The sequence below is a fragment of the Emys orbicularis genome, chromosome 8 (genome assembly GCF_028017835.1).
Source record: "Emys orbicularis isolate rEmyOrb1 chromosome 8, rEmyOrb1.hap1, whole genome shotgun sequence".
NCBI classification, from domain to species: domain Eukaryota; kingdom Metazoa; phylum Chordata; order Testudines; family Emydidae; genus Emys; species Emys orbicularis.
The window spans coordinates 59,259,557-59,331,645 of NC_088690.1; the positions used below are offsets into that span (position 1 = coordinate 59,259,557).

At 44.0% G+C, this 72,089-nt stretch overlaps 1 protein-coding gene across 1 annotated transcript; it reads right to left on the bottom strand.

Annotated features, from left to right (window-relative positions):
* Window positions 1–1,071: 1,071 nt before the first annotated feature.
* Window positions 1,072–48,948, bottom strand: SOAT1 (sterol O-acyltransferase 1). Its single transcript, XM_065409611.1, has 16 exons — window positions 48,861–48,948; window positions 44,465–44,597; window positions 29,933–29,991; window positions 16,742–16,893; window positions 16,594–16,653; window positions 15,573–15,680; window positions 13,163–13,445; window positions 11,156–11,234; window positions 10,227–10,308; window positions 9,381–9,426; window positions 7,479–7,608; window positions 6,843–6,940; window positions 6,089–6,187; window positions 4,868–5,003; window positions 3,744–3,889; window positions 1,072–1,138 (listed from the first exon to the last, which is right to left on the bottom strand). Exons 2-16 carry the CDS (start codon window positions 44,589–44,591, stop codon window positions 1,082–1,084), a joined length of 1,662 nt encoding a protein of 553 aa, XP_065265683.1. The 5' UTR covers window positions 44,592–44,597; window positions 48,861–48,948; the 3' UTR covers window positions 1,072–1,081.
* Window positions 48,949–72,089: the final 23,141 nt, after the last annotated feature.

The window sequence follows — 72,089 nt, forward strand, 5'->3', positions numbered from 1 at the left end:
ATGGGCATTGTATACAGTGGAGCCATTTGAATGAGAATACAAATCACTGAAATCAATGGGATTTTTTCAAACTGCTCCATAATACTCAATGCATACTAACATATGCAGAATAGTAAGTGCACATGCACAGTAACAACTTTTCACTTTAATTTGACAGTTTTGTATCCCCCTAAGACAATTGATTAGTCTAGGGGCTACAGGGAGGGAAGTTGTCAGAAAAAGCAAACTCCTACTGCTCATAGTCACATGAGCTTCAGAGCACAATAGGAAAAAGCCAAGGGGCATAAGAGCTGTAGTTGGAATTCTGATAGCCAAAGAGGTCAGGCTCTTGTGATTTAGAGGCCAATCTTAAGCTTTTTTAGTATAATAAAAGTTTTTGTTTTTTTAAGAATGTATGCACTCAGGGCCCTACTTTTGAGTATAGCAAATATCTTCATATAGCCAGTAGCAACTGATCATTCACTGCAACCACAGAAATAAAAAGTCTTCAGCATTAAAAATTAACTTTCCCCAGCCCGTTTTCAATCCCTATGTACTGTCTGTGGAAAGTAATTCCAGACAGAGGACACAGAAAGCCATCCACCATTACTTGGACTATGATGCAAAGACATGTTGCTCTGTCACATAATACTACCATAGCAACAAGGAGGGTTCCAAAGAGCATACAAATTCTGTAGACGTCTCCAGTTACTGAAGGAGAAAACAACTCTGAAGGAATGTCTAAGAAACAGATGGACAGAGGCTACCGCTGAGCTCTACTTAGTCTGACCAGACGATCTACTGTCTGGATGAAGCGTAGCAAAATTCCAATGGACATGACCTTCATCTCAGTGTTTCATGACTGACATGGGAATGACTGACTAGAGCGGTGTACAATGAGAGCTACCTGGACGCCTGCTGCAGTCCACTTCAACTGGGCTGCCTCAGTAAAGTTACAAAAACAGTTTATCTCCAATAATCAGGAGGCACAACTTCCCTTAAAAAAGATTTGATGTGAATTATGTCATTGGTCCCTGTCCTTGGAGGAGCACAGGCTGATCTTCAGATATGGGAGGTAAGATGAAAGCTGGGTTTAATGGTTTTAAATCTGAATATGACAATCCCAGGAACGTGGTTTCACATAGTCCAGGAACGTGGGCTAGAAGACACAATAGAAGAGAGGCAGCATGTTAGTCATGGACATGTAGTGGCGGACATTATTGTACTGTCTATTGAAGTCAAGTAACCTTTTCTGTTCACACTCCCCTTAAAGGAAAAGCCAGCAACACCACACATTCTCACATCTGATAGTCATGGAGGCCATGACTGATTCGGACAGCAGGGTGGAGCCAGACATTTTTTCAGGTAAACATGAGTGTCTAGTCCAGGGGTCAGCAACCTCTGGCATGCGGCTCGCCAATGGGGAGCAGTGGGAAGCTGCAGCCAGCACATTCCTCGCCCGCGCCACTTCCCACAGCCCCCATCGGCCAGTGGGAGCTGCGATCGGCCGAACCTGCTGACGCGGCAGGTAAACAAACTGGCCCGGCCCGCCAGGGTGCTTACCCTGGCGAGCCGTGTGCCAGAGGTTGCCGACCCCTGGTCTAGTCTATTGCCATTACAAAAATCTATTCATCTGTCTTCAGCGAAGACAGATCTACAACAGCAGCTGATTATTTCATGCCAGGAGTCAGTTCTGGGTGATAGCTACCACTACAGGAAATGAATACAAAAACTGCAGAGATGACATATTTGTAATTGGGGGGGGGGGGGGGAGAAGAGAGAGAGAAACCAGTGTTCCCTCATTTTTTACATCCATGTACGGAATGAATTTTGTTATGTGCACCAATATGGAGGTGATGTGTGACACGTCACCTTCATATTGGTGGACATAACAAAATTCATGTGGTGGGGGTAGGGCCAAGGGGTTCGGAGTGTGGGAGGGGGCTCAGGGCTGGGGCAGAGGGTTGGGGGGGGGGGCATGAGGGCTCTGGCTGGGGATGCGGGCTTGAGGTGGGGCTGGGGATGAGGGGTTTGGGGTGCGGGAGGGGGCTCAGGCCTGGGGCAGAGGGTGAGGGCTTCAGCTAGGGGTGAAGGCTCTGGGGTGGGGCCAGGGATGAGGCATTCAGGGTGCAGGAGAGGGCTCAGGGCTGGGGCAGAGGGTTGGGTGCAGGGGATGAGGGCTCTGGCTAGGGGTGAAGGCTCTAGGGTGGGGCCAGGGCTGAGGGGTTCAGGAGGGGGGCTCAGGGCTGAGGCAGAGGGTTGGGGTGCAGGCTCTGGGGTTGGGCCAGGGATGAGGGGTTTGGGGGTTCAGGCTGCCCAGGGGCTGCAGTGGGGGGGGGGGGGGAGAGAGAGAGAGAGAGAGAGAGAGAGAGAGAGAGAGAGAGAGAGAGAGAGAGAGAGAGAACTCCCTCCAGCCCTCTCTCACTGTAGCAGCTTGGGGCAGGGGGGGGAGAGGTGCCTCTCCCGGCTGTGGAAACTCCGGCAGTCCTGGGCCGGGCCGAGGGAGAGGCGCCTCTCCCCCGGTCCCAGCAAGTCCAGGGCAGGTCCATGTTGCGGCCAGGGGAGGGGTGCCTCTCTCCCAGCCACAGCAAGTCCAGGGCAGGTCCATGCTGGGGCCAGCAGGGAGGGGCACCTTTCCCCCGGCAGGTCTGCACTGGGGCCAGCGGGGAGGGGCGCCTCTTCCCCAGCAGGTCCGTGCTGGGGGAGAGGCATCTCTCCCCGCCGCAGCCCTGAGCCCCTGCACGGGGCTTAATAGGCAGCTGCGCAGCTTAGAGGGAACTTAGGACCAGACCTTGAATTCTGAGCCCACTTAGAATGGGCTTCAGGTAAAACCTTGCTGAATAGGTTTGAATGCCTTTTCAAGGTGCTATGCAAGACAGGTTGAGCTATCAAGACTACTCAAACACTGAAGGGTTTGTGTTTAGGAACGAAGTTGTCTATGTTTGACTTTATAACCATGTTTCTATTTTCCCTATTTTACAACTGCCACTGCTGAAGGCAAGGGAAAATTCCCTACAGACCCAACCAATGCAAAAACCACAACAACCCACAAGACAAAAAACCCCACCCCAAAACACAAAAACAAAACAAAAAAACCAAAATCCCACAACTGTTTCTCCTCATCCTGGAGGCTGAGCATGCTGCCTCCCCTGCACTGTAATACTAGCACATATTGTCTGAACGGATTAAAGTGCTCTGAGTTTAAAGGACATAAGCCCACTACTTGAAAACTGACAGTCAGGGTGAAATAAAATGTACTGTTTAAACTTCTTTAAAGAAGTGACCCTACAAAGTAAAACTGAAAACGTGTGTATGTGTGGAGGGGGAAGGGGAGGGGGAGAGATGGTGAACAATGGGCAGTAAAATACTAGATCCTTGAGTTTTTGTCATCCAGAGACCTTCTCTAATTTCTGTTAGTAGAGTCAGCCCTTCTCCAAAATGATCTCAGAGGTCAGTAATCATGTAAGAGTAATGTCTCAAATTTTGTACTATTCTGTACAAACTTTTTTTGTTATTGGGCTCATGTCATAAGTTTAAAAACAGTAAGAGTGAAATAGAAACCAACTTCTTTACATCATCAGCCCCCATTTTCCAGATTATGCCACATCAGTCCATTCCCGCTCTCCTCTACCATATTAGAATTTCTCGCCCTTTTCCCCATAAGGCTGACTCTCACTAATCTTTTGTCCTTTACACAAGCCAGACTTGTCCCTTCTCATTGTCTGTACACTTAGTTATTCCAGAATCAAAGGTTAATCACTCACATTTTTCAGGGGGCAATACTGATGTGCATACCACTCCTGACTGTAAAGGCAAATTATGACACCCTGGCCCAGGAAGAGAGAGGTCCACATGATCACATTCCAAATGGGCCCTTTCCGACGGTCATTAAGAATGAAGTTGAAAACCACTGGAAGAGGAAATAGAAAGTCATCAAGGTGCGCTATTCAGGACATCTGCAAGCTCAGGTTTTAACCCACATTAAGAGCCAATAAGTCTCGCATTCTCCTTTCATTTCCACTAAATTAGTTTGATCATCGGTCTGCTTTCCATCTCCACTGTATTGATGGCACATTATGGGAAAAGTCCATACAGCACAGGAAAGCATGCTCATTATCTTCTTTCACAAGTGATATGTATCACATTGGCAGGTTTATTCCCTACAAGACTACCAGGTCCATCTGGCAGCCTCAGTTTAGAATGGGAGTGGTAGTGTGCTACAGCAGAGAAGTGAAGAACGCTGGCAGAGCAGGGGGTGGGAGGCAGCTGTGAACATCTGCACTGTGCCTGCTCCATAACAATTACCACCCACAAAGTAAACACGTTTGCACTCATGCTCCCACAAAAAGAGGCAGGGGAAAGGGAAGATGCCATCCTCCAACTCAATGCTGGAAGGCTACACCTATACACATCAGTCACTGTAGCAAGATAAAAACTGAGCAACTACTCTCTCAGGCTATGGCTTTAAAAATAAAAATATTGGCTACTAGGCAGAAGTGTGGTAACTCATCCTTGAGGGGCTGGCTAAAGGGAAAAGTTATGTTATTATAAATTCACTGCCCAATTTTATATACATTAACTTGGTATGTTTTATATACATGGGAATATGTATATGGCTAGTTGTATAGCAATACGATTTCCCTCACCCTTATATTCCTTGCCTCCTTAGACCCCAATCCTGAAAACACATAAGTAACTCTTTAATGCGACTCCTTGGACACATGTGTTTGCAGGATTTGGTTCTCCAGCTGGAACTCTTCTACAGGAAACATTTCTGCAAGTGTTTGAATAGCAACTAGCCCAACAGAGCCTGATCACCATTTTAATCTCTGGACTTTACCCCAGCTGTATATTTTATTTTTTACCAAATGCTTTCCTGGTGACTTACTTCCAAAGCACATGAAGAGGCAGAAGAGGACTGGATAAAAATAACCAAAGCAGACTCCCAGGACATACTCGTGTACGGCAGCTGAGACAGCAAAGACAGACAGCATAGCAGCAGCTTTGAACTTCTTACCAAAGAACTGGTGATGGGAAGAGGGGTGGGGGGAAGATATCAAATACAGAGCTGTTCTGTTGTACTTTATTCTATTTTACACTAGAGGTTAATACATTTAAAGTAATTTTAATGGACTAGTTAGGGTCTGCCCGCTATGAACGAGGAGCTTTAAAATGCCATATACATTACAGATTCCTTAGATTAAGGAAAGTGTCTATTCTTTGGGGGATTTTTACTCTGCTTCTCATTTCCTGAGAATGCACATGAAATATAAAAACACACCAACGCTCATCTATTCAAATAACATTACCATGCCAGAATATAACAGTTCTGTGAACCAACATACTATTAGGTTCAGTTGTTACCTTTCATTAAAGCGTTAGATTAGGCCCCAGTCCTGCACTTTATGCATGTGAGTAGATCAGTGAACTCAATGGTTCTCCTAACATGCATAAGTGGCTGCCCATACCAAGACACTGAATTTGGTCATTCACATCCCTGAATGCACTATGAAGCAGCGTTTCACAATCAGGTTACTAGGTTAAAAATTTAACAATAGACAAACTAAGTCTCCCCTCCCATCCTGCAGGAAAGGCTTTGTGATCTCCCCCTCAAAGGTCAGCAGATCACCAGTTTGTCAGTCACTGACTCTTTTTGTTAGTCATCGGATCAATCAAAAAGCAAGGCCTCTTTGCACCTCTACCGGGTAAGACATTGGCTTCCGTAAAATTGGCATAGAAATAGGGAGAAGCTTTTACTGGACATTCATTTATTCAAAACAATTTACAAAGTTCTAATATGGATTCCATTCCTACACCACTACATTAATTCACACTTCACCACATTTTCCTCCTTTGTCATCCTCTTCAGTGATCTCTGCATAATTGCAGAAATAACCTTGCTGGGTGAAAGCTATTCCAGAGCGCTTCTCCACATCAGTGCCCTTCCAAAGCCAATGAGGACTCTAGCAATGCAAACTACTACTTATTTTCTCACAAGGAATGGTGTTAGCTCCCCCTCTTACACCCACCCCCTTATGTTTTTAGAAAAAGATGCCATAGTGTTTCAAAGAGAGGTAAAGAATGAGGACCAAGTCTGCTTGCTGCTCACCCACAGAAAGTCCCTGTAAGCGTAGTAATACAGCCAGTCATGTACTACCACATTCCATGTTCGGTAATAGTTTGCATACGATGTGGAGTTCCACCAATCCTGAAACACACAGTTAAAGGGGAGAAGAGGGCACATAGTTGGCGTTAGTGACAGGTCTTCCATTAACTCTTTTTTGAAAACTAAGTTTGAAAATGTTTGAGGAGACTAGTTGTTCTAGCCACACAATCTATCATCCCAGTTAATTTAACAAGTTGCATTGCAAGATTTCACAGGTTATGGCATTTGTAGCATCTTTATCTTTCAGGGGTATGACAGTTACTCCAATAACTGAGTTCTATGGAACTGCAGTGGTCAAACAGAATGAAAAATTTAAATTATGGTCATGCTAATGAAAAGATTTGACAGTTCTGGTGGCTGAACAGTCCTGTTTACTCACAGAGAGGTAATGCAGGCATTGGCAGGCCAAGTTTCCTCCACAATACCCCACTAGGATGCCTCAATCCTGATCTAGGGGGACTTTGGAGAAGGAACTTCCCCTACAATGAACATCAGTAGCATTTCTGCTGCTAGGATGCCTCATGCAGCAGAGCTTTCTGAAGTTCTTTTCCTCTCCTGCCCCTATTTCATTTGGGGAAAGCAATTCTAGGAACTTCATAAAACTAAAATAATTTCATTTGGGATTGATTAACAAAGATAGCATCTGAGGAGAACAGCAGCAACATCTACAGACATTGCAGAAGAAAGACCTTGTTACCTTGTAGAACATTCTGTCTGCAAAGCGCAGCATCTCAGCAAATGCATTAAGCCAGCAGTGAAGGAATGCAAAGAAGACCAAGAAGAGAATCAGAACACCTGGGGATACAGAACAAAAAAAACCCAGACTCATTTCACAACATCTGTTGTTTACTCATCTGTGACCAGGGATACATAAACACAGCCATCAAACTGTATCTGCTGCAAACAGGTTTAACAGGAGGAACCAGATTTTGTATTACTCAATCTATAACTATCATTTTTAAAGGGTACCTCACCACACAGGACACACAAAGGCTGCTCTATGGTGCAGAGACTGTTGACAAAGGAGCCAGAATTAAAATTTGAAGTTCTGTTTGAATCTCTCGTGCCCTCAAGCTATAATATCTCATTGCTGAACTTTCATGGAGAAAGTCTTATTTAACAACAGAACAGCAAGTTATCTTCTTAGTTATCACAGGATAGGTGCACTGCAGGGCAACCATATCTGCTATAGCGACCAATTCTCCCCTCCCTATGAAAAAAACAAATCCTGTGAGCAGGAGTTTGGCACCTTCTCTGAACCCTCCTTTTACAAGTCTAGCCTGGGTGGGAAATGGAGGAAGGTTGTAATGTTGCACAGCCACCTGGGTCTCACCTGGCAGGATGGAATTGAAAATGCAGAGGACCAGCCCTCGCAGATTGAAGGGTTCCTGACTTATGTTCCGAAATGGAGGGATGCAGAGTCGCACAAAGATGTAGTAGGCATAAAAAAGCGAACCAATCACCTGCAGCACAAGAGCAGTCACACTCCATAAGAAAAATTAATGCACAACATCTGTAACATCGCAACTCTCTACAGAAGGGAGAGAAACAATGGCACCACCCCGAACTTCCCACCACTCACAGACTTTTTGGATTAGAGACAATATTAATGAAACTCCCACAATATTCTAATTTTTTGTTTTCAATTAATGTTGGAGCATTGTTCCCAGATAGCTGATGTGGTAATGTCAGTGCATTGTCACTGTTCTGCCAGAGTAGCTTTATAAATTTCTCCAAGTCCACCTACTGATGTGGCAGCTCTGAGCAGTTCTAATACAGTGCTAGAAGATGATGAAGCTGAGTAGTTTTATGCTGATGCCCAAAATACAAGTGAGAAATCTCACAATTTGGATCTAACCAAGACACTGAGACAGAGCTGAGCACACATTATATATTATGATCTTTACTTCATATATATTATAATCTTCATTTCTCTTCCATCTGAGAAGATTTACAACAGGCCAGGCCATTCAAGAACCTGGTTTTGGTTCATCAGGCAACTCCCTATTCCAAGTTTTAAGACAGGGAAGTTCTGTCAATACTGTAATTTGACTGGATGAACACCCTGACTCACTTTATAATTGGCTTTTCAGCTCACCTAAGCCCCATTATAAACGCACATACCATACCGCAACTAGAGTACACGTTTTTTCACCCCTTTCCTTCCACATCAAGAACAGCCTATCAAGAGGGAGCTGGGCCCCTTTGTTAGTGCCATTTAGATGCAAAGAAGGATTCCTTGTGAAGTGGCAGAATTCCAGGTCACACCACGCTGAGGGTCCAATAAAACTTGACCTGGAAGTTTCTTTGGACTACAGCAAGAAACAATGAACGACTGTGCTCATTGAAGCACATGGGGCAAAGGAAGCAGTTTCTTGTCACTGCCCCCACAAACATACACACACTGCCTTTCCAAACTCACAAAATCTTGATCAGTGCTAGGTTTAGAGAAAAAGTGAGGTGAGAATACAGAAGTGTAAGTGTCCTCTGCACCAATCTCAGTTGAACTAACTAACTAAAAGTTATTTACTTTGATAAGGTACGGCCATTAAAATGATAAAACAAGTAACAAAGTTTAATGTTCAGATAAGCATCCAAAAGCTTGGCTTGAACTATCAAAACCTCAAGTCTTCAAAAGAGAGCTGGAGATCTCAAGAGATATACTGGCACTTGTGTTTCTGTCTGGAGCACTTGAAGTGGTAAACCACCTTTTCCAAAAAGGGTGTGGTTCAAAACTAAGGCAAAGACTCAGATCAATTCTTTGTTGTGCAAGGTAATTAGCCCTTCTCCAGTATCCACAGTATATTGGTAAAATGCATACTGGTGTTTCTATTGCCCTCTGCATCAATATAAAAGCCAATGGTCATGAATCAAAGCTAAGGAAAAGTCAATCCCTAACTGAAATTATGACAGAATTTCATCAGAGGGTGGATAAAATATCGAGTCAACTCACTGAAGGAAGCAACTAGTAGAAATATTTTTTCTTAAAAAGGAGTTAGACGAGTATCTGACAAAATATTTCAGGGTACAAATATTAATATAATAGCAGGGATCAGAGAGAGTTTTCTTTTCTTCCATCGCTAGAAGGGCTTCTGTATTTTTCCGGTGAAGCTGATTGCTGAATAATTCACATAAGCTGAGGCCTCAAGCAGGAAGTGCCCGACAATTCCATCTGATAGAGTCTGAGAATTCTCTGGACATGTATTAAGTTGATCAAAAATTAAACTAGACTCACCTGTGCAAACTTGGTAGCTACATAACCCCATCTTATCATGGGATTCCTACAAAGAGAAAGAGCACAATGTTACATCTAACAAACTCTTCCTTTGGGGAAGCAAGGATCTCACCCAGTACAACCGTATTCTGTAACCATCCCATCCCTTGAGCACAGAACTAAATTAAAGTTTAAATTAGTGGTTTAGTCTGTGGAATATTGATGGTCTATAGAAAGCTCATGGCTCCTCCTTATTGCCAGCTGTAAAGTGCATTAAGACAGCAAAATATATTACTTTCTCATGTAAGAAATTGCTGTAGTTGCCATAGACATATGCAATCACATAAGGAGATAGTAGTCTGCACGACTGTGAATGGGAGGAGAGTTAGTCTACTAGACAGTGCCACTAAAATGGGCCCCATACTATGAAAGTTTGAGAACTCCTGGGCTAAGTGTATTTAAGAAGTACCTGTAGTTCCTCCTCAAATCCAAGAGATGGAGCTGCTTAACAACTCCATATTATGGCAGATACTCAAATTTAACTAAAATCTAAGGGACTAGTCTTCACAGTTCCCTTTCTTTCTAAAGACATTCAGCATCTGGTTGTTTCATTCCTAGATCTAACTCTAGACAGTTTTTCAGAAAAGCTCCTAAAATACCTAGAGATTGGTTAGCAGAGGGCGGGTCCGAGTCAAGTCATTGGGGTGCTATTTCCAGCCCTGCCAGTAGTTTGGCATAGGACCTGCAGAAACTCACCTTATCTCTCTGTACCTCAGTAAGGTGGGGGTAGTTCCCACTTCGGAGTCATTAAACATCAGCTCAGACTTTTAGAATACTACATAAAGATATCAGTGTTGCTGACATTACCTCGGATAGTTGTCCCTGTAGATGAGGGTGGGAGCAAAGAGGAAGTACAGATACTGGGTAACTTGGGGAACTGGGACGGTGCCTGAAAGAGCAAAAAAGAGTATTTGGTAGTGAAGCATTCAGCACACTGAAGGCATGGTGCTTCCCTCACTAGCCTTCTGCCTACTTAACCTAGGCCTCCTCACTAGCCATCACCCTGAAGACTTTAGTAAAGGAGGCAGAATCCTTAGATTGCCAGAAAAAGAACAGAGGGAAAACAGATTAGTAATTAGCAGGAATTCTGCTTGGGACATGTAGTTCAGAGAAACCAGCGCAGCCACTCAGTGCACAATGTTGTTAAATTGGCAGTCATTACACACAGTCGCATTTTTAAAGGAGGTACTGCCGGTGTGTCATGATTACTGATATCATGTGTACCTCAGAGCCAGAATGTCGGCAGACCAAGTCCCACACCAACATCTGGGCTCTAATTCCATGCTAACTTTACTGTGCAGTTCTAGATGGGCTACTGCCCTCTTAGAGGTGCTGTCCTTTGGATTGAAGCATTACACCGAAGTCCCCTCTACCATTTCTTGTGGATGTCCCAGTGGTAGCAAGATCCCCTGGCACTAAAAGCACGTAGAAAACCCCTAGATGTCTTGGCCAACTTACTGTCTCTCTAAAACTAGTTCTAATTCTACTTCTTTGTAATAACTCAGTCACCCTGGGTGAAATTCACTTCTATGCAGAGGGCCACCACAGAGCCCAGGCACCTCTCTAGCCACATTAAAGACCCACTTACAGCTGAGAGTATAAATGGTGCACAGAAGTCTTGGGCTGACCATATGTATATGGGTGAATTTCACCCCTAGAGGAAGGAGGACTCAGGAAGCAAAGAGTAAAACAAATTATCCACAAACGTCTAGTGGAAGCAGGGGTAAGTTACTCACTTGACTTCTCCTTGGCTGAAGACAGGACCCGAGGAACATTCTCCCTAATGAATGAATAAGCCTTCATAATTAGACGAACCTGTAAAACAAGAGTGTGTCCAAGATCCCATTTTCCACAATTCAACTTCCTCAGCCTCTGCACTCCAGTGGGACAGAGTGATGCATCTGGGTAACGCTTTCAGCGTATTAGTCTCTTTTCACCTTCTCCTTTTTTAAAAGGTATGTACTGTTCCCCCTATAGGTTCACCTCTCAACTAAACACTCAGAGTACCAGAAGGGGCAAGTATGCAGATAGTAGTGGTACTTGCCCCTTCTGCACCTCCAAAAAAATCCAAACGGTTTTGTAATTTAGGTGGAAATTAAAATGAGCTCCAGTCCAGTGCATGTGCCGTATGACATGGAAACCAATAAAATGTTAGTCAGGTTAACCGAACACAATCTAGACTGAAGCAATGAATCACATCATTTCGATACCTCAGCTGTTCTCAGCACTGAGATTATTGTTGTCAATCTAGAATTATTTATTGAGTATATGGCTCCATTTTTTAAGTGATCAAGTTGAAGCAAGATGGCACCAGCACATGAGCTCTATGCCTACTGTTCAGTTCACTTTTTTTGCCCCCCACAATTTCCTCTCAGGAACTGATAATTGCTTGGCAGTTAATACTCCTCAAACTTGCTCTCTGAGTCCTGGCGACTCCTGTTTTGAGACGCTCACAGTGACAACTGCTTCTAGAATTACAAACATCAGGACTGTTGTGAATACATTCAGAACACAAAACGTGAATATACAGCAACAAACTAATGTCAAACATAGCTATTAAGAACTATTTCTGGGTCACAATAGAGGTGTACACTTCTCTTTTATGTATGAATATAATTGTTCAAGAAGGATCTTAAATTTTCTGTCAGGCCAGCACAACATGTTTAATGGGAGTTTAAAGTAAAAATCTGACCCCCCTTTTATAAAAGCTAGAACTGTTCTAACTCTAATTATATTTAATCTACTCAAGATTGGCTCCCTCAAAATGTAACTGTGCACAGTTACCACCTTCCTACTTGGGATACAACCGAAAGATTATTCTGTGAATATCACAGAGTATTACGAAGAAAGAAGCAAATGCTATGCATCACTTGGGCCATAGAAGCAATGTTTGCTACATTAAACCGTTTGCTGTTTGGGTCAATATGGCCATATATTTTATATACCGCACATCTTACACGAGGATATGTGTATTCTTCATATTTAGATGCACAGGGCACAAAAAACTGCTTGAATTTAGAACTACAGTATTAGAAGTCAAAATCACCAAGAAGGCGAATGGTTATTTTAGACTGAGACCGTTCAAAACCATTCCCTACCGTTTTTGAATATATTTAATGTCATCTGCGCTCTTCATTGACAGAGCAGCAAGTAAAATGAGTGTGAGGTTGCAAGACAACCCAAAATTAAAGCTTGAGAAATTACACAGATTTGTTCTGCCCTCTTTATGGGTATTGCACCTTATCTGTTGTGTGGCAACTAGATTAATTTACATCACAGACAATGGTCAAGTGGCCTTAAATTTTTACTTTTGTTCTAAAAGCAGCCAATACTGGGAACTGGCAATATTTCAAGTGTTTCCACTTCTCTCTTGCTTCTAGCAGTCACATGGGTACACCTTGTCTACAAACAGATGATATTTAAAAATATATATATGCAATAGTCTAGTGCAATTGTATCATATTAACAGATACTGAATTTAATTCAATCAGCAAAGGGTACAATTATTGAAAACCTGTTAATAAAATAGAAAATATTATTTTTTAAAAATCAGAACTAGTTGCCAAGAGTAACGAGGTCTCAGTTACAAATTGTTATTATCTCACATGCAGAGACAGGCACTACAATATCTTTTTGAGGAGGAAAAAAAGGCTTTTCAGCAAGTTCTTTCCTAGACAAAATTTTCACTCTAGCATGCAAAGCCATCTACTGTCCTGCTCTAAAGTCACCATGCAGGGACTCACCTGTTCAAGTATTATAACGAACCGAGAGGCTGGAGGTAGAGCATATGACACAGCAACATACGTTGGCCCAAGCCCAAGCCCGATGCTTTGGAAGAGCATGAAGAGCATCCCGAAGAAGAGGGAGCGGATTTTCCGGTGGGAGGAACAACAGTGGCCCTGGGCCCACTGCAGGAAGAGGCCATAGGGTAAAATGAACGTGGACAGAAACATGCAGAGCCAGGTGGAAATGACAACAGGAAACTTGCCAAAAGCGAAGACCAAAAGATCAAATTCAAGCACCAGCCTAAAAGAAACAGATATGAGACAAAGCCAGATTAGTGGTATGTGGTGTTCATTATCTCTTTTTATGAAAGCTTCCAACCCAGTTCTGCAGTGGTCACAGAAAGCGACATTAGCAGACAACAGCTGGTAGGTGATCTCAGTTCAATTCCTTAATGGACAAGTGCATTGTGCAAAACCAAACCACACTCACTATTGTTGGCAACACTGACTGGCTGAAAGACTAAGATCTGACTCAGCAACACGTGTAAGCACATGCTTAACCCTAAGTCATATGGGCTTCAATGGGACTTAAGTGCCTGTTTTAAGGAAGCGCATGCTTAAGTTCTTTGCTGAAGATGGATGAGTTTAAGCACGCACTTAAGGGTAAGCATGTGCTTACATGCTTTGTTAAATCAATGCTAGAGTGAGACCCGGAAACAGAACTTCTCTCACTTCTAGCGAGGGTCCCTCCAAAACAGGGAGGAAACATTTACTGGGAAGTGAGAAAAGTTTCTATTGATGACTCCATGGCTGTACTTGTTCAGTGGATAAACAGGATTTCAGTCTCCGGAGATGTCACTTTAGCATGTTTCACAAGAACTCAGGGTCAGATTATTAAATATATTTAGGCACCCAAAGATGCAGATAAGCACCTAGTGGGGATTTTCAAAAGTACCTGTACACCTAATATCCACTGATTTTAATAGGAGTTGGACACCTAGATGCCTTTGAAAATCCCACTAGATACCCAAGTACCTTTACAAATCTAGCATTAAATCTACTTTGTTAAAAAAAGGTAGAATTAAATCCCAGGTAGATTTGCTATAGAACATGGTTGATTATTTTTAGAATCATGAAGAAACAGTTAAAATCTGCACAAATGAATATTGTGACTGGTCCTTCATGGTCTTCCCCTCCTTTAGAATCTAGTCGGATTTAGAAGTTTTAGATTTCTAGCCCTTCTACCTCAGAAGGGCCTTCACTCTATAGATTTAAAACTCTGCTGGCTCAGGACGACCTCTCAGGTACACATACCACAAGTACACAAAAGCTTAAAATGTATTCATTCCCATCCGGATTCATATTGGGATTACAAACTGAACCCTGAGACACTATCAGATCTATTTAGGAAGACAGTAAAAAATATATATTTATTACTGCAGATACTATTATGACAAAATATTACAGACAATCTTCCTCTGTATGGAAGACAAGTCTCCAATGTAGATCCATCCAATTCTTCCCCTGCTGCCCACATCACTTTCAATTGAGAAACAAAGCTAAGCTTCCATTTGGAAACCCAAGTTGCTGCCAGTTTACATTCATCCAGAACTGTACGTGCCAACTCTCAATTAGAGATGAAAAAAACTAACATCAAGTCATGTCACAACTGGTTCTGATACATGAAAAACAAGGAAATTGTCTTATCAGTAAGATAAACATGTAGTTTCACTTGTAATCTACAGGGATAGCTGCCAAAAACAACTACAATTTAAGCAACAAAGTCAACAAGTCAGAGGAAAACTCTCTCTCAAGCATGTTCAATACTGGCTACAAGCATCTAAACACAGGCACAACTGAGTCTGTTCTAGGACCTTCAAGGTTCATTTAGAACAACTTAATTTACATCTATTTAGCAACAATACAGTCCTCCAGAAGTGTGTTCAGTATAGTCTACTAATGCAGGACAGAAGACTGCCAAAGTATTTGCCATTTTTCAAAACTGTCTATACTGTCTCCTTCACTTGACATAAATGAAGAACCACCACCATCCAGTTCATAATTCTGGTGCTCTGAGAACATAATGAAAAGAAGCTATCATCTACCTTTATGCTAAGTTCTCAAGCACCACATGCCTCTAGCTCAATGACATTGGATATAATATTTCTAGGATATGTGCCCAAAGCCTATGAGCCATATGACAAAATTGCTCACTATCTCCCTATGCATTCTGTGATTGCCCTGTGTCTAGGATGTAAATTCTAGCACAATTTTAAAGCTTGTTGAGTCTATTTACAAGTTTTATGACCTGTCTACACAACATTATACTTGGAGTACGAGTTCCCCGATTTTGTAACTTTATGTACCACTAATTTTTAATTATCAATTTTCAGTGTGTAAGTGCTTCCCTTTCAACACACTTTCTTACCTTCCTTCATCAATAAAGTCTACTACAAGTGTGCTGAGAATGAAGAGGATGAGGAGAGCGATGAACATGTGGTAGATTGTCCGGATGTGGTTCACTTCAAACAGCTCACTGGGGAGGAGGTCCAAATGAAGAGCAATATCATTAGCACACATATGAATAGCATATAGTGTCTATAGTACTTTCTCTCTTCCAAATGTTTCCTTTCAATGTGAAACATGCCCCAACAAGTACAGCACAACTGGGAGACAAGAGCTCCGAGTTATAGTTCTGACTTGCTACATGACTAAGTCACTGCTCCGTTCCTCACTTTTTCCATCTGTAAGAGTATGGTGATACAACTACCTCACCAGGGTGTTGTGTGAATTAGTTCATGTTTGTGAATAAAAGACACCTGGTTCTCATCTAGCACTTCTATCTGAAGATCTCAAAATTCTCTCTTTGAAGGTGGGGTAGGTAATCCTCAACCTTATTTTTACACAGGGAGAATTAGTCACAAGATTAAATGACTTGCATAAGAATCCAAAGGGGACTGTCACCAGTCAACAACTAAGACAGGTCCATTAAAAGCAATGGATACAAGCAATAAACAGTTTCTCCCCAAAGGAATTCAGGTTTGAGGATCCAACAAGTGTTGTGCTGTGGCAGCCCTCCAGCAGGGCTACAGCTATTCCTAGTGCCTCCCACTGTCACCATCTTTCTAGCACATGTGGGCAAGGGCACGTGGGAAAAGGTTTACAGAACATTCTACATAGGAGAAAGGCAGGCAAGCAAGCTACACCGCTTTGTAGCTTCAGAGAACCATTATCTTTTCAACAAATACCCATTTTCTTAGAGATAAAGCTCCATGGACATTTGCAACTATATATGTCTGAAAAAAAATATTCAACAGGAATCGGACATAGAAAGAAAGGGCTCAACTATAATAAATAAGAGGTCCCAAAGTAAAGATACTGAGGGTGGCCAAGTGAGGCACTTTTAGCCAGTATGCTTCAGAAACAACAAGTGCAGTTAAAGTACTCACTCCAAGATGGACCTCCTAGCAGTAAAGAGCTTTCCATGTTCTGGAGGTGCTCTCAAGCCCCTGTGAAGAAGAAGGAGAATATTAAAGACAAAAAATTATAAACTATAAAGGTTGCAGGAAACTTAACCTCATCCAGGGACCAGCTTACTTGGTTTTGTGCAGGTCTCTCTCTGAGCAGGTAGCTACAGGGAAGGTGGATGTTGCTGTGGAGGATTCCAGAAGCACAGACTTTGCTATCAAACGGTTCACAAACTCTGTAAAGTGACTGTCCACCTCCTTCATGAATGCCGGCTTCAACTCCTGATAAAGTGGAAATAGGTTCACATTATTTTCTAAGCCTTGATGGGTCACGTCAGCTGTGAAACGCTACCATGAGTCATGCTTTGAATAATGCTTATTCATCTTTTGATACAATGCAGAAGAGAGGAAAGCTATCGATATTCTGGCGATAACGTTTAAAGAAGGTGAAAAGTAAAAATTAGGGGTGGTATGTACGTCATAAGATGTGGGACCAAGTAAGTTAAATGTAACCTCCCATCCCTGGAAAAAAAGCCCTGCATTCACACAACATTATGTTACATATTTAAAAACAAGAACGTAAGAATTGGTACACATGATGTAACACTAGATTGCCTATGTTGCACTATGAGGACAGTGCCTTTTGCTTCTACAGTTTTTATGTTTAACCATGTAAGTTTTTTGGGGAGGTTAAGGGGGTAGAGTTGCACATTAATTTCTCACATGAACAATGAAATGGTCCCAACTAGTCTTCGAATTTTACACCCTCACAAAATGAATGTGGGGAAGAGAAAAGAAAGGAATTCACACCTGAGCTACTGCCATTGTTTGGCTAGAGGCAGTTTTCTGCATGGCTATGTTTACAGGGCAACATGTGAAAATGCAATAGTAGATGAAACAATAGCAACAGAGAAAAAAAATCAAACAAATAGGCCCCGAAGTACTGAGCCCTCCGATTCCCATTAGAGTCAATAGGAACTAAGGGTTCTTAATACCTTGCAAGGCCAAGCCCTTTGATTTTCACTGTGGAAAGATTATGCCACTTGTACTTTTGATATTTAGTTTCCAATTAAAATATTCCTGCATGAAGGCCAAGATGCTTGCACTGTATTGTCAAAGGGGACTAGGTATGCCATTACGGCATGCTCAGAGGTGATTTGACAATAAATTGTAGACAATTTGTATTCTTCCCTCTCCATGCAAAAGCCTACTATGGGTCCAATGGTTTATCAAAAGGGTGTTTAGATGCATTTTTGAAAGGTCCTTTGGATGACCAAAAAGAGATCTTATGCTGTAATGTTACATTCTCAATTACAGTGCTTCAATGACAGCTGAAGGAATTTTTGCTTAAAAGCCTTTCAAAAAAATTCCATAAAGCAAGCAAAGTTTTAGCTTCAAAAAGGTGAATTTTCAGAATGTGAAAGTGTGGCTATAACTGAAGTCCTATCTTGTCTAGATTACCAGTTTGCATAACACATTTCCTAGTTGCACATTGCTTTCCAGCTTGTAATGTACTAGGAAACGCACCATAAAGCAGTCTACAGTTTGAAGATTGTGCTGATGCAAGGGAAGTGTCCAGCTTATTTGCAAGGGAGTTAAAATGGTAAAATGGTAGCGGTCTTCAGACTGCTTGTGTAAAGAGAACTACTACTGGTAGTATGTGCTAGATTGACAGTTCTGGATAGTGAAGTGTTCTTCTCACCCACAGAAGAAATATGGCAAAAGCAGTGGTAGGTGAAAGTTTTCCCCAGCATATTACATATAGATCCTGAAATGAAAGCAACAACATGAACATTAGCCTCAGGAAGACCGGAGAGCCATGCAAAGTTAATTATTCTCGAAAATCCAGAGAATATGAGAAACAGACTGCAAGAGATATGGGGCCAGATTCTTAGACTCACATTAGAAAAACTACATTGATGTACACCATTTGAGCATCTGGCCCCTGGGCAATAGTCTGAAGTTAAATACTTGCTGTTGGGTTGCTCTTCAAAACACCAGCCTGGTGGGGAGGAAAGATGGTGAAAGCTAACTAGTAAGACAACAATGCTCTACCCCAGAATTTTTCCAGAAACTAATTTTACAAAGATTAAACTTCTGCAGCATAAGATGAGCATTTCTAGGCAACGGATTTCAAAAATAGGGGCTTTAAATTAAATAAAAACCTCAAGCTAGCCAAAAACTCAAAAGGTAATGAATTGTTTTTTAAGTATATCAGAAGCAGGAAGCCTGCTAAACAACCAGTGGAGCCCCTGGACGATCGAGATACAAAAGGAGCACTTAAAGACGATAAAGTAATTGTGGAGAAATTAAATGAATTCTTTGCTTCAGTCTTCACGGCTGAGGATGTTAGGGAGATTCCCAAACCTGAGCCGTCCTTTGTAGGTGACAAATCTGAGGAATTGTCACAGATTGACGTGTCATTAGAGGAGGTTTTGGAATTAATTGATAAACTTAACAGTAACAAGTCATCGGGACCAGATGTCATTCACCCAAGAGTTCTGATAGAACTCAAATGTGAAGTTGCAGAAATGCATATAGTTTGTAACCTGTCCTTTAAATCAGCTTCTGTATCCAATGATTGGAAGATAGCTAATGTAAATGCCAATATTTAAAAAGGGCTCTAAAGGTGATCCTGGCAATTACAGACCGGTAAGTCTAACGTCAGTACCGGGCAAATTAGTTGAAACAATAGTAAAGAATAAAATTGTCAGACACATAGAAGAACATAAATTGTTGGGCAAAAGTCAACATGGTTTCTGTAAAGGGAAATTATGTCTTACAAATCTATTAAGAGTTCTTTGAAGGGGTCAACAAACATGTGGACGCAGGGGATCCAGTGAACATAGTGTACTTAGGTTTCCAGAAAGCCTTTGACAAGGTCCCTCACCAAAGGCTCTTACATAAATTAAGTTGTCATGGGATAAGAGAGAAGAACCTTTCCTGGATTGAGAACTGGTTAAAAGATAGGGAACAAAGGGTAGGAATAAATGGTAAATTTTCAGAATGGAGAGGGGTAACTAGTGGTGTTCCCCAAGGGTCAGTCCTAGGACCAATCCTATTCAACTTATTCATAAATGATCTGGAGAAAGGGGTAAACAGTGAGGTGGCAAAGTTTACAGATGATACTAAACTGCTCAAGATAGTTAAGACCAAAGCAGACTGTGAAGAACTTCAGAAAGATTGCACAAAACTAAGTGATTGGGCAACAAAATGGCAAATGAAATTTAATGTAGATAAATGTAAAGTAATGCACATTGGAATAAATAACCCCAACTATACATACAATATGATGGGGGCTAATTTAGCTACAACTAATCAGGAAAGAGATCTTGGAGTCATCGTGGATAGTTCTCTGAAGACGTCCACGCAGTGTGCAGCGGCAGTCAAAAAAAAGCAAACAGGATGTTAGGAATCATTAAAAAAAAAGGGATAGAGAATATGATGGAGAATATCTTATTGCCTTTATATAAATCCACGGTATGCCCACATCTTGAATACTGCATGCAGATGTGGTCGCCTAATCTCAAAAAAGATATACTGGCATTAGAAAAGGTTCAGAGAAGGGCAACTAAAATGATTAGGGGTTTGGAACGAGTCCCATATGAGGAGAGATTAAAGAGGCTAGGACTTTTCAGCTTGGAAAAGAGGAGACTAAGGGGGGATAGGATAGAAGTATATAAAAAAATCATGAGTGGTGTGGAGAAAGTGAACAAGGAAAAGTTATTTACTTGTTCCCAAAATATAAGAACTAGGGGCCACTAAATGAAATTAATGGGCAGCAAACAAATAAAAGGAAATTCTTCTTCACACAGCGCACAGTCAACCTGTGGAACTCCTTGCCTGAGGAGGTTGTGAAGGCTAGGACTATAACAGGGTTTAAAAGAGAACTAGATAAATTCATGGAGGTTAAGTCCATTAATAGCTATTAGCCAGGATGGGTAAGGAACAGTGTCCCTAGCCTCTGTTTGTCAGAGGGTGGAGATGGATGGCAGGAGAGAGATCACGATCATTCCCTGTTAGGTTCACTCCCTCTGACACCTGGCATTGGACACTGTCGGCAGACAGGATGCTGGGCTGGATGGACCCTTGGTCTGACCCAGTATGGCCATTCTTATGTTGTTATAAGGAGTGTCCTGCGAGTCACCCCATTTTGGGGTGCTGCCAGGAAGAATCACACAAGGATAATGTCTTGTAAAGAAAAATGTCTAGGTATTATTTGATGTCCACTTTGTTATTTTCTATCACTGGAATAGCTAGCTGATAATCATTCCTCTGATTAATTTTTTTAATTTAATAATCTTTCTTTAAGCTTCCTTATTTTCCCTGTCTAAGATACCTTGAAATTCCCTATAAATTAGATAATTGCAATGTCACAGCTGGTACTTTTGAGAGGTACAGCTTTTACCTGGGACATTATCACATGGTCTCTAGGAAAGAGAAAGTTGAGTAACCAACTTTCTGTTGCAGCTCACCTTTGAGATCAGTAAATGTCAAGAGCATGCTTTTTTGCTTCTTTATGATGTGTAATGAAAGCCTGAAAGTTTCTCCTGATTCTTTACCTTAGAACAGGAATACAGAGCGAAACAGACAAGGGAAGACCAAAGGACTCTTTGGAGAAGCTAACAACTGGAACTCTTGTAGGGCTACACGCGTTTGGATCTTACACAGAGATTTTCTCTCAGTTATTTTTCCAGGTGTTTTGAGTTGGACAGGCTTTTTAAAAACTTCCTTCTCCATCCCCACACCACCACCCAAACTGCTCATGATACATCCTTGTTCCTCATGATACCATAATGCTACTAGTTCTCCAGTTATCCATAGATTCCAAGAAAAGCCGACAGGTTAGACAAGACATGAAATACTAATAAGCAATAAGCCCTCTCTTACATCCTAAAGCAGAAAAGGGGTACACGTTTTCTTCCCTTTGGGGGCCCTCTTTACCAAAATACCACATATCTAGGGAGATGCATTCTTAGAGACTAGTAATGTGTAATAAAAAGGAAAATAAACCCAGTCAATTAAGTGTACATTCTGCTTAAGACTTAGACATTCAGTTGTGAAAGAGTCGAGATGTGATCGTATGAAAATAATGGTGCACTAAAAAAAAATAAAAAAAATCAAATTATAAGACAGCTCTGCCTGTTTCTTGAAGAGGTGGTGAGTCTCCGATTCTCCTACTCTCCACTCGGAACAAAGATCTGTCCACTGCTCTGCTCAAAACAAATTGTAACTGTTAATATTTAGCTTATTGAAAATATTTGCTCAGCAACCAGCAAACAAAGAAGTTTCTCCAGCACTTGGAGACGATACTTCCAAGTTGCTGATTGCCCTTGGAATTGCTTCCACTCATTCATTAAAAAGGGGCTGTTAATATTTTACAAAGGATATCTGGATTTATCCTTTTAAAAGCAGAGGCTGAGACGAGGATTTAGTTGAGCAGGGATTATGGCTGAGACCACTGTAGATACCAGAATGCTAAAGCAAAGTATCAGAACCAAAGCCAGAAACGTAGGAGTCGTTATGGGATTCCTACTGCTACAGAAAGCAGGAATAGTCCTTTAAAATACACTACATCCCCTTCTCCATTCCCCAAGGAGCAAGGGATCATAGAATCATAGAATATCAGGGTTGGAAGGCACCTCAGGAGGTCATCTAGTCCAACCCCCTGCTCAAAGCAGGACCAATTTCCAACTAAATCATCCCAGCCAGGGCTTTGTCAAGCCTGACCTTAAAAACCTCTAAGGAAGGAGATTCCACCACCTCCCTAGGTAACCCATTCCAGTGCTTCACCACCCTCCTAGTGAAAAAGTTTTTCCTAATATCCAACCTAAACCTCCCCAACTGCAACTTGAGACCATTACTCCTTGTTCTGTCATCAGGTACCACTGAGAACAGTCTAGATCCATCCTCTTTGGAACCCCCTTTCAGGTAGTTGAAGGCAGCTATCAAATCCCCCCTCATTCTTCTCTTCTGCAGACTAAACAATCCCAGTTCCCTCAGCCTCTCCTCATAAGTCATGTGCTCCAGCCCCCTAATCATTTTTGTTGCTCTCCGCTGGACTCTTTCCAATTTTTCCACATCCTTCTTGTAGTGTGGGGCCCAAAACTGGACACAGTACTCCAGTTGAGGCCTCACCAATGTCGAATAGAGGGGAATGATCACGTCCCTTGATCTGCTGGCAATGCCCCTACTTATACAGCCCAAAATGTCGTTAGCCTTCTTGGCAACAAGGGCAAACTGTTGACTCATATCCAGCTTCTTGTCCACTGTAACCCCTAGGTCCTTTTCTGCGGAACTGCTGCCTAGCCATTCAGTCGCTAGTCTGTAACAGTGCATGGGATTCTTCCGTCCTAAGTGCAGGACTCTGCACTTGTCCTTGTTGAACCTCATCAGGTTTCTTTTGGCCCAATCCTCTAATTTGTCTAGGTCCCTCTGTATCCTATCCCTACCCTCCAGCGTATCTACCACTCCTCCCAGGGATGCGGGACAAGGAAAGAGTCCTCATGAGGGTTACCAAAGTCAAATAAAATTTACCCTGGCACTGCACCAGAGAAGTGTCAGCTCCAAGGGCAGGGTGCATTATGGCACTACTCCTCATTCCAGTGGACTGCCCCCTCTCACATTTCCCAACCCCTCCCACTGATTTGGGGAGGGGGTATAACCGAGCCTTATACTGCCCCCCCCATCCCCATGCCACCCAATATTCTCCTATCCACAACCTATGAGAACCCCAGCTCTGTGGTCCCTCAACACCCCATTTCTATGGCCCTGCAGACAAATTATATTTATTTTCTCAATTAACTATCAATAGTCCCTTTGCCATTATTGATCATTTACATTTACACAAGATCTTCCTTGTGCTTAATCTTGGAAGAAAGGCATCATTCAATAGGGATATTATTTATAGCCATGAAAAAAATTGTAATGTGACAGATTCAGCATTATGACTTCCCTGTAGGACCAAAGAAATAAGCAGCTGTGATTGGAAAAAGCTTTCTGTAAATACAGATTTATTGAAAGCAAAGAAACTATGAAGTAAAGAATAAAATATGTTTAAATGCAGTATATATCAGTACTACATCCCTCCCCTACTGTGTGAATCTCTTTAAATGGGACATCAGGAGTCTCCTGCTGTTCCCTCAGGTGCAATTCATGATTAGGCACCAGTGTTCCAGAGCGAACAAGAGGGAAAAAGGAACAAGCTAGGTTTAACCAGGTCAGTGCTCTAGGGAGCAGAGTGCTTACATGTCAATGGAATGCTGCTATGGATCCAAAAGTGAAGGGGTTAAAAAACTTTAAGGCCATGGAACAAACAAGCAGAGTTCAAGTTATTACTCACTCTCCTGCTCACTACACTGAGTATTTCTTTGTCTGCTTATGGAGCTGTCAGCTGACTATAAAGTGGCTGTGGTAGCAGCCCCCTGCCTCCTCCCAACGTTGCTGGGTCTCTCAGTGGTGAATCAACTAGTTCAGAAAAACTGGATCTATAAATATGAAAATTAAGCACTCTCTCAAACAATTAAAGTGTCTGTTGCAGTTTCTAACTGCCAAATGTGAAGCATGACTTCAAACTGAGTTTTGAACCATAGTTAATACTCATTTCTGTATTATTTGTCTGAAGGATTCCTTCTGTAGTCCAAATACACTTTAGTGTTTTAACTAAGAAGGATCAACAGAGGTAATCAGATCATTTTCCACCATGGTATCGGAGATTTCCCCTATACGCAGAATAGGAAACAGTCATTGTGTGGTATTGGTTGGCAGAGTTTGATTCAATGGCTTCTGCTGTGCATATCCAGATTGCTGACAAAGCTGAAGCCCTTGGCTAAAACCTGAATAAAGTCAAACTTTAAAATAAATAAAGAGAAGCATTTGTTAGAAACTAGATAGATATGAACTGGTTTCTTTTACTAAAAGGACAGTGTTTTAGGTCCCGAAGTCTCAGGTTCAGAATTCTCAGCTAATAGCTTCCCAAAGCCCATTTATTTAGACACATTACAATTAAGTGAGCTAGTCAGATCTCCAGTCACATGCACCACAGAGTTTTAGACAAGAGAATCAGATCATTGAATAACTGTCTTATTTACCATGGAACCTGAGCCCTAACAAAAGGGGGAAAGAGTGTCTCTGTGGGAGCCATGCTGTGCCATAAAAAGCATCAATCACAAACTGAATGATAGCAGAGCGAAGAGAACAGGCTTTCCACTGCTCTGACCAGACCCTCGAGGTAGGTGGGCCTCCATCCTCACAGCTTAGCTCTCAGCTGTTGCCAGTAACTTTTACTTCAGTGATATTTTCCAGCCTTAACAGCTTTAGTTGTTTAGCTATCAGCCAAGCACCACTGTGCTCAATCGCAGTGCTAACCGAGTGATAGAAGAGTGCATTGCTCCTGCTTAGAGTTTACAGTCTAGGAAAGGACAAAGTGTTCAGATCTTAGACCATAGACTTAGGCACCTAAATAAAGAATGCCTGATTTTCAAGAATGCTGTGCATCCACAACTCTCATTCAAATCAGTGGGATTTAGGCACCTCAAAGACATGGACTTATTAGGGCCTAAACCTATAATTAGGGATCCAACTCAAAGCTCCTGCATTTGAAAATTTAGACCCAAGTTTAGATTCCAACAATAGTTCACACTGAGAAAAGAGTAGTGTCAGAGGCTCCACAAAAAATCTGCTAAGGATTTTGCTATTGATTTTACATGGAAAGTACACAGACACTATGGTGATGGGTAGCAGTATAAAACCCTAAGATAGATAAGAATTTGCTGTTTAGTTTAAATTCTACATTTTCAAAAATTATTTGAAAAAGTGATCATCAGTAATTAGCCTGTGCATGTTGTCTTCTTGTGTGCAGCTCCATCCATGAGCAATTGAATCTTACTTTAGGCCAGTGGTCCCCAAACTTTTCAGGGTCGTGCCCCCCCTTACTCCTATTCCCCCCACCCCCGGAAGTGGGTCTGCGGCTTGTGGGGGAGGGGGCAGCATGAACACGAGTAAGGGGGCTGGGGCCAGAAGCAGAGATGGGTGGCACTCACTTCCTGCCCCCCATGGGGGCTGGCCCGGGTCCCAGTCGCACCCCACAATTTGGGGTCCTCTGCTTTAAGCCAAGATTCAGGAATGCACATTAAGTACATGCTTAAATGCTTTCCTAAATTAGGGTCTTTGAGATTACTAAACTGACCTCTTTTTATACAGTTACGTAGTGTCTCATTGAAGCTGTAGCTGCACACGGGTTAAGTGTGGTTAACAGCTAATAAAAGATTATGTTCCATGTTCATATTTAATTGCTCCTAAGTTTGTTTGCTGCCATATTTCCCCATGAACAGAATTCACTCCACAACAAGCTGTGTAAGCTAGAGGGCTTTCTGTAGCCCATCAGTCTCTATCACCACCATATTTTCTGATGATGTCACAAAGCTAAGCTGTGGCAGGAAATTTGCTCCCCATCTCCCTCACGCTATATGCAAAAAAATAGGGCTGTCAAGTTATTAAAAAAATTAATCACGATTAATCACTCAGTTAAACAATAACAGAATACCATTTATTTAAATATTTTCTGATGTTTTCTACATTTTCAAATATATTGATTTAAATTACAACACAGAATACAAGGTGCAGAGTGCTCACTTTATTTTATATTCTAAATATCTGCACTGTAAAAAACAAGATAGGTGAATTGAAAAATACTAATACAAATACTGTAGTGCAATCTCTTTATCATGGAAGTTGAACTTACAAATGTAGAATTATGTACAAAAAATAACTGCACTCAAAAATAAAACAATGTAAAACTTTAGAGCCTACAAGTTCACTCAGTCCTACTTCTTGTTCAGCCAATCTTTCAAACAAGTTTGTTTACATTTTCAGGAGATAATGCTGCCAGCTTCTTATTTACGATACCTGAAAGTGAGAACAGGCGTTCGCTTGGCACTGCTGTAACCGGCGTCACAAGATATTTACGTGCCAGATGCGCTAAAGATTCATATGTCCCTTCACGCTTCAGCCACCATTCCACAGGACATACGTCCATGCTGATGATGGGCTCTGCTTGATAACGAGCCAAAGCAGTGCAGTCCAACGCATGTTCATTTTCATCATTGGAGTCAGATGTCAAAAGCACAAGGTTGATTTTCTTTTTTGGTGGTTCAGGCTCTGTAGTTTCTGCACCAGTGTTGCTCTTTTAAGACTTCTGAAAGCATGCTCCACACCCCATCCCACTCAGATTTTGGAAGGCACTTCAGATTTCGAGTGCTGTAGCGATCTTTAGAATTCTCATATTTGTAACACTTTGTGTTTTATCAAATCTGCAGTGAAAGTGTTCTTAAAAACGAACATGAGCTGGGTCATCATCCGAGACTACTATAACATGAAATATATGGCAGAATGCGGGTAAAACAGAGCAAGAGGCATACAATTCTCCTCCAAGAAGCTCAGTCACAAATTTAATTAACGCTTTTTTTTTTTTTTTTTAAACGAGCGTCATCAGCATGGAAGCACATCCTCTGGAATGGTGACCGAAGCATGAAGGGGCATATGAATCTTTAGCGCATCTGGCACATAAATATCTTGCAACGCTGGATACAGCAGTACCATGCAAACACCTGTTCTCACTTTCAGGTGACATTGTAAATAAGAAATGGGCAGTATTATCTCCTGCAAATGTAAACAAACTTGTTTGTCTTAGAGATTAGCTGAACAAGAAGTAGGACTGAGTGGACTTGTGACTTACATAACTGCACTCAAACAAAAAATCTACATTTGTAAGTTGCACTTTCACAATAAAAAGATTGTTCTACAGTACTTGTATGAGGTGAATTGAAAAATATTATTTCTTTAGTTTATGATTTTTAGTGCAAATATTTGTAATAAAAAATATAAAGTGAGCACTGTACACTTTGTATTGTGTTGTAATTGAAATCAATATATTTGAAAATATAGAAAAACATCCAAAATTTTATAAATTTCAATTGGTATTCTATTATGGTTTAAAAGTGCAATTAAAACTGCAATTAATCATGATTAATTTTTTGAGTTAATCGCGTGAGTTATTAATCGACAGCCCTACAAAAAAGGTAAATCTTTATTAAGTTGACGTGACATTGTGTGTGTGTGTGTGTGTGTGTGTGTGTGTAAAATTTAAGTCAGGAGAGTTCCCAATTGCCAAGAACATTTTAAAGCTTACCAAAACTGTTCACCTCATTGAAATCCTAAACTTGGCCACATTAGTGCACCAAAATGCATATAGAGGCATCTTCCCCTCTTGTGCAATGCCTTCAAATCCACTCTAGTTACCCCATCGTATAATGAAACTGTGTGTTCACCACCCACTAGCCATAATACCAAGATTGCGAAATGAGACTTCTCCGAGGCAAGGGCATTCACCTTTCCTTCTAAGAGTTATTCATTCTCTGGCATCAAGTAAGACTGTGAAATTACAGATCATTGCTGTGGAACTCTTGTGATGTTAATAGAAGGTGTGAGTAAGGCACAGTGTGTCCCGAAGAACATGCAAACAAAAGAAAACTGGTTGCTAGGATGAAGAGTGAACTCAATGCTGCCCCACTTAGTATGGGTACAGGGCACCCTTGCAGAATAGCATGGAAAGGTTTGGAAATTCCTTCTTTGTCTTAACAAAAATAATGGCAACCATGGGGGAAAAGGTTTAACAAATGGTTTAATAAAGCCAATGGATATTTGTTTAGGAGAGTTGGGAAACCATTTGGGAAGGAGGACTGTGGAAGTGTGTATAATTTCTGTTCTGATCAAGTATAAAAATTCATTCCTATGTCAAAGTTCTCTACTCCACTTCTGGTGCCCAGGGAAGGGGAGATGGCAAAGGAATTTCCCTTGGTGTTCCAAAATATTTTACGTATTCTTAAGTAAAGTGAAGAAAACATGTTTTTTTCTGATATTCATTTCAAGACCTTCTAGGCAGAAGATGCTTGGACAGGAAAAGGAAGCCCTACAGACGTTTAAGGTAGTAAAAGCCGCATAACACCTCCATTGGGAGCAAAAGCTAACATCACTTCCACTAGAGAAGACACTGACTGAATATAGTTTATTAAAAGTGATATTATTCAGGCTAGGAAGCCAGAAGTCTCTCTGAACACATGACTAAGTGTTGATAGTTAGCCTTCCCGTTCGAAGATCAGAGCAGGACATGCAAACAAGCTTGTGCCCCCACATCCCTAACAAAAGCAGCCATGGTTGTGTCATTGTGATGACTCAACTGAGATGTTACTTTATGTTGTTGCCTTCATATTGGAAGAATTTTAAATTTCAGACTCCAGAGAATTTAAAAGTGATTCTCTTTAAGAGGCAGTTCAACTCTGGGCCTATTGCTTTGAACAGTGATCCTTTAAAAGTGATCTACTAGTGTTAAAATCTCATCCTGCAGACATACGTCAAATGCTCTAAATGGCAAAGACAAATAGGGCATTCAGCAGACAAGCAGCTTGAGGAAAAAAAGCTGCTTCACCACTCTACCAGAAATTGGTAGTATTTTTAACCCCCATATCACTGTAGAGTGACCAAGCACATAACTCAGGAGAACACTGCCAGATGTAGCATGCAGGGAGTTAAGTCACTGTTAAAAACCACACTACAGTTTCACAGACTATTATGTTGGAAGCTGGGATATTCTTGTAGGTCCCCTTTAAAAAAAAGGTGTCATGAAGAATGAAGACATTCTCTAGAAATTAGAACCCACATCAGACTGTCTGCATCTCCTGCTCACACACATTTATGGACAACACAACCTTGTCTGCACTAGGAGAGTCATCTGTGGCTGCTGAAGGAGTGCAGGACTCCCTGCTGAAAAGGGTGGGAGAAAGTGTCTTAGCTGGCTCCATAGCAACAGGCAAGAATACCAGGCAGCGAGTAGCCCATTCACTGGATGGTACCATGAGGAACTTTTTCCTTTAAACATTAAAACTACAGATTGCCAAAATGGCAGTCCCAGCTATACTGTCAAGGGGTAATACAGCCAAAGCCGTCAATTTGGATACGGGTGTCAAAGTTCACATGCTTATTTGTAGAATTAACCTTGTGGGGCCCAAGTACAACACAGGCTGAGAAAGAAAAACAAACAGCCGAGTTAATATTTTGATACAGATGCTGTACAGGGGGCATAGGAATAGGTAGGGGAGAAGGGGAAGAATAAAGGCTTGTGTAAAACCACTACTCCTAAGCTATGTCTGAAATGATGGCATTATAGAGCATTAAACGAACAATAGACAAACACACACAAAAAAAAGTTTCATGTTTTCCAGGAGTCTGGATCCCCCCCACCAAGTAAATGTTAAAAAATATTTACCTCAGCCTCTGCTGTCAGCTGCATTTTCTTTGTTATCCCATGGTCGACATCAACCCAACCTAAAGGAGGAAAAGCAAATATTTAACAGTTATGTTTTCAATAGATATGACATGGTCAACACACATGCTCAGAAGCACGAAGAGAAAAGGAGGAACAGCATACCCAGCTCATAGAAACTGGATTTACCATTAACTTTGTCTCTGATAAGCCAAAGGCCCCGTTAAGCTCAGGACTGACTGAACTGTAGGAAGTTTAGAAGCCAAGAAGGAGCATTTTGGTGTTTTATGTGGATGGTGATTTTATTAAACACAGCTGCTGAAACCCAAGCACCCAGTAACTTCACAAGTGTCAAGTCTTCTCCCTCCATCCCAAACATCAAATATTTTTAAGGTTTCACCAGGAGCCAAATTTTTGATACAAGCAAGAGGACAAATGCACATACACTTGTCAGAGTTAACCCCATGAGTTTAAATTAGTCAGGTGACAAACCAGCTGCATCTTCATGTTAATAGGTGCTAGATTTGGGCAACTTACTTTTGCCCATTGCTAACCATAACCTAGAGTCATCTTCAGTATGTCATTTTATTTGTATTATCATTAGGGCTATGAATCAGTGACTTCCACAGACCTCTGTGACTTGAGCTCATGGCACCTGGGAGCTGCAGGGTCTCCCCACAGCCCATGATGGCTGGGAACTGTGGGGGCCCCCAAACTCTGAGATGTCACGGGGGTGCCCTGGGAGCTCCCAGGCACCACGGGTGGCAGAGATGTCCCAAGCTGGCAGAGGGGGGACCCCACAGGTCTGAGCTGGGGGCCCCAGGGTAGTGTAGGGATCCCAGAGCTCCCTGTTTTGTCATGCATAGGTCACGGGCAAAAAAGAAAAATTCACAGAAGCCCTTGACCTGTCTGTGACTTTTACTAAAAATGTCTGAGACAAAATCTTAGCCTTAATTATCACAGCACCTAGGAGCCCCAATTGTGGACCAGGACCCCACTGTTGTAGCTGCTATGCCCACATGGAACAAAAAGAAGGCTCCTGTGGCAAAGAGATAACATCTAAGTAACAACTCACACTGACTGCAAGAAACAATGGACTGAGCTTGCGCCACAACAAGATGACCAGATCCCAGCAGATCTTGGTAACAAGAAAGTGAAAAGGACAAAAATCGACAGATTCCCTGCAGAAGGGCAGTTTGGAAATACCATCTGGTAGGAAAAAATACACCAAGCTGCCTATACATATTTACGACGAGCTGAGGCAAAGATACAGCACTCAAAGAGCCATACACCATTTAATGTTTACCACTATGCTTAAAGGACAGAGTTCAAATGTTATCCATATTTATAACCACCCTTTGGAAGTTTGAATCTGAAGCATATTATCTTACTAGAAATCTTCCCCTCTATCATGTACGCACACAGGTATATTACTATAGGGTTGCACACAAAGAACAGTGTTGACTTATATCCTTGTTCTCCTATGAGAACTGTAGCAGTTCATTGCAAATGGAAATTTAAATATTTAGAGTATTATATTATAATACGTTGGAGCAAAACAGATGGGAGGTATTGTTCTGGCATTTACATAATGGAATAACCAAGGCCTTGCTATGCAAGAGTTGTGTTTCCTGTTAGGCACAGTGCCCGTTTCTGGTTATCACTCACTAAGGAACACAATATCCCAACAGTTGGATTGGGAGTAAGGACGCTAAATGGTAAAGGATGGGAACAACTGATAACATTTTGGCTTTTGGAACGTTTTTTGTTTGCAACTACATAAGTCTTGCCAAGGTCCCTAAACTTGGCCAACCCTGAAACAGTGATAAACAACCTTTAGAAGGCCACATGTGTCTGTGTGGGCCTTTTCTGTAGTTTTCTCATCCTAATCTTGCAACTAATTCAGAATGCCTAGGTAGAAATGGAGTAGTAGTGCACTAGCAGCACACAACCCTCCAAACAATGAGGCCTTTACATGTCGCTACCTTTTTAAGTAAAAAGCACTTTGCAAGTTTCTTATTAAGCAAAGGATTCTTAGCAAACAGGTTTAAAGACTTCAGTAGAAACAAATCTTGAACCATCACCCCCCCCCCCAAAAAATCCACAGTTAAACAAGTATATAGAGAAATAAATATTGGCCTAATAGTATATCTTGCTAAGGGGAGGCCAATTTATAACCAACCCATTTAAAAAAAATCATCTCTTTGGTGCCTGAATTTTTGACTTTCACATTCACTTTAATGCTTGTCATCCTATATTTAAAGCCTTGCCACTTACATGAAGAACTTAACACCAGAAACTTGTTACACCCAATACAATAGGCATCCAGAAACAGCAGCATACGAAGAGAACTGAAGAAACAATAAGAGATAGTGGCTCATCAATTATGCTTGGGAGAACTTTTTATAGTTGTAACAGGAGTGCAGACGTATACTATGTTGTAATACAACTTTTTCCCATTGTTGTTTGTAGTGTTGTATCTGTGTTGGTCCCAGGATATTAGAGGACAAGGTGGATGAGGTAATAGCTTTTATTGGACCAACTTCTGTTGGTGAGAGAGGAAAGCTCTTCTTCAGGTCTGGGAAAGATACTAAGAGCATCACAGCTAAATATAAGATGGAATAGATTGTTCAGTATAAGTAATTCCACATATTGTGAGACACCATTCAAGGTGTGGGGCGCGGGGGGTGGGGGTGGGTTCGTGGGTTTCAGATTATTGTAATAAGCCATAAATCCAGCATATTTAGTAAAACCATCATTTTCAATGTCTAGCTAAGTTATGAATTTAAGCTCCCAACTCGTCTTTTGAAAGTGTTGTGCAGGTTTCCTTTGAGGACGAGGACAGAGGTAAGATCGTTTTGTGAAAAATGTTTGTCCACGGGTGATAAAAAAACAAAACACACCATATCATTTTTCCCTGGGAGTTCTTTCAAGAGTGTAGGGACTGTCTGATTTCCACCCACATAGTGTTACTAGGGTATTTAGTGCTCTGGATGAGGTATACCACACTTTGTGATGGATATGTGTAGGACCGGTAGATCTTGGAAGCTGTGTTGTGGGGGGTACTGATCATCGTAGCAGTGGAGATATGTCTGCAGGTTTTGCATCTGTTGTTATGGCAGAGTCTTTTTCCATTTACAGTTGTTTATAAGACATGACAGTACTCTTTGACTAAAAGGGGTTTTAGTTTCAAACAGATGTACATAATAGCATTGCAGTAAAGCATAACTTATTACCAGATTCACAGAATAAAAATTTCTCTGTTGTATGGTCAAAAGAAAGTTTATCTTTTTATGATCTTTACAAAAATGGGAAACTCCTAGAACACCTAACCAAGTCCATACCCTATCAATCTACACTATTCCATTCAAATTATTTGAATACATAACCCTATGCAGAACACTGTATTTTTTCAACTTATTAAAAAAGCAAATGCTTTAATGATGGGTAGTAGTTTTGACATTCATATAAAATAAGAGGCGGTTAAGAAAAATTAATCTAGAACAAGTTCCTCATTTGAGGGGACTGCAACTCTAGCACTATAATAAAGTTAAAGAAAGGTTTTTAGTTCTTCATTTTGAATTTTAAGTGAAGTGAATTTGGTTATCTTGAAAATGAGAGTTGATAGTACTGGCTAGAGCCTCACATCAAGAGCAGTCACCATGCAAACACTCACAACAAATCTGTTTATAAACATGGCTGATATCTGAATCCTTAGCCTAGTGAACAGTCAACAGATGGCACCTGTTTATTTGGTGGCCTTGTGATGTGAACCAGGACATCCAGTAGGGATGACTAACACCACAGAATGCATTTGCACCACTGTCAAGCTCACGAACGTGGGTGCCAACCTCAGAACAGACTATTACAAACCAGGGCACAAACCCCCAATTGGTTGTGTGTTCTATGATTAGATTTCACCAACAAAGTAGCAAGTGTGAACTCCTCAAGCACTATAACAGCCTTGAGATGGAGTCACAGACAGTCTCCTTAGGCACTTCAGTCTATCTTGCCACACAGGCATGCCTGCCTTTCTGGTAGATGGTCCCTTACACCAAAAATTGCAACAATATTCAGGTTACTCCCAGTCCCAAAGGACCAGTTACTTACCCCAGGTCAAATGTACCTTAGATCTCTCACTAAAGACAACACTTGTAGCCAATCCTATATTAAACTAAAAGTTTATTAACTAGGAAAAATAAAAGTTATTTACAAGGTTAAAGCAAGTAAACACACAAATGAGTTACAGTCTTCGGCTTCAAAAAATAACAAGCTGCTGTAATGTACAACCTCCATAGGTCCTTTAGGGCTAAGCTAAGCTAAGCAGCTTGGGGATCCCTTGCTTATTTTTAGAAATATTGCCCTCTCCAAATTCAAAGCACCATAGTGATACAGAACCTCCGGCTCTGAGATTTTATTCCCTTCCCCTGGAGTTCAAACTGTGATGGGACGAGGGTTTGTGCACATCCTCTCTTCATGTGTGTGATGGGGAGCAAAGTCCCCTATCCACTGATGTTCCACAATGGTTTGTCTGGTGTCTATAGGCCTTCCTTTGCTGGGCAGAATACATCTCTTGTGGTGAGGGCCGGCTCCAGCTTTTTTGCCGCCCCAAGCGGAGAAGCAATAAATAAATAAATAAATAAAATAAAGCCGCGATCGGCGGCACTTCGGCAGCAGCTCTACTGTGCCGCTTCATTCTTCGGTGGCAATTCGGCGGCCGGTCCTTCCCTCCGAGAGGGAGTGAGGGACCCACCACCGAATTGCCGAAGACCCGAATGTGCCACCCCTTTCCATTGGCCGCCCCAAGCAACAGCTTCCCTTGCTGGTGCCTGGAGCCGGCCCTGCTTGTGGTGAACTAGTATTTCACACTCAATAATGCTTGTCTCCTGACTCTGAGGGTTTCCAGTTTCATACTTAAACACTTAAATATTACCTTATAACATGATTTAGACATTATAAGTGAGATTAATGGATGCAGCAACTCACAAGCATTTCATAAAGTCCAAACACTAAACCCATCTCTATAAATCTAATACCAATACTAACATGCAGGTGAGACAGACAGGTGTCCAACTATACATTTGTCAGTGTTCAGTGAGGTTTAGGGGCCTTGGCATGAGCTGGCACCTGGTCGGCCAGTGCCACAACCACTACTTGCTTTTACTGAAAATATGTCAAGATCAACTTGCTCAAAGTTACCAAAAATAGAGATTTTCTGATTGCTAGGCAACTTCCCCACTTCTACAACATAAGACTTAGCCCAGCATTTAAGATTATTGCATTATTAAATGTAGGCAATTCTGATTTCAGAGATAATTTGACTAAGATTCAGAGGAGAGAAGAGTAAATAGATGTTTGTAGCCAAAAAGCCCATTCTCTCCCTTATCTCTCACAACCTATTATACATTAGTCTGAAATTGACCAAGAGCACACAAGGAAACAAATTGAGACGTTTACTATTAAATCACAGCTTTGAATTTAGCATACATTTTACTGTTCGATCATTTAATTAGAAACTTCAAATATTACAACTAGTCAAAAAAAGATTTTTTTTCTGTGAAAAGTTTATCCTTTTTGGTGAATGATTTTGAAAGTTGTTCAACCAGCTCTATTAACCAAGGGGGAATTATACTAAACTAACACCAAAGGAGAACTGTTAAGAATAATGAGTGGGAGGGAAAGGAGGGGAAGTGAGTTTGATATAATGGTGGTTAACAACGTGACCATCAGCATACAAAATGTGGATTACAACAGGAGAGATCAGCAAACCCAAGACTCATCAAGAAAGAGGGACCCACAGACTCTGGGCCGGAAACAGAGAAACCCAGAAACCGTCTTAACAGAATCTAAATATCCAAAACAGTCATTTTCACTGTTATCTCATGTTAGAGTATGTACATTGACTACAAAAATGTGAATGTACTAAAAAGTTAAAACAAAAAAGTAGAATAGCTAAATTGTGATTTGCCCTGGAAATCCAATCTCTTAAAACAAAAACAAACAAAACTACACAAAGAACTCAGTCCCCTGATTAACACTGCTCAAAAAACTTATAAAAGTGAGTCAACGTACAAATACATGTGTGTACAGAAAAAGGGGACAATTCATTTATTTTCTGTTACATAAATTGTTGCTTACTCACAAGGAACATTTGACTGGAGGAGGAACCCTCACATGATGATCAGTCTGAAGTGAGGAAAGGATGTCTGAGTAGGGGTCATAAAATTGATTTAACATGGGCCTCTCTTTGGAACTGAAATTTAAGATCTACACACAAGGGAAGTCATACTTAAATGACTTACAGGTTGCAACATCTTCTCATTGCAAAACTGTAAACTATGTTAGCATAGCAGAAATTAAGAACGCCTAGATACTGACTTTTAAAATAGGGTAGGGTGCTAATTAAAGGGGAAACAACCTAATTAATGAGACTAGCAAACAAACTTGCAGGATCTTCTTTGAGAGACAAAATAAATATGATAGTTCCATTAAAAGGTTTAAAGTGGGCTTATATTTTGTAAAGCACCTTTAAAGATGGTATTTAAGAGTGCCATCTCTGTGTAAACAACTCTCCATCTGAAAATTAAACTTGGCTCTTTTCTTCTTGTTCAACACCTGAGCTGGTGAAAAAAAATTGGATTTCACAAAAATAGGAAAGTTTTTTAAAAAATTGTGTAACCTGTTTCTGTAATGGGAATCTGCCAAAAGTGTCTGTAATATGCAAGACTCTAGTTCAGAAGCTCTCAACCTTTCCAGACTCCTGAAAGGGGTATAATAGTCTGATTTGTCTTGCGTACCCCCAAGTTTCACCTCACTTAAAAACTACTTGCTTACAAAATCAGACATAAAAATACCGAAGTGTCACAGCACACTATTATTGAAAAATTGCTTACTTTCTCATATTTACCATACAATTATAAAATAAATCAACTGGAATATTAACACTGTACTTACATTTAGCATATAGAGCAGTATAAATAAGTCATTGTCTGTATGAAATTTTAGTTTGTACTGACTTCACTAGTGCTTTTTATGTAGCCTGTTGTAAAACTAGGCAAATATCTAGATGAGTTGATGTACTCCCTAGAAGACCTCTGCATATCCCCAGGGGTACATGTACCCCAGGTTGAGAACCACTGCTCTAGCTAGCCCAAATGTGTTGGCTCTGCAATATTAACAAGGCTTCTCAAAAAGCAGTAAATATTTTTTAACCACTCAAGTCAGTAATTATGAATGAGTCCATAAAAGGAACAGATCAGTTGAGTAAAGAGGTGGCCTTTTTATATAGTTCTATTACAGACTAGAACCACACTAAAATCCACCGGAGTTGCCTGAAGTTACATACTATAAAGTTAAGACTGGCACAAGACTGGAACATTTTTAATCATGATGCAGTGACCAGAAGCCACTGCATGTGGTTGTCATTAAGTAGTAAGACTTCAACAAGATGTTACTGTTGGCCAAATAATTGCTCAAGATATGAATGACAGGACAAGATGCCCCTAACTGCAGAAAAACAGAGAGAAAGAAGCATGTCAAAGACAAACCTCTGAGGGTTTAAATGACCTAATATGGGAGATACCCTCACACTATACAAGGAAATCAAATAAAAGAACCACCCATGGGTAAAATGGATTTCTCCAACAAAGTGTCTGCAGTCAGGTTGCCACTCCTGGAATGCCACTTCTCTGAATAGGGCCTTCCTTTCAGAAGTCATACAATAGACTTACAAAACTTCAGTCTCGTGTATTGCAAACCCCCAGGCATATGTCAAACAGCCTCCAACGACTACATAATGTGAAGATGCATAGAACCCATCATTACACACAGAGGACAGTGAGATAGCCATCTAAATGCACAATTCTAGCAGGTGTTTTATAGGTGCATGATGCAACGCACATGGCTAGAAACATTTAGTGCTTTAACTGGAAAAAATAATTCAAGAATAGCCCATGGGCTTTGGCATATACTTCGCACTTGTAAGACACCTTTCAGATCCTGGGTGAAAGCGCTTAACAAAATATTACACCTCACTACTGAGGCAGACAGACAAATTATCCTTATTTTACAAAGGGGGAAGACAGCTAGAGGTTAAATGATTTGTCTAAGGTCACACACCAAGTCAGTAGCAGAAGTCAAATGAGATCTTAGTCCCAATTCTCAGTCCTTTACGCCAACCACTAAATAGAACACTACCTGCCTGAAGTAAAACTAACCTACAATTACTCCAGTGCAAGGCTACCATACTATTCAATTTAACAAGTTCTCCATTTACAATACACAACATATGTTAATAACTACTAATACTGTTTACTGAGTTAAGCTAATTTTTACAGCGAGCCAATGCAGGCATGTTATGACTCCACAGTGACTAAATAACTCAGTTGATCTACTTAAAAGTACATGCAGGCCACAGAGGGCATGGTTCATTGAGCTGTTGTCCAAAAAGGAATTAGATTAAAACTTCAGACACTGCAGACAAAAGCATGTGATCATTTCACTGGCAAGCTAGAAAGTGCCAGCATTATCTAGATTAAGGAGAAGCTTACCACTGTAGATGTCTTTTTCTGTCTTCCTCCACTAAACATCATTGATTTTGCCAAGAGAAGCAGAGAAGGACAGATCCTAGAATAACTGGTGTTCTTAGGTTGGATCCTACCTGATCCCTGTGAGAAAGAGCAACTCTGCATTTGATTTCCACAGAGAATATAACATTGGTTGGTCTTGCTGAAGCAAACTCCCAGAATATGGATCAACAAAAAACAGGATTCTGAGCAGGGTAGATTGATTTAAATTAGATTAATTAGCTAAGTCAGCAAGCCTTATTTAAAATATCAATTGTAATTTTCATTTATAAAGGCACCCATCACAAATGCAGTCTATCTAGAGAAGAAATAAAGAGATTAGTAAAGCCACCCAAGAGTTAAGAATCAACTCTAGGCCACAGATCACTTGTAGTTTTCCACTCTTTCTTTCTCCTAGATAATCTGGTTGTTGTTGTTTTTGTTTGTTTTAAATAAAATTTATAACTTCCTTCTAACTTCACTTTTTGTTCCACCCCTTTTCTGTTAATTTGGGAAAGTGAAACTGAAATATTGCCTATTCCGAAGCCTATAAGATCAATGATTTTCTCTGATAATAAATTCCAAAGTCCCGTCTCCTCTTGCAGAGAAAGCCCAACTCCCACTCAAGGATTTCACCCACAAGGATGACAGCTCCAAAGTGCCTGAGGAACATGTATACTTGCAAGATATAGCTGTCAAGGAAAAAGGCACTCGCTGAGATGCCGACAAACAGCTGCAGAGGGAATTAAAAATGAGAACATTAGCTTTTAACTTAATTTTATAAGAAGCCACAATAATGAGACTAGCAGTACTAGTTCTTGGTGGCCGGTGTTGCCAAAACAAGCTGACTACTTCATTCTGGCTAAAATAACACTCATCCCTTGATAAAGCAAGTTGCAGTAATCCAGCCTAGAAGCCATGACAGAGTGGATGACTGTGGCCAAATCATCCAACAGAATGAGATATAGTCCTCTAACTAGACTCTGGTGGAAGGTTGCATCTTTCACAGCAACAGCTATCTGAACACTCCAGCAGCAGCAAGGAGTTGAAGAGGACCTCAAAGCTGCAGACTACTGATGATTATTATCTGAGGACTGATTCCCTCCAACAGCATGAGACAGCCACCCTATTAGTGGTTCCATTGGTGCTTTCATTGTTTGGTCTTCCAATAACACTGGTCTACAATTTTTGAGAAGTCGTCTGCTTCAGAGATAAAATGTGCTATTTATTATGTATTTTGATGTGCTGAATTCAAATATGACAATTAAAACAACTGATTGGCTACTGTTTCTAAGATATTTAAGTTTTTACATTTTATGTCTATGTATATTGTGTAGATAGTAGAGTTTTAATCATAAATTGTAAACCTAGGTCTTTTCATGTGTTTATGGTTGCTTTACATGATAATATTTCACCTGTCCTGTGTATGTAACACTTTAAAAATCAGCAAAAGGGTTATATAAATAAAATTTATGATGAAACAAAAGGCAAAAAACTATTATGTACATAGTTTAGTCCTATTCAGTGTCTACTCAGCGCTTCTTGGCTTGTCTCTTGTATTCATTAAATGGAGCATCTTTTGTCACTGTCCAGCAATAGTCTGCAAGCATTGATAGGCTCCATTTGCCCTGATAGCGTTTCTCCATTGTTGCAATGTCCTGGTGAAATCGCTCGCCGTGCTCGTCGCTCACTGCTCCGCAGTTCGGTGGAAAAAAAATCTAGATGAGAGTGCAAAAAATGTATCTTTAGTGACATGTTGCAACCAAGGCTTTTGTATGCCTTGAGAAGGTTTTCCACCAACAACCTGTAGTTGTCTGCCTTGTTGTTTCTGAGAAAATTTATTGCCACTAACTGGAAGGCTTTCCATGCCGTCTTTTCCTTGCCACGCAGTGCATGGTCAAATGCATCATCTCGAAGAAGTTCACGAATCTGAGGACCAACAAAGACACCTTCCTTTATCTTAGCTTCACTTAACCTTGGAAATTTTCCACGGAGGTACTTGAAAGCTGCTTGTGTTTTGTCAATGGCCTTGACAAAGTTCTTCATCAGACCCAGCTTGATGTGTAAGGGTGGTAACAAAATCTTCCTTGATTCAACAAGTGGTGGATGCTGAACACTTTTCCTCCCAGGCTCCAATGACTGTCGGAGTGGCCAATCTTTCTTGATGTAGTGGGAATCTCTTGCACGACTATCCCATTCGCAGAGAAAACAGCAGTACTTTGTGTATCCAGTCTGCAGACCAAGCAAGAGAGCAACAACCTTCAAATCGCCACAAAGCTGCCACTGATGTTGGTCATAGTTTATGCACCTCAAAAGTTGTTTCATGTTGTCATAGGTTTCCTTCATATGGACTGCATGACCAACTGGAATTGATGGCAAAACATTGCCATTATGCAGTAAAACAGCTTTAAGACTCGTCTTCGATGAATCAATGAACAGTCTCCACTCATCTGGATCGTGAACGATGTTGAGGGCTGCCATCACACCATCGATGTTGTTGCAGGCTACAAGATCACCTTCCATGAAGAAGAATGGGACAAGATCCTTTTGACGGTCACGGAACATGGAAATCCTAACATCACCTGCCAGGAGATTCCACTGCTGTAGTCTGGAGCCCAACAGCTCTGCCTTACTCTTGGGTAGTTCCAAATCCCTGACAAGGTCATTCAGTTCACCTTGTGTTATGAGGTGTGGTTCAGAGGAGGAGGATGGGAGAAAATGTGGGTCCTGTGACATTGATGGTTCAGGACCAGAAGTTTCGTCCTCTTCCTCGTCTGACTCAAGTGAGAATGATTCTGGTGCATCAGGAACCGGCAGTCCTTCTCCGTGGGGTACTGGGCGTATAGCTGATGGAATGTTTGGATAATGCATAGTCCACTTTTTCTTCTTTGACACACCTTTCCCAACTGGAGGCACCATGCAGAAGTAACAGTTGCTGGTATGATCTGTTGGCTCTCTCCAAATCATTGGCACTGCAAAAGGCATAGATTTCCTTTTCCTGTTCAACCACTGGCGAAGATTTGTTGCACAAGTCTTGCAGCATATGTGTGGGGCCCACCTCTTGTCCTGATCTCCAATTTTGCAGCCAAAATAAAGGTGATAGGCTTTCTTAACCATAGTGGTTATACTGTGCTTTTGTGATGCAAAAGTCACTTCACCACAAACATAGCAGAAGTTATCTGCACTGTTCACACAAGTACGAGGCATCTCTGATCACTCTGGCTAAACAGAAATGTGTCCCTTTGCAAAATCAAACACTGACAAATAAGAGAGCACGACACTGTATGATTTCTAGAGCTGATATAGGGCAATTTGTTCAGCAGAGTGATGTAAGCTTCGTTATGATTGCATCATCCATGACTTCTAGGAATAACATGATGCAATTCATATCATGTATGACGCAATACCAGCTTCAGATTGCATCATTCATTGTTTTGCCTAAAAAGCAAGTACTGTCCAAACCCAGTCATAGATTTATTCATAGATCCAGTCAAAGATGTATTTTAGTCATTTCTGGTTTAAATTGAGATCCCTTCCCTTTATAACTCACTTATCCTCCGCCATTCCCAAGTCAAGGGTCGTATATACTGACCCAATAGCATATCTTGAAAACTAGAGCCAATCAACAATTTTAAGCATCATTTTCGTTCTCAGTGACCCAGAATTAGTAAAGTTTGACTACATTTATTTCAGAAACATTTTGGCTGTAGAGCAGTGTAATGAATCCTATTCCTGCTATTTATGCTTCACTTTTCCATTTTGCCCTTTGAAAACTTTTGAATTCCATAGGTTCACTCCAACCCTCAAAACTCAGACAATACACTGCTTTAGCTAACTCAGATATTGGGCTATTCCTACCATCCTGCACAGGTAGAAGAAACCTTCAAACTCCACCATCAACCAGCCTCTCCTAAAGGATGGAATTAGGGGAAGGTGACAGGGGAGTTCACACTGACTTCTGGGTAATTAATCTTATTTTGCCAGCTTGTGAATTCTTTTCCCTACTCCCCCACACATCAAGTGAGCTCCAGTGAAGTGCCTCCACTTGCACCAAAAATGAAGTGCAAACTCTCATTGGCTTGATGAAGGGGCTTCTGCAGAAAGTCTGAAAGGTATGGGAGACGCTCATGATATATTATGAATATATGTCATGTCCAGCTATTTGTTATTGCATCATTTGCTATAGGACTACCAGGATTAATTCCAGCAGGAGTTACTTGACACTGTGTCCACAGGAAAGGTGACCGCAGCACAGCCAGGAGTTCCTTAGCAGACACTCAGGACTATTAACTATGATATGCTGCGTCCCCGCCTCTGGTGGGCTGCACAAACCAATTTGACCAGGTTCAAGAGATACAGGGAAACAAAGAACATTTGGGACTGATAAAAGGTCTGCCCCCTAAAGATGGTGTGAAAGCAGACTGAACCGCAGTCCCCAAAAGTGCGGGTGTCTGGATAAGCCTCCCTAATCTTTACATAAGACAAACATGCATGTAAATTGCTTAATAACATGCATGTTTTAATAACCCTTTGCTCTTGTTCTGCTTTGTTCCTGCTATGAAATTGAAAAATATGTTGTTTTGAAAGGACTGTTTTGTGTCACCATATCCACACACTGGTCACAGCTACTGAAAGGAAGGCTCCAGCCCAGTCAGCCCAGCTGAAGAATCACAGTAAGTACCCCAGGATCCAGTCTGAAAGTGGGAGAATTGTGGGATTCCCCCTTCAAAGAGGTGAAGGTACGAGGCCTGTCACCGAGAGGAGATATCCCCAGCCAGGCTAGAGTAGGGTGACCAGACGTCCCGATTTTATCGGGACTGTCCCGATATTTCCTTGTTTGTCCCGCGTCCCGACCGATGTGCCGTCGGGACACTGGACAAACAATGAAATGCTCCGGAGCCCGGAAGTGCTCGCGTGTTCCCCGCCCCGACTCTGCCCCCTCCTCCCCCCATTAGCTCCCTCCCCGAATCCCCGCCTCTTCCCCAGGCTCACCATTCCTCCTCCCTCCACAAGCGCTGGAGGGAGGCCCCGGAGACGCAGGGGGAACGCGGGGCCGGGGTGAGTAAGAGTCCGGCCTGGCCCCAGTGCAGGCAGGACTCAGTTGGGCGGTAGGGAGAGTAGGGGGGCGGCCCGCGGGGCCAGGCAGTGGCTGTTCTCCCGCCCCGGGCAGCGGGACTCGGGAGCAGCCGCTGCTGCAGCTCCCACTGCCGCGGGGGGAGGAAGCGGCCGATGGCCAAGCTCGGCGGCTGCGGCTGCGGCTCTGGCGCCCAGGCCCGAACCCCCCGAGCCCGGGCCTGCTGCGGGGACCCAGCAGCGCGCACGCTGCGCCCAGCCCCTGGCCAGTCGCCTCTGGGCTGCTGCCCAGCTGGTGCAATCCCGTGGCGGCCCCGGGGCGGAGGCATCGGCAGCCCAGCCCCGTTCGTTCCCCTGCCGGGATGGGGGGCTGGGGCCTGCTGCCCCCACTCCGGGGCCGCCGCGGGATAGCACCAGCTGGGCAGCAGCCCAGATGCGACTGGCCAGGGGCTGGGCGCAGCATGCGCGCTGCTGGGTCCCCGCAACAGGCCCGGGGGGTTCGGGCCCGGGCGCCAGAGCCGCAGCCGCCGAGCTTGGCCATCGGCCGCTTCCTCCACCCGTGGCAGTGGGAGCTGCAGCAGCGGCTGCTCCCGAGTCCCGCTGCCCAGGGGGAGAGAACAGCCGCTGCCTGGCCCCGCGGGCTGCCCCCCTACTCTCCCTACCGCCCAACTGAGTCCTGCCTGCTCGGGGCCAGGCCGGACTCTCACTAACCCTGGCCCCACGCTTCCCCTGCGTCTCCCGGGCCTCCCTCCAGCGCTTGTGGAGGAAGGGTGGTTTTTTTGTTTGTTTTTTTTTGCCCCGGCCCGCATCCCGATATTTGACTTGGGTGATCTGGTCACCCTAGGCTAGAGTGGGTTGAAGGTACAGATAGCCCTGAACCACTACTGAAATAACTCACCATTGCTTGAGTTTTGGAAAGGCTTCTCTGCCTCAGATCTCTTCTGCATTTCATTCTTCTCAGGGGTCCCGTGTCCCGTAGAACTCGGCTGGCGGTGTCTTATGGAAGTATAATCTTCACCTACCATTGTAGTCTACCATAGAAGAGAGGAAAGAATTAGTTACCAAAAGGCCTCAGACATGATGCATTTATTCAGCTATTACATATGCTAGATTTTTCCTGCCTTTGACTGCTCACTGGAGATGGGGAGAAAAAAAAGAAAAAGCGGATAAATGGGACTGGCAGTCTAACAAAGCTATCCCCCTCTCCCATCCCAACTATCTACATAGTAAAATCTGTACTAAGAACCATACCTTCTCCTCCCTTCTCTCCACACTGGACAGTAAGTGGGACAGAAAAAGTTAATTCCCCCACATTCCCAAACCACCTCCAATACACAAACCCTTCATTTTAAGCAACTAGGAATCCTCAGGGCTCCCAACACAGTGTTGGGAGCATCACTTCACAAGTGAAACCTTTAAAATGCTTCACTATGCAACTGATTTTTGCTGGTAATTTATATAGCAAAACCTGTCTCTCAACACTGGTTTGGGGGTTTTGAGATTCCTCCCCTCCCTGCTTTTTCAAATTTCGCTTTGGCATCACGGAAGAGAATACCAAGCCTGAGAATACCAGACAATCCCCTTCCTGTAAAAAAAGCCCAAGTCCTCAGTAAACCTAGTGCCTTATTTAGACAAATGAATGATTGTGCTGCAAACCACAGTGAAACAGGAAGAGAGAGAACCGTGTTTGTTTAAACCACGCCAAACCCAACAGCAGGGACCATTGCTGAAGGCTGAATTATTACTAACACAGATTCCTGCACCACCACCTCCAGATTCAAAATGTAGACCTGTTTTTTAAAGGGAGGGAGAGGTGTTATTTACGATAGTCACCAAGAGAAAAATGGCATCTTGCCCTACTCTTGACTAACAAAATGGAAATCTATGAAGCTCCCTAAAGTTGCCCCTGCCCCAGACTGGGCTTCCAAAATACCAACCACACACACTTTTCTTTCATAAGACTCACTCCTTACATTTATCTAAGTGCTTCTCATCCAGAAGCATCTAAAATATCTCTGTAGTCCATCAGAGTATACTCTGTGTGCATATTTATAAACACACGTATTATACTCACTATTGAAAGGCAATATCCATTTAAGAAAATGTCCCAACACTACAACCAGGGTTGACACTCCTGCAAGAAGAAACAGGATCTCTCTCAATCACATATGGTCAGGCCTTCAGCTTCACTTCTCATTAAAGATACAGCAGCACCGGTTACTGTTCTTGATTCTGTAAACTTTATATCTAGCAGCAGTTTCCATTCCTCCCCACACCACTTTGGGCACTGCTTCTGTATAGACAAAGTGAAGAATGCCATCTACTGAACCACCAGCATCACTTCCTGAAGCACCTACATGTTCCTTGGAAGCCCCTCGGCAATTACTACTAACCAGGCCCAGTCCTGTTTATCTTATGAGATGACACCCCAGACTGCAAGCTATAATATAATCAAGGACTATAAAAAATGAGAGAAAACCTTCCGAGTTAACCACACACAATAGCAGGTAGTTTGTGTTAACAATCATTTATATGACAGGTATTATTACTTTAATACAGATTTACATAACCCAGGAAATGACCTTAGAGGAAGAGTTACTATATTTTCGCACCAAGTGCCAGATGTAATGCACTGGATCAGACAACTGGTTGAAAAGGACATAGTCCACAGAGGCAGGCTTTGTACACCACTGTTGCTGCTATCACCCCACAGCAAAACCAGTTTGTGTTTACTTCACATATTCCTCAATGTATTGAAGGCATTACCCCCTGAAAAATCAAAGTTCTAGGGGGGGACTGAGAGGTCCGGTGTTAACCCAACACATTGTCACATGGAATATCCGAGGTGGGCCCAAAGCTCGATACCTTTCTCAGTAGCACTTTCAACCCCTGTAGAGGCTGTAAGGACTGCACATTCTTCTCTGGTAAACCCACCCCCAGATCCCTTTCCAAAGGGCCTTTGGGATAGTGAGGGGAAGGGGAATAGAAGTTAAAGAGGAAGGTGGGGGTCACCGAAAGTAAATTTAAGAATATAACTAGAGTAAAATAGTATTGTGGGTACAGTATGTTTAACTGCCATACACTAGACTTGTTTTAAAGACAAATATAGCTCTTGCATAAGATAGATTTGATTATATGAATGACATTTATCATGCAAGATTAAATAAGTTTTTTGCACATGGATAATGGGATTATATTTGTGGGGAATGTCTTAATCTGCACCCTCAGTATTAGAAGGTACAATATTTGGCAACTGTCAATGTGTCAGTCTAACAAAAAAAGAAAACATTATCTCTCTTCTCTAATCTCCTTTAGAGCTGAGCCAATCACAAGACAAGGCTAAGATAAATCAGAGGTTTTCAGATGCACTGCAGCAGACAGGGCTAACTGCTTTCTGAGTGTCACCTTGACACACATGAAAGTCTGAAAGAATACAAAGAACAACCTACAATACGGACACAAGAATCACCTCACCTTTTCTGGTAGGGAGGATTTAATGTGACACATACCTCACGTAATGGCAAGTGACTTTCTGCACCCACAACTATTAATCCAGATCTTGAAATTAAAAACCAATATAACTAAGGAGCAGCAGCAGCAGGCGGCTAAACCCCCTCACACTTGTATTTTTTGTTATTTTCCCTCCCCTTCTTTGCCAAGAACTCCCATGTTTCCTTTTTATGCCTCTGTCCAGTTTAACTCTCTCAGGCAGGTAAGCAAATGTTCTTCAGTCCCCTGGCTCCTTGAATGCTATGCAGTGAATCTCTTCTGGCTTCCTTCCTCCCACAAGCTCAGCATATCACTGGTTCCACAAGCTGAACTTCCTCTTACATCCCCTTCTGTTCACCTTTACTCTCAGTAAGGAACAGTGTATGTTTCCGATACCCACCCTATGCTCCTTCTGGGCTTCAGAACCATGAACAGATCCCCTCAGCAGATTTCTTTAAAGAGGCTCATTTGAAATGGACTATCAGTTACCAGGTACTATACCTCATTCACAATCACTGAGATTTATTTTCTCCACCTTCCTTTTTAATTATTGCCAATAATCATGACTTCACCTCACATTAGCACAGAAACAATATATTTTAATACATCCATGTTTACACAATCACCTGTAAAAAGGTTGTGACATGGCTTCAAACTAAACTGCAGCCTACAATTAACAATCTCACTGTCCAAAGACAGTGTTTTTGTTTTCCATATCAATAGTTTTATAAAAAACAGATGTGGATTCTGCTCCCTCAGACTGAAAGTGCCCTTCACACAACATAGGGCCTAAAATAAAGTTAGTCCATAAGCAAAACAAGCCTATTATGGTCAGCAAATAAAATGCTGTTTATTGTTTCGCTGGCACTCGGTACACTTGTATTGTAACAAGTGGACTTCCCTCTCTGCTACAGTACAGACAAGGTGAGTGAGAAACAACATTACTTATTACAAAACATTCTTTAAGAACAAATTTGATGCCTGAACTGGACTCTCTCCTCCAGATTGCATGCAGGCCAAAGGAGCATTACAGAATCATAGAACTGTAGGGCTGGAAGGGACCTCATGAGATCAAGTCCAGCCTCCTCCCCAAGGCAGGACCAAGTAAACCTAGATCTTCCATAACCAGTGTTTTTCCAGCCTGTTCTTAAAAACCTCCAATGAGAGGATTCCCCAGCCTCCCTTGGAAGCCTATTCCAGTGCTTAACTATCCTTATAATTGGAAAGTTTTCTTAACATCTAAGCTACCACTCCATTGCTCCAGATTAAGCCCATTACTTCTCACCCTACCTTCAGCAGACATAGAGAACTGATCACTGTCCTCTTTAAAGCAGCCCTTAATTTAAAAAAAAAAACCTGTTACCAGGGTCCCAAGTCTAAACATCTCCAGTCTTTTAACCTTTCCACACAGATCAGGGCAGCTGAACTTCTGTCATCTGTGCTGGTCTCCTCTAGACAGCCAGGTGGCCTCCCCGCCAAACCCTAGCCAGACCTGGGGCTCCGAGGATCGTCCCCCTCCCAGCCTGGCGGTCCCCATAGCAAGGTTGCCACATCAGCTAGGGACCGCGACCCCCAGCAGCAGCAGCCAACAATTAAAGCCTCTGAACTAACAAGCTCGCGGCGCCGTGACAGAGATCAATGCACAGCGCGGGGCGGTCCGCACGCAGCCCCTGCAGGGCAACCACCCCGAGCCCGGCCCGTCCGGCGGAGAGCCCCGGCGAGGACAGCGCGCGCAGCAGCCCGGCAGCGGGAAAACCAGCGCGCGGACCCCACGAGCTCCCGGTCCAGGTGGCGAGGTACGTCACCTTGTCCTCAGGGAGTGTGTCCGTGCGACTCCACTAAGCCTCAGCTCCACCTCCGGTTGGGTAAACGAGAGCGAGACTGGAACACTCCAGCCTTCCCCACTCCTCCATTACGTCACCGCGCAAAGGAAAGGAGTGGGGAGCGTCGCCGCTCATTGGCTGCCTGCCCTAGAACCAGGCCCCGCCCCCTTGCTACCGGACAGCGCCGACGGCGCAGAGAGGAGGAGCTGGGGCAAAGGAGCAGCGTGCATGTTGGGGGCGGGGCAGAGGGGAGGAACTGGAGCAGAGGGGGCGGGGGGAAGGCGGGCAGGGAGCACGTGAGAGGCACGTGTGCGCACGCTCTGACTGGGCCCCCCTCCAGCTCCAGCCCTTGTCCTCGCAGTTCTGCCGTCTGTCGCCTCCCACAGCCTGGGCGCCACCCGACGCCAGCATGTCCTGCGGCGGCTCTCAGCGTGGGCTGTGCGAGACTGGACTGCGACCCTCCCGCCAGCGGGCAGCAGGAGGAGCTGCTCGCCCCTCTGTAGCCAGAACCAGGGTCTCTCAGTGCGGCACTGGAAGGTGCTCAGATGCTGTGGTGGGCAGTGGAAGAACCTCTAGACATACTGGAGCCTAGCCTTGGTGAAGCTGCATTTTCAGGAGAGGGAACTGCAGAAAATAAGAACGGCCATATTGGGTCAGACCAGAGGTCCCTCAAGCCCAGTATCCTGTCCTCTGACAGTGGCCAATGGTAGGTGCCCTAAAGGGGATGAACAGACAGGTTATCATCAAGTGATCCATGCCCTGTCACCCAATCCCAACTTCTGGCAAACAGAGGGCAAGGGACACCATCCCTGCCCATCCTGGCTAATAGCCATTGATGAACCTATCTTCCATGAAACTATGTAGCTCCCTTTTGAACCTGGTTATAGTATTGGCCTTCACAACACCCTCTGGCAAGGAGTTCCAGAGGTTGACAGTGTGTTGCGTGAAAAAATACTTTCTTGTGTTTGTTTTAAACCTGCTACCTATTAATTTCATTTGGTAGCCCCTTGTTTTTGTATTATGAGAAGGAGTAAATAACACTTCCTTATTTACTTTCTCTATACCACTCATGATTTTATAGACCTCTATCATATCCCCCCTTAGTTGCCTCTTTTCCAGTCCCAGTCTTATTAATCTCTCCTCATATGGAAGCCATTCTATACCCCTAATAATTTTTGTTGCCCTTTTCTGAACCTTTTCCAATTCCAATATATCTTTTTTGAGATGGGGCGACCACATCTGCACGCAGTATTCAAGATGTGGGCATACCATGGATTTATATAGAGGCAATATGATATTTTCTGTCTTATTATCTATCCCTTTCTTGATGATTCCCAACATTCTGTTAGCTTTTTTGACTGCTGCTGCACGTTGAGTGGATGATTTCAGAGAACTATCCACAATGACTCCAAGATCTCTTTCTTTAGTGGTAATAGCTGATTTAGACCCCATCATTGTATATGTATAGTTAGGATTATGTTTTCCAATGTGCATTACTTTGCATTTATCAACATTAAATTTCATCTGCCATTTTGTTTCCCAGTCACCTTGTTTTGTGAGATCCTTTTGTAGCTCTTCGCAGTCTGCGTGGGACTTAACTATCTTGAGTAGTTTTGTATCATCTGCAAATTTTGCTACCTCACTGTTTACCCCTTTTTCCAGATCATTTATGAATATGTTAAATAGGACTGGGCCCAGTACAGATCCCTGGGGGACACCACTATTTACCCCTCTCCATTCTGAAAACTGACCATTTATTCCTATCCATTGTTTCCTATCTTTTAACCAGTTACCAATCCATGAGAGAATCTTCCCTCTTATCCCATGACTGCTTATTTTGCTTAAGACCCTTTGGTGAGGGACCTTGTCAAAGGCTTTCTGAACATCTAAATACACTATATCCATTGGATCTCCTTTGCCCGCATGCTTGTTGACCCCCTCAAAGAATTCTAGTAGATTGGTGAGGCATGATTTCCCTTTACAAAAACCATGTTGACTATTTCCCAACAAATTACGTTCATCTATGTGTCTGACAATTTTGTTCTTTACGATCGTTTCAACCACTTTGCCCGGTACTGAAGTGAGGCTTACTGGCCTGTAGTTGCCAGAGTCACCTCTGGAGCCCTTTTTAAAAATTGGTGTCACATTAGCTACCCTCCAGTCATTTGGTACAGAAGCTGATTTAAATGATAGGTTACAGATGACAGTTAGTAGTCCTGTAATTTCACATTTGAGTTCCTTCAAACCTCTTGGGTGAATACCATCAGGTCCTGGAGACTTATTACTGTTTAGTTTATCAATTTGTTCCAAAACCTCCTCTAATGACACCTCAATTTGGGACAGTTCCTCAGATCTGTCACCCAAAAAGGCTCAGTTTTGGGAATCTCCCTCACATCCTCAACAATGAAGACTGATGCAAAGAATTCATTTAGTTTCACTGCAATGGCCTTATCATCTTTGAATGCTCCTTTAACATCTCGATTGTCCAATGGCCCCACTGGTTGTTTAGCAGGCTTTCTGCTTCTGGTGTATTTAAAACAATTTTTGCTATTACTTTTGGAGTCTTTGGCTAGCTGTTATTCAAATTCTTTTTTGGTCTTTCTAATTATATTTTTAAACTTAATTTGCCAGAGTTTATGCACTTTTCTATTTTCCTCATTAGGATTTATCTTCCAGTTTTTAAAGGATGCCTTTTTGCCTCTCACTGCTTCTTTTACTTTGTTGTTAAACCACGGTGGCTCCTTTTTGGTTCTCTTACTATGTTTTTTAAATTGGGCTATACATAGGGTGACCAGACGTCCCGATATTATCGGGACAATCCCGATTTTAGGGGACTTGTCCCGTGTCCCGACCTTACATTGGTCGGGACATCTGATCACCCTATATGAGGGGGACCGCGGCAAGCTGGCGCCACTCACCTTTCCTCCCTGGGCCCTGGGGCAGCACGCAACTGAGCTCTCGGCGCGGCGGTGCCAGCCCACAGGGCCCACCGCCCGGCCGGCAGGAGCCTGCAGAGCACAGCCCTGCCCCTGCCCCGGGCACACAGAGAGGCAGCGAGGAGGTCTCACTCCCCTGCGTGCTGCAGCGGGGCAGGGCTTATAGACTCCGACAGCAGGCAGTGGTCGCCGGGCAGAGAGGCCCGCCCCCCGCTCGACCCGACCCTAGGAAGGGGCCAGAGGGACTGGGAGGGACCTGCCTGCTGGATGCTTCCTGAGAGCCGCTCCAGGTAAGCACTGCTGGGCTCACCTGGCCCCCTGGCAGGTCCTTCTGGGCGGGCTCTCCTCAGCCCTACCCTGACCCTGTTCCCTCAGCCTCCCCCGCAGTCCCCCCTGTGCCCCCACCCTCAATCCACTGCCCTCAGCCCCCCTGACCCTGTTCCCTCTGCCTCCCCCACAGTCCCTCCCCTCCCCCCGATCATCTCACCCGACTCACTGCCCTCAGCCCCCACCCTGACCCTGTTCCCTCAGCCTCCCCCACAGTGTCCCACCTGTGCCCCTCACCCTCAATCCACTGCCCTCAGCCCCCCTGACCCTGTTCCCTCTGCCTCCGCCACAGCCCCTCCCTTCCCCCCCCTCCCCCCATCATCTCACCCTGCATGGATGTGGGAATCCGGGATACCAGGCTGTCGTTAGCCCCTGGGGCAAAAGATCAGCCGAGGTTTCCAAAGGAAAGTTTGCAGCCTTTGCTCAGACTCAAACATTTTCACTTAAAAAAATAAATAAATAAATACCCAAACCCATCCTGACACCCATCTGCTCTGTCCAGATTTGCTGTTATCCCTGTTGAGGCCAAAGTGGTTTGAAAAATTAAAAATCCTTGACACCATTGTGTTGCTTCCCCCTGTGTTGCTCGTTAATCTGATGGACCTGCCGATAATGAATAAAGATGAATGCCCTGGGAGCAATGTGTCAGGCAGACAGTTTGTCAAGTAGGAAAGTGAATGCTGAAGCCCTCACAAAATGCAGAGGCTTTTCTTAACCTGAGAACTGAAAAAGAGCCAGATACCCTGCATGGGTTTGAAAGTGACAAGAGCCTAGTGACTGACCAGAGCAGCGCCAGGTTTGAAGTGACAAGGAGGGTCTGTGTCATGAAGTCTGCATTTCCACTGAGGACTCTTCTATGGCCAGGGTAGCGCTGGTGCAGGTCTGCCGCCCGGCACAGCAATGCTGCGAGGTGCCAGTGTAGACCCGACCCACTGCCCTCAGCCCCCACCCTAACCCTGTTCCGTCAGCCTCCCCCGCAGCCCCCCCGTACCTCCCACCCCGAACCCACTGCCCTCAGTCCCTGCCCCCGTTCCAACAGCCTCCCCCACAGTCCCCCTGCTCCCCCCAACCCACTGCCCTCAGCCTTGCCCTACCCCAAATCTCTTCTTCAGCCTATCCTGTCATCCCACCCCCATCGCTCCCCCTGCTGTCCCACCCCCTCAGCTTCCCCCCATTCCAGTCCTGCTCCCCTCTGTCTCATCCCCTCCAGACCCTGTCCCTCTCCCCAAACCCCCGACCCTGCCCAGCCCCATTGTCTCCCCCCCCGCCCCGCTCTACACAGCTCTCTCTACCCTGTCCCATTCATGCTCCCCTCAGCCTCTACCCTACTCCCCCCATCCCAGTCCTGTCCCATTCCCCTCAGCCCCCTCCCCCGACTCCCCCAGTCCCAGTCCTGTCCCCCTCAGTTCCTCCACCCTGCTTCCCCTGGTCCATCCCCACACACCCACCGACTTCCTCGTCCTCCCTCCCCCTAATCCCACTGCCTGGACCCACCCCCGTTCCACTCAGGACATGCAGGAAAAAGAAGCAATGGGCTTAAATTGTAGCAAGGGAGATTTAGGTTAGACATTAGGAAAAACTTCCTAACTGTAAAGGTAGTTAAGCACTGGACAAATTACCTAGAGAGGTTATGGAATAGCAGTCATTGGAGTTTTTTAAGAGGTTGGACAAACGCCTGTCAAGGATGGTCTAGTGTTGTTGTTACTCAGTCCTGCCTCAGTGCAGGGGTTTGACTAGATGACCTGTTGATGTCGCTTCCAGTCCTACATTTCTGTGATTCACACTGAATTGCCTTGTGCCATTGTCTAGTAGTAGTGGCACACAGTTCTCTGACATGCAGGTTTATAAAATTGTAGTTAATATACAGTTTAGCGCATAGCAGTTTTAAAGCTCTGCATGTTCAGACCAACTGAGCTGAAAATTGTGATCTGTAGTATTCAAAACTATTAAGATGTGGGCTGAAATAAAATCAGCATGAATTGCTCAACAATATCAATGGAATCAGCATTGCGCTGCTATATATTGTAAAACATTGCAGTGAAATCTTGCAAGTATTACATAGCACGCCGCCTTGCCCAAGTGGTAACTAAGCATAACATCTTCCTGTTTCAACATTCTTAACTTGTATCCCATAGCTCCTAGAAGTTGTTTTTTTTTCAAACACTGAATACTGCTAAATTATGAGTTTTAACGGGTTTTTTTTTTCTTTTAAACCACAGCACTGAATGTTATTCTAAAATTGTTTTCCAAATATTCTTAAACTCCCAGTTTATCTCCCGCTGATGTTCATTGTGAAAAGTATTGAAGGTCTATAATATTTGGCACTTTTGTAATTCACTGTCCAACATGTGTTTTGTGCCCTCCTCTGGTGGATTTTTAGAGGATAACTGTATAGCTACCAGCTAAGGGAGTTATATCTCGAACTCAAGTAGTAGAAGCTCATGCTTTCAAGTCTGGATGGCTCGGGTTCAATCTTTGGTGACTAGCTATGATGGAGGTTGCTACACTTATAATCCCTTTAATCAGAGGTTCTGAATATGCTTTGTTGTAGGCAGAGCTAGCCTATAGTTTAGCAACCGAAAATTTAGAATGGGAAGTGTTGAAATATTGGGAAGCCTTATAATTTTGCCAGTCTGGAACGAACATCCCATCTGAGGCATGGGGCGGGGAGAGAGGAGAGTGAGACAGGACCAGGAAACTGGGACAAGGAATCCAGAGCGGTAGTGGGGGGCAGTTGAAATCAGATGAGGAGCTGGGGCGGGTTAGACAGCAATAGGATAGACATAGACTGGAGGGGATGGGGAAGAAGGGTCTTTGACTACTAGAGACCACTCCATTCAGGAGCCTGGAATAGACCCAGGATTCCTGAGTTTCACAGTTCCTCTTCTGTCAGCAGATATCTGTGAAACCCGGTGGCAAAAAAAGTATCTCATCCCCCTATAGAGCTGATCTATCACATATAGGATGACAACCTACTGCCTCTGCCATCACTTACTCCATTAGCTCATGTGGCAGAAGTCTGTGCAGTGGATCTAAAGGTTCATCGGCAGGGTTGGAGCCATGCGAGTTTCACGATGATTCCACATGACAGAATTTCTGGGGCAGTTCAGTTTTGATTTTTACAAAAAAACTTGGGGAAATGCATACAGAAATAGGGTGACCAGATGCCTAAATAGGGGAATCTCAAGCAGGAGTAGAGAGGTTATTTTATCTCTGTATTTGGCACTGGTGCAACCACTGCTGGAATACTGTGTCCAGTTCTGGTGTGCACAATTTAAGAAGGATATTGATAAATTGGAGAGTGTTCAGAGAAGAATCACAAGACTGATTAAAGGATTATAAAACATGCCTTATAGTGATCGACTCAAGGACCTCAATCTATTTAGCTTAACAAAAAGAAGGTTAAGAAGTGACTTGGTTATAGACTGTAAGTATCTACATGGGGAACAAATAGTTAATAATGGGCACTTCAGTCTAGCAGAGAATGGTAGAGCATGAGCCAATGGTTGGAAGTTGCAGCTAGACAAATTCAGACTGGATATAAGGCATACCTTTTCAATGGTGAGAGTAATTAACGATTAACAATATACTAAGGGTCATGGTGTTTTTCTAAAAGCTTTTTCTAAAAGCTATCCTCTAGGAATTATTTTGGGAAAGTTCTATGTCTGTGCTATACAAGCAGTGAGACCAGGTGATCACCGGATCCCTTCTGGCTTTATAATCTCAGAACTAGGTACATCAATTCACATGCAAAATTCTCATTGAATTCAATAGGTGTCCTTGCCCTGTGGCTTGTGGTGCGGGCTGCAGCAGGGGCCGTACAACCCCTCTCGCAGCTTCCTAGGGCCCCCTCTCGCAGCTTCCTAGGGCCCCCTCTCATGGCTCTGTGCACCTGTGTCTGTCATTGTCATCCTCTCCCCTCCCGCTGCCCCGCTCGCCCAATGTGTCCTGATATTTTACTCTTGCGATCTGGTCACCCTAGCTATACATTTAAGTTGAGCCTCTATTATAGTGTCTTTAAAAAGTTTGCACACAGCTTGCAGGGATTTTACTTTTGGTACTGTACCTTTTAATTTCTGTTTCACTAACCTCATTTTTGTGTAGTTCTCCTTTCTGAAATTAAATGCTACAGTGTTGTGCCGCTGTGGAGTTTTCCCCGCCACAGGGATTTTAAATTTAATTATATTATGGTCACTATTACCAAGCGGTCCAGCTATATTCACCTCTTGGACCTGATCCTGTGCTCCACTTAGGATTAAATCAAGAATTGCCTCTCCTCTTGTGGGTTCCAGGACTAGCTGCTCCAAGAAACAGTCATTTAAGGTGTCAAGAAACTATCTCAGCATCCCTTTCTGAGGTGATATGTACCCAGTCAATATGGGGATAGTTGAAATCTCCCATTATTATTATTGAGTTTTTTATTTTAAAAAACAACTCTCTAGTCTCCCTGAGCATTTCAGAGTCATTAACACCATCCTGGTCAGGTGATCTGTAATATAACCCTACTGCTATATTCTTATTTTTCAGGCATGGAATTACTATCCATAGATATTCTATAGTACAATTTAGTTCATTTAAGATTTTTACTTCATTTGATTCTACGCTTTCTTTCACATATAGTGCCACTCCCCCACCAGCACGACCTGTTCTGTCCTTCCGATATATTTTGTACCCTGGTATTACTGTATCCCATTGATTATCCCAATTCCACCAGGTTTCTGTGATGACTGTTATATCAATATTCTCATTTAATACTAGACACTCTAGTTCACCCATCTTACTATTTAGACTTCTAGCATTGGTATATAAGCATTTTAAAAACTTGTCATTTTTTTTGGCTGTCCCCTATTGCATGACGTAATTGAATGGGACTTTTTTTCATTTGACTGTTTCTCATCAGACCCTCCCTGTATTTTATCATTTTCCATCCTCTCCTCCTTATTAGGACATAGGGAATCTCCATTTATAGATCCTCCCCTAAGGGATGTCCAAACCACATGCTCCTCCGCACCTGTCGGCTTTCCCCCAGCCCTTAGTTTAAAAACTGTTCTACGACATGGCACGTTAAACACCAACATTTTGCCAAAAACCCTCTCCCTCACCCCCCATGGCTGAACATAAAGATGGTGGCCTGCACGTACTGAGGGTGTACAATACTGCTATAGGCTATGGTGATGTATGCATTACCAACCATTCTTGATAGATTAGATGGCACCTCGCAAACTGAGTGCTCAAATGGCACCTACATCATAACCCCCCCCATCTCACACACACACACACACTCTCTCTCGCTCTCTCGCTCTCTCTTCATAATCTGGTCCCAGGAAAGCACCACTCCTTTTAGCACAGCTTAAAAAACCCAGGTTGGCAGGAGTCCCATGCCCAGGGGAGCCTGCCTGCAGTTTACATTGTCCTTCTAAAGGAAAATGATTGCGTAGCAAGTACCTCACCCGGTGCTTGGGTTTCATACAAAGGCTTTCCACAGGTATATCCATTTCAAGCAGATTTACAAAACCTCAGCTAGGCATTTCAAAAGGAGGCAGAGTTCCTGTCAACTTCTCAGACTTTCCACCTTTAGAGACAGCTTTTCATACCAACTACTTACTATGTTGTAGGTGTTCTGCTACCGTGTATTTCATCAAGAAAATATTTATAATTAATTAGCAAGGATGTTCATAATTAACTGACCAGTAATGTAGATTAAATGAGAAATGGTCCTGGAGAAGTCCAATTCCAATCGTCCAGAATTCTAACACTTGGTGGATTCAAATCTGTGATCTTGGTTCATACATGCATATCTGTTTAAAACAGACTGATGCAAACAATATGAAATAATTTGATTCACTGGAAAATTCCAGCCACAAATGATCTGTTTAGTAACCTTTACTTGTCTGTGTGTCAGTGGTTATACTTTCACGGTGAAAAGGGGGAAGGGAAGGAATGTCCATACAAGGAGAACTAATCTCTCTCTTTCATCCATAAAGTGTTACTTATCTCCTTCCTATTTCAAGTATGATGGTTTCAAGTTCACAGTCTAAGTTAACCAAGCAGTCACGTGTTCTTCACTTGTGCTTTATCAATGCAGTCATGAGAAACACTTTTAAAAAGCTGTACAACTCCACTGAGCTGGATTGTTCAAATTTTGCTTAAGTAGCCTCTGGGACTCTGAGTACAGCCCTGAGTGAAAAGAACTTATACTGATTCAGGTTACAATATATAAAGGGTTACAATGTTAACCCACTACCCATCTTTGCCCCATGTACATTAGGGAAATTTTGTAATTTCCACCATTGTTAGCGCCCACTCAGTCCCACAGATGTTAGCAACCAGGTTTCTGTCGCAATAGATTTTAACACCTTCCCACTAGTTAGACATACTGAGGCTTCCACTGTTGCTAACACTGGTGGAGATTAACCAGTGGGAAAAATTCTCTATGATCAACAAAGCGTCTACATGAAATTAAGTATCAGAGGGGTAGCCATGTTAGTCTGGATCTGTAAAAAGCAACAGAGAGTCCTGTGGCACCTTTAAGACTAACAGATGTATTGGAGCATAAGCTTTCGTGGGTGAATACCCACTTCGTCAGACGCATGTAATGGAAATTTCCAGAGGCAGGTATAAATATGCAGGCAAGAATCAGTCTGGAGATAACGAGGTTAGTTCAATCAGGGAGGGTGAGGTCCTCTGCTAGCAGTTGAGGTGTGAACACCAAGGGAGGAGAAACTGCTTTTGTAGTTGGCTAGCCAATCACTAGCCTTCACTGTCGGCTAGTCTTCACTCTCCTCCCTTGGTGTTCACACCTCAACTGCTAGCAGAGGACCTCACCCTCCCTGATTGAACTAACCTTGTTATCTCCAGGCTGATTCTTGAAGGATTGGATCTTCTCAGACTCCTGAAATTTAAACTAGTGAATGATAGTTCCCTCTTCCCCACTGGTGGGAGAACTTCAAGGTTCCACAAGGACTCCTCGTTGTTTTTTTAAAAACCAAGTGCATCCAAGCAGCACTCTGTGCCAATGCTTCAGTACATTCCTAGCAGATGGCAATAGAAGCAAATGAATGTTCTCTAGTAGGGTTGCTTACCAGTCCTCCCTTCAATCCCTTTTACATTTTTCCTTCATCAGTACATCAAACGAAGTAGAAAATGAGAAAATTCCCCCTCTTACCTACCTTCCCCATCTTTTTTAAAGAGAAGTGGGTGTGACGTTGCACTCCATATATTTTATGAAAATACGTTTATAAGTGTGAATATGATATAACTGGAATATGCTTCATGCAAAAGGTCTCTTGTCAGGTATCATTACAAAGTTTATAATCTACTGAGTGTGTTCATCCTATTTGTATGAATGTATCATTCTTGTATCTAAAACTAGAAATATGAAGTATTACTCTGAGGTCCTACTGTAATTATGCAAAGTGTCGGCCATTAATGGTGGCTTAGGATCTCGATGGCTCCCATTAACTAGAACATTTGGTTGTAAATGACAGTTTACTTGTAAGCCTTCCTGTGTTTCTGTGAGTCAGGCTGGAAGTAATGAAGGCTTGGGGGTCTCACAGGGCATGTGACCATGTCACCTGGTCCTGGAATCCATCTTAAACCTGGTGCTTTTCCATTTAGAATGAGGGGTGGGGACCCAGAGAGACAAAAGATTCCTCCCTTGTGCCAAAACTATAAATGGGGTGGAACAGAATAAAGTGGGCTGCAGTCATGAGAAAACCCCTAGTTACCACCTGAGCTGGAATTAACAAGAACTGTACCAGGGGAAAGGATTGGGCCCAGAGTAGGAAGGAGTCTAGTCTGTGAAAGAAGCTTATTGGAACATCTCTGAGGATGAGATATTATCTGTAATCAGTTTCTTAATGTATTAGGCTTAGACTTGCGTGTTTTGTTTTATTTTGCTTGGTAACTTACTTTGTTCTGTCTGTTATTTCTTGAAACCACTTAAATCCTACTTTTATACTTAATAAAATCACTTTTGTTTATTAACAAACCCAGAGTAAGTGATTAATACCTGGGGGAGCAAACAGCTGTGCATATCTCTCTATCAGTGTTATAGAGGGCGGACAATTTATAAGTTTACCCTGTATAAGCTTTATACAGAGTAAAACGGATTTATTTGGGGTTTGGATCTCATTGGGAACTGAGTGTCTGGGTGCTGGAGATAAGTGACTTGCTGAGCAGTTTTTTGTTAAAGTCTGCAGCTTTGGGGGCGTGGACCAGACCAAGGTCTGTGTTACAGCAGACTAGCATGTCTGTCTCAACAAGGCAGGGTTCTGGAGTCCTAAGCTGGCAGTGGAAAACGGGCTCATAGGTAATTTCAGCACAACAGGTGACAGTCCCAAGGGGGTCTCTGTGACCGAACTCATCACAGTGGGAATGTCATGCCCTCCTCTACATGAGCTGTTTCCACAATTTATGCACTTTTCTTCATTGATCCAAGTTGTTACATTGCTTCATCAATTACCTAATTTCCTGTTTCTCACAGAATATTTTGCAATCTTGACTCATTAATTCTACTGAGAGCATTGCCTCACTTATTTCCTAATTGCTATAGTTTCTCAGTGATCCTGTCTGTAACACTACATCATCGTTACCATTATTTCACATAGGACAATGTTACTTTACACTTGTTACCTGTTTTGATGTTGCATTTGTAACAAACAAACAAAAATGTAAAGACTTTTTAAAAGGGCACTAAGATTAGCCATGTAATGGAAAGCTGGTTACAACCCTAGCTGCCATCTTTATTACACATTATACAAAGAGGCTGCCATCTTTGTATAATGAGGAAAATGGTTTGAATGGAAAGCTGAAGCTAAACCTCAATGAAGGCAATTGCTGGCTTAAAAAAAAGCCTAGTAGAGAAGTGACAGCACAAGAATGCACATCATCTCAACCTAACCCCAAGATCCTAAAACTGTACTTTGTAGTGAAGAACTAAGGCTAGTTCCAGCAAGTACCAGATCATTTAGAATTATTGACTTGTCTTCACAAATCTTATTTATTTTTTAACCCTTTGGTTCCAGGTTTCACAGTTCCTCCTATAGTAGTGCCAAGTTTCTGCATGTGGGACCAGCATTATCTTTGCTCCTCTGTACTGTAAGGTTAGGTCTACAGTTCACAAAATAATTGACAGCAGATTCAGATCAGGAAATTCCTTTTTAAGAACAGACAGAAGCAGCAGGAGGAATTAAACTCAGGATTCCAAAAATAATCTAAAGTAGCAACTCCACTGGTTTTGCTAGCAGAGGGGACAATTATGCATATACAAGCCCTCAACTGTCCGCAGAGGGCAGCAGTATCCTGAAAACAAACACCACATCACACATTGCATTTGAACTCAATTCACCTCACCAAGAAGAGTGAAGTGCTACTACCTGCCAACTGGCTGCTGGCCTCCACACAAAGCTATTTAACAAAAGCAGGAGTTTTACTGGGAAGAAACCAAAGAATTGAGTTACTGAATATTACCAAATAGGAGACATCTGAGCCAACTGTCACTGCCATGACCCCTCTAGTGAGCCATGAAAAGGAAGCTTGCATTGTTTTCCAATGGGTGAATAATCCCTCCCTTTTCTCTACAATTTTCAGAGTAATAGGATCAACCCTGCCAGTCTGGCTGATGAACTGGACTTTTAAATGAGGAAGACTATTATTATTTTGCCCTATAGTCTACACACAGCAAGAAGGCCCTCCTGTGAGTCTGACCACACATCAGACTGTGAAAGCTACTGAATCTAAAATCCAGGCACAGGGCAGAATTGCTGGTTGACTGTGCCAAGTTCAGCTCAGTTTTCTGAAACTATTCTTCAACCCTCTGCATACAACATGCATTCTCTCTCTCAGGGGCAGAAGAAGTTTCTCAAAGCTCCCAACAACATTAAACTATTATCGTCATCCTCTTTGGGAAATCAGCTCAAAGCATTCTAAGATCTATGGTGTAGTGTATTTTACTGCTTACTAAATGGCATTACAGAAATTCTCTCCCTCAGATAAAGCTGCTTAGCTTGTTCAATTAGGAATATGCCAAGTCAAGCTGTGTAAAGAATCATTTAAAAGTGGCTCCAGAGATACCAGTTCCAGAACAAGCTGGTCTTCCAGAAGCCCAAGTGAGAAAAAGGACCTATTCTAGACTGTCTTGCACCTTGTATAATCATATACAGCTGTGCAACCTGAGTGCAAAAGACTAACACACAAAACACTATAAAAGAAAGTGAGGCACTGAGTGTCTATATACAGCTATCACTGCATACTCAATGCTAATTGTGTTGGTACCAGCAGTTATAGTGAGCTCTACTGCTGACAGTGGAGTGCATACTGGAATCTTGACTGGGTGCTCCAACAACTTAATTTGTTACTGAGAGAGAGAGAGGAAATATCCAAGGGAAGGAAATATCTTCATAAAGCCATGGAGAATTGACTCTTTGTTGTAAACATAGGAAGGAAAAAATGTTCAGTGTTAAAAGTCAGTCACTTCCCCTTTCTCATCTCATTTTAATCTCTACACAGATAGACAATGTCTTTGGAAAGTAGTTCCCGGGAGCAGACTTTTATAAATTCATCCCCCACCAGTGCTGTGGCTGTTTCTATGGTGATGCTGCTGCAAAGCCTGTTGTTCTCCTTCCTGTGAGTGCCTTCACCAGATTTACTATGAAGCAAGAGAGTCCTGCATGTGAAACTTTTATTTCATTTCCTCATTAACTTTCCCTCTTCTCTGCTTATAGCCATTTTCTCCCTGTTCCTTCCTATCCCCTCACCCTTACTTTTGAAATACCTGGCCAGAAAAGGGAACCTAGCACCAATCAGGTGTGTATTAAATATGTGGGTGTTCGACTTACACTGTGTGCTCTGCTGAGACCTATCTGATTCAGGCACAGTGGGGACTGCTGTTGACTGGAAAAGCCACGGAAGAGGAGATAGCACCAACTTTACTGTGACATTACACTCCATATTCTTCATAGAAATCATGTTATGTATGATATGAATATGGCATAACTAAGATATGTTTTATGCAAGATGGGTCATTTGAGATATCATTGGAAAAGTTATGATGTACTGAATGTGATTATCCAATGTGTATGGATGTATCATTTCTGTATCTAAAGTTAGGAATACTGACTATGTAACAATTACAATTGTGAATGTCCTTGGGAAACACCCACTAGATAGCAGGCCATCAGCCTTGATGGGCCATTAGGAAGAGAACAATAGAACTTTGAAAATGCTAATCTCCCTCCTTCCTGAGAGGTTTACTGGGATGCTGCATTGACACAGCAGAGTCAGGTGACCATGTCACCAGGTATTGGACAATGTCTTAACTTGCTGGTACTTTTCCACTGTAGGGGGATGGAGGTCAAACAAAGGATTTCCGCCTTAGGTAAATCCTTTTTAAGGCTGGGGAGGGGGTTAAGCTTGACTCTCCTCCATTGCCTGCGCAGGAAGGAAGACTGCTAAAAACACCTGCAGGGAAAGGCAGTGTTGAGTCCAGGCTGAGACAGGGGTCCAGTCTGTAAAGAGAAATAACTGGAACTCTAAGCTACAGAAACTCTGCAACTTGCCTAAAACAACCTTGAGGGTGAGAAATTACATTTTGTAACCTGTTTCTTGAGTGTATTAAGCGTAGTTTGCATGTTTTGTTTTATTTGCTCAGTAATCTGCTTTGTTCTGTTTGCTATCCCTTATAATCACTTAAAATCTGCCTTTTGTAGTTAATAAACTTGTTTTTGTTTATTTTAAAACCAAGTTTGTGCAATTTATAATGAGGGAGGGGGCAAATTTATGAGCTTACATTGTACAGATTTCTCTACAGCGCAAGATGATATTATTTTGGGTACTTTCTAGAGGGGAGCTGCACTTGAGTGTTGGGCAATTTCCTAGCTGAGTCTTCCCATAGAGAGCTGCTTGCAGAGTCTGTGCGATTCTACAGCTGGTGTGTGCATGCTGCCAGAGAGCCTGATTCAGCAAAAACAGGGAGAGGGAGCCCAGGCTAGTGGAGCAGGCAGGCTCAGTGAACAGGGGAGGCAGGTTTGTATAATTTTTGGTGGTGCCCAGAACGGGTCCAAGTCACCCCCCCACACACACCTCCCTAAGGTGTGGGAAGGCAGAGGTGTCGGGCTCTGGGAGGGCGTTTGGGTGCGGGCTCTAGGCTGGGGCAGAGGGCTGGGCTCTGGGAGGGAGTTGGGGTGTGTGGTCTGGGCAGAGGTACAGGAGGGAGCTCAGGGCTGGGACTGTGGATTGTGGTGCAAGGGGTGAGGGCTCTGGCTGGGGGCACAGGCTCTGGGGTGGGGCAGGGCCGAGGATGAGGAGCTTGGGGTCCCGACAGGCTGCCCCAGGGCTAGGGCCAGAGAGGACTCCCCCGCCAACCCTCTCCCCCACTGCTGCTGCCCCTCACTGTAGCCTCACTGGGGGTGGGGGATGGGGCTGCCCCTTGCCCAGCGTGGGGCAGGAGCAGTGACTGGGGGCGGGAGGGATGCAGGATGTCACAACACTCACCCAAGCCCAAGCAGCTCAGGTCCAGGAAGCCCCCTCACCTCCCATGTGGTGGGTGGGTGCTGGAGGAGGAGGGGGCTGCCATCACATGTGGCTTCCTCTCCTGCTGCAGCCTGCTGCCCAACTCCATAGCCTCACGAGAGGGGGCCCCTGCCCCTTGCCCCGTGGCTGCGAGCTGGCGGGGGGCAGGATCACAGGGTCAGACACTCAAGGAAGCCCCAGTAGCTGCTCAGGTGAGTGAGGTCCAGAGATATCCCTGCCGGAAACCCCCTTGGCGTGGCGTGCTGGGGGGGGGAAGGGAGGTCTGCCAATCGTGTGCACCTCCTCCCCCTCCTACAGTGCAGCAGCAGCCGGCAGTGCAGGTGTAAGGGGACTGTTGCCCCCTTACTAACATTCAGTGGGGGTGTTTTGGTTGGCTAGCTCCCAGCACTAAAAGGGGAAGGGTCGATGGGAAATCAGGAGCCTGAGACTGACAGTCGCCAGGACCAATGGGGAGAGGCCAATGCTCCAGATCAGCCTGATTGACAGGGCGGGCAGGCTAATCAGTGAGTCAGGAGGCCAGGGGGGTCCCGTCCTCCGTGTGAACTGGAATGGCCTGAGTCAGACAGAGTGGGGCCGAGCTAAGGAGAGAGCAGGGGCTCGAGCTAAGTTGCTGGAAGCAGAGCTGCAGCCCCAAAGCCAGAGCACAACCCAGATTGAGCAGAGCTGCCCTGGGAGGAGAGCTGTAGCAACCAGAGCCAGAGGGGCCAGACAAGCAGCCAGGAAGCAGGTCAGAGCTGGGAGCAGAGTCACAGAAGCAGCCTGCAGAGCAGACCTGCCCTGGGGGCAGAGCTGTAGCAACCAGAGCCAGAGAGGCCAGAGAAGCAGCCCAGGGAGCTGGAGGCAGAGCAGCAGCAGCAGCAGCCGTGCTGAGGCAGAGTGGAGCTGGGGCTGGGGCTGGAGCAGTCCGGAGCTGGGTGCGGTGAGCAGCTGGGGAGAGTGAGGGGGACCCTGGGCAGTGGGCCCAGCGCAGGGAGACACCTCAGCCAAGAGGCTCTGCAGGCCAGACTTGGAGGGGGATCGTAACCCTGTCAGGGCGGGGGCAACGCTGGGAATAAGGGTCCTGCCCCCTAGAGCCTGAGAGCGTGTGGCCACCGCCAGAGTAAGTGTCCAACTCGCAGTGTCTCTGCAGCACAGCCAGGGCCTGAGAAGGAGGCCTGGGACCTACAAGGAACAGACTGTGAACTGCCCTGATGTTCCAGAGACACTGTTGGTGATGTGTTTTCCTTTAACTTTTCCCATTTTTCCTTATTATTTTTTTTAATTAATTGTTAATTAAACAACTTGTATTTGCTTTAAATTGTATGAAATGATCAGTGGCTCAGGGAGGTGCCCAGTGCAAAGAGAGTACCCCGGAGTGGGGACACCCTAGCCCCTGTCCTGGGTGACCACAGCAGGGTTGGGGGTTGAGACCCCCAGGAATCCTGGGCCCAGCCTTGTCGGGATTTACGAGGACTCTGCCAGACAGGAGAGTGGAAGGGAAGTCCTCAAGGGCAGGGAGGCCTCTGGGTAAAGGAAGTGGGAGCGAGGACTCAGATCCTTTCGCTAGCCCACTTCACCGTGGTAGTGCAGAAGCCAGGAAAGTTCCCCACAATAGCGGGACCATTCCCCCGCTTACACAGGCAAGGGAGAGCAGCACGGCTTTTAATCAGGCAGGAACGCTCCGGGGCCAGGGGAGGCACGCGGGAGGTGGCAGGCAGGGGCCAGGGGATGCTCCAGGCAGGGCTGGGTGAGAGACCCGGCTGCAAACATTGGTGGAGCCGGGCCCCTGACCCTGAATATTCCTGGAGCCCGAGCACCACGGGCTCATGTAACTCGCCACCCCGTCAGTGAAACCCCAGTAAATCAGGTGGCATCCTGGACGGGGGGGAGGAGTCCAACCTGTCACACTTGACACCAACAGCAGGACTGGATGGAGGTTTAAAAGGTGGGAAGTTAAAGAAGAAAGTTTTGGGTATCCAGAGAGGACGCAAAGCAGAAGAAACAAAATCCAGATTATTCTCCAGCCACTCCCAGTCTCCCTAAAGCATCTGCCTGGAACTTGTCATCTCTGGCCATAGCAACAAGTAGAGCTGTAAATAATATACAAACTCAGTACAAGGCAGTAGTTATTGATGCCAATAGCAAGCGTGAAGAAATGCTTTAAAAAAAATAGATGAGCCAATGTCACTGCTGAGCCTTTAGCATATCTCACCAGTCCTGAACTCTGAAGGAAGAAAAATAAAAAGGAGCAAAACCATGAAGTACTGCTCTGAGGAGTAAAGTTCCAGTGGGTTTCACTCCCAGCTTATTAGAAAGACGAGGTGGTTGAGGTAATATCTTTTATTGGACCAACTTCTGTTGGTGAGAGAGACAAGCTTTAAAACTACACAGAGCTCTTCTTCAGGTCTGGGAAATGCAAGGTGGAACAGATTGTTTAGCATAGGTAATTAGCACATATTTTAAGGGACCATTCAAAGTAGAGTGGTATCACAACATGTGGTATACCTCATCCACTGCACTAAATGCCTCAATAACAACTATGTGGGTGAAACCTGACAATTACTACGCTCTCAAATGAACTCACACAGGAAAATGTCAGCTGTGAGCGATCACTTTTCACAAAGTGATCACTCTATATCTGACCTATCAGTCCTGATCCTCAAAAGAAATCTGCACAATACTTTCAAAATACAAGCCTAGGAGCTTAAACTCATAACTCTGCTAGACACTAAGGCTTGGTCTACACTCACCCCCCAAATCGAACTAAGGTACGCAACTTCAGCTACGTGAATAACGTAGCTGAAGTTCGAAGTACCTTAGTTGGATCTTTCCTCGGTCCACACGCGGCAGGCAGGCTCCCCCGTCGACTCCGCGGTACTCCTCTCGTCTAGCTGGAGTACCACAGTCGACGGCGAGCACTTCCGGGTTCGACTTATCGCGTCCAGACAAGACGCGATAAGTCGAACCCAGAACTTCGATTGCCAGCCGCCGAACTAGCGGCTGGGTATAGACGTACCCTAAAAATCATGGACTGAACAGAGACACTGTATGTATGGCTTATTACAACAATTTGTAAACCACTAACTCCACTCTACCTTGAATGGTCCAGGTGATGGTACCATTTTTCCAGGGGTGAAAGTAAGGTAAAATACTTACCAGTACGGGGGGCTTAGCTCCAGGCTCCCGGAAGGGGCGGGGCCTCGGGCAGAAGGGGCGGGGTTGGGGTTCAGCCTCCCACAGCCAGGCCTTCCATGCTGCACGGCCCACACCACCAGGGGCTCTGGCGGCGATTTAAAGGGCCCGCGGCTCTGGCCGCTGGTAGCAGCAGTGGCGGCCAGGAGCCCCAAGCCCTTTTAAATCGCCAGGCTCAGAGGCAGCTGCCCCTTTTGTCCCCCCCCGCCGGCGGCCTTTCGGGCGGGGGCAAAAGGGGCAGCAATGTTAAAGCGCTGCCTTGGCAGCGCTTTACCATGGCCTGTGTACGGGCCGGTACCATCAGCCACTTGTTACCGGTACGCTGTTCCGGCCCGTACTGGCCCACTTTCACCTCTGCATTTTTCTTAATTTCTGGATGGCTGTGTTCACCCTCCCCCATAGAATTACATTAAATCCATGGCCCACAATAATATATAAATGAAACACAGATCTTCCAAAGATATTGCAGGAAATTGCCATACCTGTGACAACCTCATCTCAATGTGCTGCCAGCTGGCCAGAGGCTGACACCAAGATATTAGAGAATCTCTGGTGTGAAGCTCACAGGGCCCACAATTTCAGGAGCAAGAACCAAACAGCCAAGCTGTATGATGTCATTTCATATGAGCTGGCCAAGCACGGAATCCAGTGAACAGGACCTCAGGGCCTAGTCTGGTAATTCCCCATGGCTGTGCCTGTGCTACGATGAGACTGATTGCATCATTAGCAGAGACCTACGACCAGACCCTGATTTCACACTGGACAGGGAGCTCCAGGGAGCATACAAAGCTAGAGAGGGTCCGATAAAAGTTGCAATTTCTTCTGCTTAACTGTGATGCAGAAACTGGAAGGGCAGAAGGTTTTCCCAAGGAACACAAAAATGATTTATTATCTCATTGTTTTCCAGGGCCATCAAACCCAAGTGAGGGCAGTCTTTTCCCCAGGAGTCCTCTAATGTTGAGTAAGCAGCTTCTGACCATAGCAGTGAGGATGCTGGAGGGGAAGGAGAATATGGCTTAGATGGTCAGAAGTCTTAGGGCCACTGTCATACCTAGAAAGGGAAGGGTAACAACCCTCCTGTATACAATACTATAAAATCCCTCCTAGCCAGAGGCACCAAAATCCTTTTACCTATAAAGGGTTAAGAAGCTCAGGTAACCTGGCTGACACCTGACCCAAAGGACCAATAAGGGGACAAGATACTTTCAAATCTTGGGGTGGGGGAGGCTTTTGTTTGGCCTGGTCTACACTAGGCTTTTATGTCGAATTTAGCGCCGTTACATCGAATTAACCCTGCACCCGTCCACACCACGAAGCTATTTAGTTCGACATAGAGCTCTCTTAAATTCGACTTCTGTACTCCTCCAAAACGAGAGGAGTAGCGCTAAATTCGAAATGGCCATATCGAATTAGGCTAGGTGTGGATGGAAATCGACGGTAATAGCTCCGGGAGCTATCCCACAGTGCACCACTCTGTTGACGCTCTGGACAGCAGTCCGAGCTCGGATGCTCTGATCAGCCACACAGGAAAAGCCCCGGGAAAATTTGAATTCCTTTTCCTGTCTGGCCAGTTTGAATCTCATTCCCTGTTTGGACAGCGTGGCGAGCTCAGCAGCACTGGCAACGATGCAGAGCTCTCCAGCAGAGATGGCCATGCAATCTAATAGAAGGAGGGCCCCAGCATGGACTGATCGGGAAGTCTTGGATCTCATCGCTGTGTGGGGCGATGAGTCCGTGCTTTCAGAGCTGCGCTCCAAAAGACGGAATGCAAAGATCTACGAGAAGATCTCTAAAGCCATGGCAGAGAGAGGATACAGCCGGGATGCAACGCAGTGCCGCGTGAAAATCAAGGAGCTGAGACAAGGCTACCAAAAAACCAAAGAGGCAAACGGACGCTCCGGATCCCATCCCCACACATCCCGTTTCTACGAGGCACTGCATTCCATCCTAGGTGCGGCCGCCACCACTACCCCACCACTGACCGTGGACTCTGAGGATGGGATATTGTCCGCGGCAGGTTCCTCGTCGGACATGTTAGCGGACGGGGAAGATGAAGAAGGAGATGAGGAGGACGAGGCAGTCGACAGCGCTGGCACCGCTGATTTCCCCGACAGCCAGGAGCTCTTCATCACCCTTACCGAGATCCCCTACCAACCGTCCCCATCCCTTACCCCGGAGACAGAATCAGGGGAAGGATCAAGCAGTGAGTGCTTTAAATATCTAAACATTTATTTTTACAAGAACTAGAATATTTATAATATTAACAATGGCTGTTTATTAAAGTGCTTAAACATGTAAACAATTAACTGCAAAAAAACTGGAATATTTACAATCGTAACAAAGGGTTTTTCATGATTTGTCTGCCTTAGGCTCTTCACAATTTAGTCCCAAGTATTTAAAATTTTTTTTACAATGTCCGGTAAGTCATGATTATGCTGCCCAAGACGCTCCACTCTTTAGTCCCAGTGCACCTACGCGAAAATCCGGTCAATATGGCCGGGGATGGAGGCGAAATCCTCATAGGAGAACTCCTCGTAGGTCTCAAGAAGGTACATTTCCAGCCTGTTCATCAGGTTCCTGGGTAGGGCGATCTTATTGGGCCCTCCGTGGTAGGACACGTTACCGCGCCACGACACCATCAGATAGTCTGGTATCATCGCCCTGCAGAGCATAGCGGCAAACGGCCCTGGTTTCTGAAGGCTTTCTCGAAACATCCTTTCCCTCTGGGACTCCGAGATCCTCAGCAGGGTGATGTCGCTCATTACGCCCTGCTTTGAATTAGGGAGGGGAATGTTAGTATTGGGACTGCTTTACAGCCACGCGGTGGAGGGAGAGGGGCAGCATACAGGGATCTTTCCCTGGAACAGCCGCGAGGGGGTGGGACAGGGGCATAGTTCATGCTGTCCTGATTGCTGGCAGCAGAGACTGGCATTGCTTTCAATGTGAAAGGAGGCCAGTGCTACTAGTACAGTTTTAAGCAGCCAGAAGTCTACGGCTTACCATGATTGCACGCTACAGAAGTTCAGGTGTCCTGCCACGCTTCTCAGATAACTGCAAGACCACTGCAGGACCCCAGGCACTGAAGGCGATGGCCGAAAATTCGACCTTGTCCTGAGTGCGCATGTGAGAGGTGCAGTGCATGGTCTTGTTCACAGAGAAAGACTAGGTTCTTTGTACACAACTTCATTTATCTGTCTCAGGAATTCACTCCATTTTTCCCATTCACACAGACACATCTGCGACTGTCTCCCAACCCAGCCTGTCAGCACACTCCCAGAGGCTAGCGCAGATTAGGAGGAGGAAGAAGAAGACGCGGGAGGACATGTTCTCAGAACTAATGAGCTGTTCCCGAGCCCAGGCAGCCCAGCAGACACAGTGGAGGGAGAACTTGTCCCAAATGCACCGAGCAGTCATGGAACGGGAGGAGAGGTGGCGTCAGGAGGACCAGCAGGCTACTGAAAAGCTGCTTGGACTTCTGAGGGAGCAAACGGACACGCTCCGGCGCCTTGTGGATGTTCTGCAAGACCGGAGGCAGGAGGACAGAGCCCCGCTGCGGTCTATCTCTAACCGCCCTCCCCCGCCACCAAGTCCCACACCCCCCTCACCCAAAGTACAAAGAAGGAGGGGCGGCAAGGGCCGTTAAAACTTTCAGTCAACCCCTGCAGACTGCTCTAGCACTAGAAGGCTCTCATTCCCCAAAATTTTAAAAGTCCTTTCCTACACACCTCACAGAAGCCCCCGTGCAAGTTTCAACCCCCACGTTTCATGTGTGGTTCATAATAAAATATTCGTTTCTGTTAATTACTGTTTCCATGATTTTATTTTGGAGGAGAGTCTGTCTGAACGAGGGGAAGGGGCATGGTAATTGGACAGGACAGTCACCTTTACCAGGGTACAGAGGCGGGGTCAGGTCCAGGATCAGGACACATACCCAGTGCAGTGACTAGTGACCCTGTTCAATCTGGGAGGTGGTTTTCGTGTTCTGGGGGGGGGGGGGGGGTTGCTCTGTGACTTTGTGGCGGGGGAGGGCAGTTACAGATCTAATGCATCACAGAGCCCCGCAGCAGGGGAGCTGTAACCCTCCTCCCCCTGCCAGACAGTCACATAGCCGACACATACACGCTGTCCCGCCCAGGAGGGCTGGCAGGCTCTGTTGAAACAACCAGTCCACCACTGCGGAACCCGTCATTCCTGGAGTTTAGAAGCATCATTTGCATCACAACAGTAAACCCGCACCCCGCCACAG

Coding starts and splice junctions, on each gene's coding strand:
- SOAT1 (XM_065409611.1), bottom strand. CDS start 44,591: ATGGTAGGTGAAGATTATACTTCCATAAGACACCGCCAGCCGAGTTCT. Junction 7,609..9,380: donor TAGCTACCAAGTTTGCACAG/GTGAGTCTAGTT, acceptor CTTGTGCTGCAG/GTGATTGGTTCGCTTTTTTA. Junction 6,941..7,478: donor TTTCAATTCCATCCTGCCAG/GTGAGACCCAGG, acceptor CTGTATCCCCAG/GTGTTCTGATTCTCTTCTTG.